Below are 62,955 nucleotides of genomic sequence, written 5' to 3' on the forward strand. Positions count from 1 at the left end.
GCCTCCTCCCGCGCCGGTCGCCGCGTGCCACCACGCCGGCGAGCTCCGCCGCGGCGAGCCTCCTCGCTAACCGTGCCGCCCGAGCCGACCCCGGCTCCGCCCCGCCTTCCCGTCGCCGCCCCGGCTCCTCGCCGGCCGGATCCGGCGAGATTCGGCCCGGGAGCACCTCCCCGCCTCGTCTTCGACAACTCCGGCCACCGTCGCGGCCATTTCCGGCGAACCTCGTCGCGCGAAGCTACAGTAACCGCCCGGATCTGAGATCTATTTCACTCGGTTGACTTTTCATCCCCGAACCCTAATTTTTTTTGCAAACTTTGGCATGCCATAACTCTGCATCCGTAGCTCCGATTCATGCGTGTAGCATATAAAAATGTTCATCTCGACGAGTACATCATTTCATCTCATAGCATCATTTCATCTCATCTCATAGCATCCCCAAAATGCTGTTGGAAGAGGGCTATGTGAGAAATTCGTCAGATCTGTTTCAGCAAATGGCATTTTGTCATTTTTGCCATGATTAATGTGTGCATGCTATGATCCTGAGCTCTACATGTGTTTTGTTATATGCCATGCCATCTTTACAGAGGTGCTTGCCATGTATTTTTGTGATATTTGTGGTGACTAGCCCAAGCTTGCAAAGTAGCGTAATCGGTAATGCTGATTTCAGGGACTTGGAATTTCACTAAGTCCTTGTTCTGTTTTTGTCGTTATGCCATATGTTCATGTTGTTTCCTAGTGATCTGTGCCTCTTTTGAAGATGATCAGTAAGGAGGTTTTGTTACCATTGTGGTGCTCTATCCATCCATGTCTTTGTTTGCAATTATGGAGCACCCTAGCTTGAGTCAATCGAGCTCTACTTTTGCTATAAAGCGAATCCTGGCAGATTGTTGACATGTTTAGCGATTTTGCCGAGGATGTTGCTATTGGTCTGTGCATGCTATGTTATTGTTCTTGCCATGTGTAGCTCCTATGCCATGTCTTCTTCATGGGTGTATCCTTAGTTTGTCATGCAATGCTCTGTAGTGAGTGCATCGAGCTCGTAAACATGCCTACTCGTTAACTGATTTGCATGCTCCAGTTTTTCACTAAGTCTGAATCTGTTATGTTTTTACTATGTTCACATGCTTGCAATTGTATTTTTTGGTCCCTTTTGGCTCAAGGTCACTAAGGAACTTTTGTTAAGTGTTTTGAGTAGCTTCATGCCATGCCTTGCTTTGCCATGTTAAGTTCCTGTAGAATGTAGTTTTCTTGCTCTAAAGTTTGCTTCCTGATGATAAATTCCAGACTTGTGTTAATTTCACTAAGTCTGAAACCTGTTATCATTTGCACTTTTGCCATGCTTGTTTGAACCTGTTAATGGATGAATTAGCCATAGCTCAGTGTTCATCTTTTGTCAAGATTCATGAGTGGATCCCTGCCATATATTTTGTTGTCATGTTTGAGTGCTGTAGCATATTTATCTTGATGCATTTAGGAGGCTACTTCCTGATTATCGCAGACCGGTGCCATATTTGTTTTGCTTGCCATTTCCAAACCGTGTATCCGATTCCGGTGATCTTTATATCGATTTCAACCGAAATCACCTCACCTTTCCAGTGGCACTCTTGGATTTCCAAGTTGAGGCCAGGTTCTTTCATTCCTTTGCAAGTCATGCATATGCATCACATACCGCATCCCGCATATCATACCATGTTTGCATCATGTTGTTTGAGCATTGCATGTGGTTGATTGCGTTCATTTTACTTGTTGTTCTTGTTTGGATAGAGCCGGGAGACGAGTTCGTGAACGAGGAGCCCGTTGAGTTCGCTTACGAGGATCAAGTCAACTCTGAGAACTTTGCAGGCAAGATGACCATACCCTCGAAATCACTTCTATCTTTGCTTGCTAGATGCTCGCTCTTTTGGTATGCCTATGCTACGATACCTACCACTTGATTACCATGCCTCCCATATTGCCATGTCAAACCTCTAACCCACTATGTCCTAGCAAACCGTTGTTTGGCTATGTTACCGCTTTGCTCAGCCCCTCTTATAGCGTTGCTAGTTGCAGGTGAAGCTTGGAGATCGTTCCTTGTTGGAACATTGTTTATTGTTGGGATATCACTATATTACCTTGTTTATCTTAATGCACCTATATACTTGGTAAAGGGTGGAAGGTTGGGCCTTATGCCTGGTGTTTTGTTCCACTCTTGCCGCCCTAGTTTCCGTCATATCGGTGTTATGTTCCCGGATTTTGCGTTCCTTACACGGTTGGGTTATAATGGGAACCCCTTGACAGTTCGCCTTGAATAAAACTCCTCCAGCAAGGCCCGACCTTGGTTTTACCATTCGCCACCTAGCCTTTTTCCTTGGGTTTCGCGGACTCAAGGGTCATCTTTATTTTAAACCCCCGGGCCAGTGCTTCTCTAAGTGTTGGTCCAACCTAGAGCACCATGCGGGCCATCCCTTGGCAACTTGGGTTACGTTGGCTCCCGTACGCTTAGCTTATTCGGTGTGCCTTGAGAACGAGATATGTGCAGCTCCTATCGGGATTTGTCAGCACATCGGGTGGTCTTGCTGGACTTGTTTTACCATTGTCGAGGATGTCTTGTAACCGGGATGCCGAGTCTGATCGGAATGTCTCGGGAGAAGGAATATCCTTCGTTGACCGCGAGAGCTTGTGATGGGCTAAGTTGGGACTCCCCTGCAGGGATTTGAACTTCCGAAAGCCGTGCCCGCGGTTATGGGCAGATGGGAATTTGTTAATATCCGGTTGTAGATAACCTGAATCTTAACTTAATTAAAATGAATCAACCGCGTGTGTAACCGTGATGGTCTCTTCTCGGCAGAGTCCGAGAAGTGAACACGGTGTTGGAGTAATGCTTGACGTAGGTTGTTCTAGGATCACTTCTTGATCATAGTTGTTCGACCGTGCTTTTGCCTTCTCTTCTCGCTCTCTTTTGCGAATAGGTTAACCACCATATATGCTAGTCGCTTGCTGCAGCTCCACATCATACCTTGCCTTACCTATAAGCTTAAATAGTCTTGATCGCGAGGGTGCGAGATTGCTGAGTCCCCGTGACTCACAGATTCCTTCCTAAACCAGATGCAGGGACCGACGATACCGTTCTAGACGATGCGCTTGAGCTCAAGTGGGAGTTCGATGAAGACTCTCGTCGTTACTATGTGTCTTTCCCAGATGATCAATAGTGGTGCCCAGTTGGGGCGATCGGGGACCGTGTCGCTTGTGGGGGTTGATCTTTATTTTGGTACCATAGTCGGACCATGGGTGTATTGGATGATTGTAATGCTATTCATGTATTTGTGTGATGTGGCGAGTGTAAGCCAACTATGTATCTTTTCCCCTTTTATTTATTTACATGGGTTGTTGTGAAGATTACCTCACTTGTGACATTGCTTTCAATGTGGTTATGCCTCTAAGTCGTGCTTCGACACGTGGGAGATATAGCCGCATCGAGGGCGTTACATCCGCATGCTTAAAGTCTCGATGACGGTTATATTATGAGTTTATGAGTTTTGATGTACCGAAGGTTTTTCGGAGTCCCTGATGTGATCACGGACATGACGAGGAGTCTCGAAATGGTTGAGACATGAAGATTGATATATTGGAAGCCTATATTTGGATATCAGAAGTGTTCCGGGTGAAATCGGGATTTTACCGGAGTACCGAGGGGTTACCAGAAGCCCCCGGGGGCTTAATGGGCCATAGTGGGCCTTTGTGGAGAAGAGGAGAGGCGGCTAGGGTAGAGCCGCGCGCGCCTCCACCCCTAGTCCGAATAGGACAAGGAGAGGGGGCGCCCCCCTTTCCTTCCTCTCTCCCTCCTCTTTCCCCCTCCAATCCTAATCCAACAAGGAAAAGGGAGGGAGTCCTACTCCCGGTGGGAGTAGGACTCCTCCTGGCGCGCCCCTCCTGGCCGGCCGCACCTCCCCCCTTGCTCCTTTATATACGGGGGCAAGGGGCACCCTAGAGACAACAATTGATCGTTTGATCTTTTAGCCGTGTGCAGTGCCCCCCTCCACCATAGTCCACCTCGATAATACTGTAGCGGTGCTTTGGCGAAGCCCTGTGTCGGTAGAACATCATCATCATCACCATGCCGTCGTGGTGACGAAACTCTCCCTCAACACTCGGCTAGATCGAAGTTCAAGGGACGTCATCGGGCTGAACGTGTGCTGAACTCGGAGGTGCCGTGCGTTCGGTACTTGATCGGTCGGATCATGAAGACGTACGACTACATCAACCACGTTGTGCTAACGCTTCCTCTTTTGGTCTATGAGGGTACGTGGACAACACTCTCCCCTCTCGTTGCTATGCATCACCATGATCTTGCGTGTGCGTAGGAATTTTTTTGAAATTACTACGTTCCCCTACGAGGTGGCATCCGAGCCAGGTTTTATGCGTTGATGTTATATGCACGAGTAGAACACAAGTGAATTGTGGGCGATATAAGTCATACTGCTTACCAGCATATCATACTTTGGTTCAGCGGTATTGTTGGATGAAGCGGCCCGGACCGACATTACGTGTACGCCACGCGAGACTGGTTCTACTGACGTGCTTTGCACACAGGTGGCTGGCGGGTGTCAGTTTCTCCAACTTTAGTTGAACCAAGTGTGGCTACGCCTGGTCCTTGCAAAGGTTAAAACAACACCAACTTGACAAACTATCGTTGTGGTTTTGATGCGTAGGTAAGAACGGTTCTTGCTAAGCCCAGTAGCAGCCACGTAAAACTTGCAACAACAAAGTAGAGGACATCTAACTTGTTGTTGCAGGGCATGTTGTGATGTGATATGGTCAAAGCATGATGCTAAATTTTATTGTATGAGATGATCATCTTTTGTAACCGAGTTATCGGCAACTGGCAGGAGCCATATGGTTGTCGCTTTATTGTATGCAATGCAATCGCCCTGTAATGCTTTACTTTATCACTAAGCGGTAGCGATAGTTGTAGAAGCATAAGATTGGCGAGACGACAACGATGCTATGATGGAGATCAAGGTGTCGCGTCAGTGACGATGGTGATCATGACGGTGCTTCGAAGATGGAGATCACAAGCACGAGATTATGATGGCCATATCATATCACTTATATTGATTGCATGTAATGTTTATCTTTTATGCATCTTATCTTGCTTTTATTGACGGTACCATTATAAGATGATCTCTCACTAAATTTCGAGATAAAAGTGTTATCCCTGAGTATGCACCGTTGCCAAAGTTCGTCGTGCCCAGACACCATGTGATGATCGGGTGTGATAAGCTCTACATCCATCTACAACGGGTGCAAGACAGTTTTGCACACAGAATACTCAGGTTAAACTTGACGAGCCTAGCATATGCAGATATGGCCTCGGAACACTGAGACCGAAAGGTCGAGCGTGAATCATATAGTAGATATGATCAACATAGTGATGTTCACCATTGAAAGCTACTCCATTTCACGTGATGATCGGTTATGGTTTAGTTGATTTAGATCACGTGATCACTTAGAGGTATAGAGGGACGTCTATCTAAGTGGGAGTTCTTAAGTAATATGATTAATTGAACTTAAATTTATCATGAACTTAGTACCTGATAGTATCTTGCTTGTCTATGTTGATTGTAGATAGATGGCCCGTGATGTTGTTCCGTTGAATTTTAATGCGTTCCTTGAGAAAGCAAAGTTGAAAGATGATGGTAGCAATTAGACGGACTGGGTCTGTAACTTGAGGATTATCCTCATTGCTGCATAGCAGAGTTACGTCTTGGAAGCACCGCTAGGTGTACCACCTGCGCCAGCAACTGTAGACATTGTGAATGCCTGGCAGTCACGTGTTGATGACTACTCGATAGTTCAGTGTGCCATGTTTTACGGCTTAGAACCGGGACTTCAACGACGTTTTGAACATCGCGGAGCATATGAGATGTTCCAGGAATTGAAGTTAATATTTCAAAAGAATGCCCGGATTGAGAGATATGAAGTCTCCAATAAGTTCTACAGCTGCAAGATGGAGGAGAATAGTTCTGTCAGTGAGCATATACTCAAGATGTCTGGATACTGCAATCACTTGATCCAACTGGGAGTTAATCTTCCGGATGATAGCGTCATTGACATAATTCTTCAATCACTGCCACCAAGCTACAAGAGCTTCGTGATGAACTATAACATGCAAGGGATGGATAAGACGATTCCCGAGCTCTTCGCAATGCTAAAGGTTGCGGAGGTAGAAATCAAGAAGGAGCATCAAGTGTTGATGGTCAATAAGACCACCAGTTTCAAGAAAAAGGGCAAAGGGAAGAAGAAGGGGGACTTCAAGAAGAACAACAAGCAAGTTGCTGCTCAAGAGAAGAAACCCAAGTCTGGACCTAAGCCTGAGACTGAGTACTTCTACTGCAAGCAGACTGGTTACTAGAAGCGGAACTGCCCCAAGTATTTGGCGGATAAAAAGGATGGCCAGGTGAACAAAGGTATATGTGATATACATGTTATTGATGTGTATCTTACCAGAGCTCGCAGTAGCACCTGGGTATTTGATACTCGTTCTGTTGCTAATATTTGCAACTCAAAACAGGGACTACGGATTAAGCGAACACTGGCCAAGGACAAGGTGACGATGCGCGTGGGAAACGGTTCCAAAGTCGATGTGATCGCCGTCGGCACGCTACCTCTACATCTACCTTCGGGATTAATATTAGACCTAAATAATTGTTATTTGGTGCCAGCGTTGAGCATGAACATTGTATCTGGATCTTGTTTGATGCGAGGCGGTTATTCATTTAAATCAGAGAATAATGGTTGTTCTATTTATATGAGTAATATCTTTTATGGTCATGCACCCTTAAGGAGTGGTCTATTTTTGATGAATCTCGATACTAGTGATACACATATTCATAATGTTGAAGCCAAAAGATGCAGAGTTGATAATAATAGTGCAACTTATTTGTGGCACTACCGTTTAGGTCATATCGGTGTAAAGTGCATGAAGAAACTCCATACTGATGGACTTTTGGAACCAGTTGATTATGAATCACTTGGTACTTGCGAACCATGCGTCATGGGCAAGATGACTAAAACGCCGTTCTCCGGTACTATGGAGAGAGCAACAGATTTGTTAGAAATCATACATACAGATGTATGTGGTCCGATGAATGTTGAGGCTCGCGGCGGGTATCGTTATTTTCTCACCTTCACAGATGGTTTGAGTAGATATGGGTATATCTACTTAATGAAGCATAAGTCTAAAACATTTGAAAAGTTCAAATAATTTCATAGTGAAGTTGAAAATCATCGTAACAAGAAAATAAAGTTTCTATGATCTGATCGTGGAGGAGAATATTTGAGTTACGAGTTTGGTCTACATTTGAAACAATGCGGAATAGTTTCGCAACTCACGCCACCCGGAACACCACAGCGTAATGGTGTGTCCGAACGCCGTAATCGTGCTTTACTGATATGGTGCGATCTATGATGTCTCTTATTGATTTACCGCTATCATTTTGGGGTTATGCTTTAGAGACGACTAGATTCACATTAAATAGGGCACCATCGAAATCCGTTGAGACGACGCCTTATGAACTGTGGTTTGGCAAGAAACCAAAGTTGTCGTTTCTTAAAGTCTGGGGCTGCGATGCTTATGTGAAAAAGCTTCAACTTGATAAGCTCGAACCCAAATCGGAGAAATGTGTCTTCATAGGATACCCAAAGGAAACTATTGGGTACACCTTCTATAACAGATCCGAAGGCAAGACATTCGTTGCTAAGAATGGATCCTTTCTAGATAAGGAGTTTCTCTCGAAAGAAGTGAGTGGGAGTGAGGGAGTCCTGGATTAGGGGGTGTCCGGATGGCCGGACTATACCTTCAGTCGGACTCCTAGACTATGAAGATACAAGATTGAAGACTTCGTCCCGTGTCCGGAAGGGACTTTCCTTGGCATGGAAGGCAAGCTTGGCGATACGGATATGCAGATCTCCTACCATTGTAACCGACTTTGTGTAACCCTAACCCTCTCCGGTGTCTATATAAACCGGAGGGTTTTAGTCCGTAGGACAATATACAGAACAACAATCATACCATAGGCTAGCTTCTAGGATTTAGCCTCTCCGATCTCGTGGTAGATCTACTCTTGTACTACCCATATCATCAATATTAATCAAGCAGGATGTAGGGTTTTACCTCCATCGAGAGGGCCCGAACCTGGGTAAAACTTCGTGTCCCTTGCCTCCTATTACCATCCGGCCTAGACGCACAGTTCGGGACCCCCTACCCGAGATCCGCCGGTTTTGACACCGACATTGGTGCTTTCATTGAGAGTTCCTTTGTGTCGTCGCCGTCAGGCTTGATGGCTCCTACGATCATCAATGGCGATGCAGTCCAGGGTGAGACCTTCTTCCCCGGACAAATCTTCGTCTTCGGCGGCTTCGCACTGCGGGCCAACTCACTTGGCCATCTGGAGCAGATCGAAAGCTATGCCCCTGGCCGTCAGGTCAGATTTGGAAGCTTAAACTACACGGCTGACATCCGCGGGGACTTGATCTTTGACGGATTCGAGCCACTGCCGAGCGTGCTACACTGTCACGACGAGCATGATCTAGCTCTGCCGTCGAACAGTGCCCTGGAGGCCGCACCCGCATCGGCTTCGACCCTTAATTCAGAGCCAATTGCGCCGATCGAGGATGGGTGGTTGGACGCTGCCTCGGGGGCTGCGATCCCAATGGCAATCGAGCTGAACACCAGCCCCGTACTCTGCGAGACTCGTGACTCCAAGGAGCCGGACTCCTCTCCGGACTCTGAACCCTCCGCGCCCCTGCCGATCGAATCCGATTGGGCGCCGATCATGGAGTTTACTGCCGCGGACATCTTTCAGCACTCGCCTTTCGGCGATATTATGAAGACACTGAAGTCTCTCTCTTTATCAGGAGAGCCTTGGCCGGACTACGGTCAGCAAGGTTGGGATTCGGACGATGAAGAAATTCAAAACCCACCCACCACCCACTTTGTAGCCACTGTCGACAACTTAACCGACATGCTCGACTTCGACTCCGAAGACATCAACGGTATGGACGCTGATGAAGGAGACGGTGAAGAACCAGCGCCTATCAGGCCCTGGAAAGCCACCTCATCATATGACATATACATAGTGGACACCCCAAAAGAAGGAGATGGCGATGGAACAGCGGAGGATGACCCCTCCAAGAAACAGCCTAAGCGCCGGCGTCAGCGGCGCCGCTCAAAATCCCGCCAAAACAAATACGGTGATTCCAGCACGGGAGATAATAATACTCCGGAAAGTGCCGAAGAAAACCCCCTCCAGCAAGATTTAGCACAGGAGGATGGAGAAACCAGCCCTCATGAGAGAACGGCAGACGGAGAGGTCAAGGACGATAATTATATGCCTCCCTCCGAAGACGAGGCAAGCCTCGACGACGATGAATTCGTCGTGCCAGAGGATCCCGTCGAGCAAGAGCGTTTTCAATGCAGGCTTATGGCCATGACAAGAAGCCTCAAGAAAAAACAGCAACAGCTTGGAGCTGATCAAGATTTGCTAGTCGACAGATGGACTGAAGTCCTTGCGGCCGAAGAGCATAAACTCGAACGCCCCTCCAAGAGCTACCCACAGTGCAGGTTGCTACCCCGATTAGAGGACGAAGCACTTGATGCGGCCGACCGGCCACCTCGTGGCCGAGACAGAGAGGCCTCTCGGCCCTCCACTCAAGCCGCACCCCGTACCAAGGCACAGGAATATGCGCCGGACTTACGAGATATGTTGGAGGACAAGGCAAGGCAAACAAGATCGATCTACGGATCGCGTGGGTGCCCCACGGCTCGAGACGGTAACCGTCACGCCGGCCACAAATTCGGCAGGGCCGAACACAGTAGACAAAGCTCATTGGAGCTACGTCGTGATATAGCCCAGTACAGAGGCGCCGCACACCCACTATGCTTCACAGACGAAATAATGGATCATCAAATCCCCGAGGGTTTCAAACCCGTAAATATCGAATCATATGATGGCACAACAGATCCTGCGGTATGGATCGAGGATTATCTCCTTCATATCCACATGGCCCGCGGCGATGATTTCCACGCCATCAAATACCTCCAACTCAAGCTTAAAGAACCAGCTCGGCATTGGCTTAACAGCTTGCCAACAGGATCAATCAGTTGTTGGGAGGACCTGGAAGCCGCATTCCTCGACAATTTCCAGGGCACTTATGTGCGACCCCTAGACGTCGATGACCTAAGTCACGTAATTCAGCAGCCAGAGGAATCTGCCAGGCAATTCTGGACACGGTTCCTAACAAAGAAAAATCAAATAGTCGATTGTCCGGACGCTGAGGCCCTAGCAGCCTTCAAGCACAATATCCGTGATGAGTGGCTTGCCCGGCACCTTGGACAGGAAAAGTCGAAGTCTATGGCAGCACTCACGACACTCATGACCCGCTTTTGCGCGGGAGAAGACAGCTGGCTTGCTCGTAGCAACAATATTACCAAGAACCCTGGTAATTCGGATACCAGGGACAGTAGTGGCAGGTCGTGTCACAACAAGCAGAAGCGCCGCATTAACGGCGACAATGCTGAGGATACGACAGTTAATGCCGGATTCAGAGGCTCTAAATCCGGTCGGCGGAAAAAGCCATTCAAAAGGAATCCTAGGGGCTCGTCCAGTTTGGACCGAATACTCGACCGCTTGTGCCAGATACATGGCACCCCCGAAAAGCCGGCCAATCACACCAATAGGGATTGTTGGGTGTTCAAGCAGGCAGACAAGTTAAACGCCGAAAATGAAGACAAGGGGCTGCATAGCAATGACGACGAGGAGCCCCGGCCGCCGAACAACAGTGGACAGAAGGGTTTTCCCCCACAAGTGCAGACGGTGAACATGATATACGCAACCCACGTCCCCAAAAGGGAGCGAAAGCGCGCGTTAAGGGACGTATACGCGGTAGAACCAGTCGCCCCAAAGTTCAACCCATGGTCCTCCTGCCCGATCACCTTTGATTGAAGGGACCATCCCACTAGCATACGTCATGGCGGATTCGCCGCATTGGTTCTAGACCCAATTATCGGATTTCATCTCACTAGAGTCCTTATGGACGGTGGCAGCAGCCTGAACCTGCTTTACCAGGATACAGTGCGGAAAATGGGCATAGATCCCTTGAGGATTAAGCCCACCAAAACGACCTTTAAAGGCGTAATACCAGGTGTAGAGGCCAACTGTACAGGCTCAGTCACACTTGAAGTGGTCTTTGGATCTCCAGATAATTTCCGAAGCGAGGAGTTAATCTTCGACATAGTCCCATTCCGCAGTGGCTATCACGCACTGCTCGGGCGAACCGCATTCGCCAAGTTCAATGCGGTACCGCATTCGCCAAGTTCAATGCGATACCGCACTACGCATACCTTAAGCTCAAAATGACAGGCCCTCGAGGAGTAATTACGGTCAATGGAAACACCGAACTCTCCCTCCGAACGGAGGAGCACGCGGCGGCCCTTGCAGCAGAAGTACAAAGCAGCCTCTCCAGGCAGTTCTCCAGTCCGGCCATTAAACGATCGGACACCGTCAAGCGCACCCGGAGTAACCTACAACAAGACCGCCTGGCACGACCCGAGCAGGCATAGCAATGCGTCCCCAACCCCAGCCCTCGCAAAAATGCGATACCAGTACTTCGCGTACATAACTACGCTCTAGAAATACCATGGGTATAGGGGGAGGGGCACCATCACGGCACGCCCGAAACACGGCTTAAACCGCACCAGGGGCTGCCGATTTTTTAATTTTCTCTTACTTTCAGGACTCCACTCTTCGGAAGGCCCGTTCGGCAGTTCAATTGCCGAACAAACGATGCAAGAATCAGGGAAGCAGACAAGCCACGCCGCATTACGGAACTCCCAAGTGGTCTCTATCACGAGAAATATACATGTTTCGCATACTATTCCGCAGCTTGCCCTTGGAACGGACACATTAAATAGTCCAAACTTTTGCTTATCGCATTATTTGTATCGTTCTGCTTTGATCGCAGCCCTCTTTAATAAACAATGCATAGCTTTTGTCTATTTTTGCATTACTCTTTTTTAATATATGTTCCTTAACGACATGTTGCATCCGTACACTTCGGTACGATCAAAATACGCCAGGGGCTTTAGTACCCCTCAATATGGTGTGAGAAGTCCGAACACTTTAACAAGTGCGGCACCCCGAACTTATAGCATTATATGCATCGGCTCTGAATCATGTCTTGGGTCAATAGTTGGGTTTGCCCGGCTCCTATGTTTTGGTGCCTTACGTTCCGCTATATCGGCTAAGGTAGCACTAGGAGAACCACTGCGATTGTGCCCCAGTTGAGCTGGGTCGAGCACCTCAGTGGAGAAAGCTAAAACTGACTGTCATGATGAAGCGAGAGCTGGTCGCTGTTCGAGAGGTTTTTCGAGTCCCTAAAGACTTATGCCGCTTAGAGCGAGGAGCCGGCTCTGTCCGGCCAAGGTGTGGATAGCGCCCTGAACTCGGTCTTCCGAATACCAGGGGCTTCACCAAAATTTAAAATTATAGAATTCTATGGCTAGGTGAGAGTGTTCACGCATTATAGTCCGATTGCCTTGTTCGTTGGGCTGAGCGCCTCCCTTGAAGGACCCAAACATGGGAAAAAGAGCGCTCAGGTTTATCCCCGAACACCCCAGCACTAACGGCATGGGGGTAGAAGCCGACGACTTGCCATCTCTCAGAATTGATAAACAGCCGCACAGAAGGTAATATTTTAAATTCCAAACAGCATTGCTTAGCGCATATGAACAAGTTTTCAGCGCACAGGACAAAACAAGCAAGTTTCACTCAAAAATTACATCCCTAGAACATTCATCCGCCACAAGGCAGGAACCCTTCAGAACATCCTTATAATAATTCTTGGGCTTGCGATGCTCTTTCCCCGGCGGTGGCCCGTCCTTCACAAGCTTCTCAGCATCCAGCTTGCCCTAGTGCACCTTAGCACGGGCAAGGGCCCTACGGGCACCTTCAATGAAGACGGAGCGCTTGATGACTTCGAGCCTTGGACATGCCTCCACCAGCCGCCGCACCAGCCCGAAATAGCTCCCAGGCAGAGCCCCTCCAGGACACAGCTAAACTATGAGGCCCTTCATGGCATGTTCGGCCGCCTTGTGGAGCTCGACCAGTTGCTTCAGCTGGTCGCTCAGGGGCACGGGGTGTCCGGCCTCAGCATACTGAGACCAGAACACCTTCTCTGTCGAGTTGCCCTCCTCGGCTCGATAGAATGCAGCGGCATCGGACACACTCCGGGGAAGATCTGCGAACGCTCCTGGAGAGCTCCGGATTCGGGTAAGTAACAAGTAACTCACGTTTATGTGTTTGCTTTGCATAAAGAATGCCTTACCCGTTGCTATCTTCTTCACCTCATCCAACTCCTGGAGGGTCTTCTGGGATTCGGCCTTGGCAGACTTGGCATTTTCAATAGCCATCGCGAGCTCGGACGCTCGTGTCTTTGAGTCAAGCTCCAAACTCTCATGTTTTTCCATGAGAGCCTGGAGCTCTTGCCGTACCTTGCCAACCTCGGCGTCACACTTCTCCCGCTCGGTGCGCTCCGTGGCCGCCCTCTTCTCGGCCTCGACCAGCGCTTGATTAAGGGTCGCCACCTCAGACGTGGCCCCTACAATAGCCACGATAATCCTGTCATTTTTTGCAATTGCACCTTTTTATATATATTTAAACAAGGTATTTCTTACCTTCATTGTCCTCGAGCTGCTTCTTGGCACGCCCGAGCTCTTGCTTGAACCGCTCGAGGTTCTGCTTTAGCGTGTCCACTTCCGCAGTCAGTGCGACGGATGCAAACAGAGAAGCTTGCATACGCATATTGACTCCTTTTTGTTAGACTCCTGCGAATTTTATTTGATCCTCTATTCGGCTTTTCTTCCCGAACGCCAAATAGAGCATCGGGGGCTACTGTCTATGCGGTAATATTATTTACACATTCTTTACTTACCTCAAAGCATGTTAGAAGGCTAGTACAAGCTTCAGCCAGTCTGCCCTTGGCGTACTGAACCTTCTGGACCACCACACTCATAATGGTGCGGTGCTCCTCATCGATGGAGGCGCCTTGGAGCGCCTCCAACAGATTGTCCGGCGCCTCCGGTTGGACGGGAGTCACCAGCATGGTGGGCTTGCTCCTCTTGGAAGGAGGTCCCCCGCCGGACTCTGGAACCTTTGAAGGTTCCAGAGCGGTGTCTGGCCTAGAGCCGGACTTGGAGCCCTGGGGGGGTTTCATCCCCTTTACTCCTGGAGTCCGGGAGGTCGCCTTGCGGCACCGCCAGGACCACCTCCTCCCGTCTTGGAACCTGTCGGGACAACACTTCGGTGTCGTCCGTAGGGCGGGGGGAGGAAGCCGTCGAAAGCGAGTTCACATCCGACGAGTCCAGTGAGCCGCTCGACGACGCGTCGAGCCGGTCTTTGGGTGGGCTGCATAAACATATTCGACATAAGGGAAAGCTGTGCAATAAACGAATACTATGAATTACTCTGGTATCCGGATACTTACGATTTTGCCAGGGGCTTGGCCCTGGGCGGCCACTCCTCTCCGCCGCCGTCGGCGTTGGTGGACTAGTCCGGAGGAAGGGTTTTCCCCTTCTTGGACCCTCCGGCCTCCCCGGAGAGGGCGGCCTTCCTTTTCTTCTCTCCTCCCGCTGGAGGGGGAGAGGTCTCTTCTTCTTCCTCCTCGTCTTCACGAGAGGAATGCGCCCCGGAACCGTCGGATGATGGATCCGACACCTCCTGGCACCGGGCACTCTTTCGAGTCCCCGTGGCCTTTTTTGCGGCCTTCTTCTCCGGTACCACGTAGGGTGCCGGAACCAGCAGCTTCGCCAAGCGAGCGTCCGCTGGGCCTTCGGGCAAAGGAGCCGGACAGTTGATCTGTCCGGACGTCACCTGCCAATCCTGTCAAAGGTAAGGGAGCTTAGATCCCGCATGGAGTCAAACTATGAAAAACTGATACCCTGTAAAAGGAAAAAACAGCTTACCGCATGAGCGTGACGCTGCATACTGAATCCGCGATCCTCGGTAGCGGATGCGGGGGCCTCGGCGCCCTTGAGAAGCACCTTCCAGGCATCTTCGTACATCGTGTCGAAGAGCCTGCTCAGAGTTTGGTGCCGCGTTGGGTCGAACTCCCACAGGTTGAAAGCCCGTTGTTGACACGGGAGGATCAGGCGGATGAGCATAACCTGGACTACGTTGACAAGTTTGAGCTTCTTGTCCACCAGGTTTTGGACGCATGTTTAGAGTCCGGTCAGCTCTCCTTTTTTACCCCACGACATGCCCGTCTCCTTCCAGGAGGTGAGCCGCGTAGGGGGTCCGGATCGAAACTCAGGGGCTGCGACCCATTCGGGGTCGCGCGGCTCGGTGATGTAAAACCACCCCGATTGCCACCCCTTCAGGGTCTCCACAAAGGAGCCCTCGAGCCATAAGACGTTGGCCATCTTGCCCACCATGGCGCCTCCGCACTCCGCCTGGTTGCCGCGCACCACCTTCGGCTTGACATTGAAAGTCTTGAGCCATAGGCCGAAATGGGGGCGGATGCGGAGGAAAGCCTCGCACACGACGATAAACGCCAAGATGTTGAGGACAAAGTTCGGGGCCAGATCATGGAAATCCAGGCCATAGTAGAACATGAGCCCCCGGACAAATGGGTGAAGAGGGAAGCCTAGTCCGCGGAGGAAATGGGGAAGGAACACCACCCTCTCATGGGGCCCAGGGGTGGGGATGAGCTGCCCCTTTTCGGGAAGCCGGTATGCAATGTCGTTAGACAAGTATCCGGCCTTCCTCAGTTTTTTGATGTGTCCCTCCGTGACGGAGGAGACCATCCACCTGCCTCCCGCTCCAGACATGGCTGGAGAAGGTTGAGGTGGGGAGTGCGGACTTGGGCGCTGGAGCTCGAGTGCGCGAGAATGGATAAGCAAGGGAGGAAGAAGGCGTAGGTGAAAAGGTGGATCCTTATCCCCTTATATGGGTGGACGCAACTACGTGTCCCCACCAGCCTGGTAAAACTCGCTTATCTCCAAGCGCCGTAATCAATGGCGCGGTTGGGTTACCCACACCCGTATTGGTGAGAATCCCGGAATAAGGGGACACGATCTCTGCTTTAACAAGACGTGCCAAGGAAACCGCCTCGCGTGACACGCTGAGGTGGGATAATGAAACGACTCGGATAAAGGCTTGGTCGTGGTGTGTCACACTACGGAATACGTCAGCAGATTAGATTTGTGTAAATGTTATTCTCTCTATGGCAATATGTGGAAACTTATTTTGCAAAGCCAGACACTATCTTTGTGTTCAAAATCTTCTATGAAGTACTTGGAGGAGGAACCCGCCTTGCAATGCCGAAGACAATCTGTGCGCCGGACTCGTCGTCATTGAAGCCTGGTTCAGGGGCTACTGAGGGAGTCCTGGATTAGGGGGTGTCCAGATGGCCGGACTATACCTTCAGCCGGACTCCTGGACTATGAAGATACAAGATTGAAGACTTCGTCCCATGTCCGGAAGGGACTTTCCTTGGCGTGGAAGGCAAGCTTGGCGATATGGATATGCAGATCTCCTACCATTGTAACCGACTTTGTGTAACCCTAACCCTCTCCTGTGTCTATATAAACCGGAGGGTTTTAGTCCGTAGGACAATATACAGAACAACAATCATACCATAGGCTAGCTTCTAGGGTTTAGCCTCTCCGATCTCGTGGTAGATCTACTCTTGTACTACCCATATCATCAATATTAATCAAGCAGGACGTAGGGTTTTACCTCCATCGAGAGGGCCCGAACCTGGGTAAAACTTCGTGTCCCTTGCCTCCTGTTACCATCCAGCCTAGACGCACAGTTCGGGACCCCCTACCCGAGATCTGCCGGTTTTGACACCAACAGGGAGGAAAGTAGAACTTGATGAGGTAACTATACCTGCTCCCTTATTGGAAAGTAGTTCATCACAGAAACCAGTTCATGTGACGCCTACACCAATTAGTGAGGAAGTTAATGATGATGATCATGGAACTTCAGATCAAGTTGTTACTGAACCTCGTAGGTCAACCAGAGTAAGATCCACACCAGAGTGGTACGGTAATCCTGTTCTGGAGGTTATGTTACTAGACCATGACGAACCTACGAACTATGAAGAAGCGATGGTGAGCCCAGATTCTACAAAATGGCTTGAGGCCATGAAATCTGAGATGGGATCCATGTATGAGAACAAAGTTAGGACTTTGGTTGACTTGCCCAATGATCGGCAAGCCATTGAGAATAAATGGATCTTCAAGAAGAAGACTGACGCTGACAGTAATGTTACTGTCTATAAAGCTCGACTTATTGCAAAAGGTTTTCGACAAGTTCAAGGGATTGACTACGATGAGACTTTCTCACCCGTAGCGATGCTTAAGTCTGTCCGAATCATGTTAGCAATTGTCGCATTTTATGATTATGAAATTTGGCAAATGGATGTTAAAACTGCATTCCTGAATGGATTTCTGGAAGAAGAGTTGTATATGATGCAACCAAAAGGTTTTGTCGATCCAAAGGGAGCTAACAAAGTGTGCAAGCTCCAGCGATCCATTTATGGACTGGTGCAAGCCTCTCGGAGTTGGAATAAATGCTTTGATAGTGTGATCAAAGCATTTGGTTTTGTACAGACTTTTGGAGAAGCCTGTATTTACAAGAAAGTGAGTGGGAGATCTGTAGCATTTCTGATATTATATGTGGATGACATATTGTTGATTGGAAATGATATAGAATTTCTGGATAGCATAAAGGGATACTTGAATAAAAGTTTTTCAATGAAAGACCTCGGTGAAGCTTCTTATATATTGGGCATCAAGATCTATAGGGATAGATCAAGCCGCTTAATTGGACTTTCACAAAACACATACCTTGACAAAGTTTTGAAGAAGTTCAAAATGGATCAAGCAAAGAAAGGGTTCTTGCCTATGTTACAAGGTGTGAAGTTGAGTAAGACTCAATGCCCGACCACTGCAGAAGATAGAGAGAAGATGAAAGATGTTCCCTATGCTTCAGCCATAGGCTCTATCATGTATGCAATGTTGTGTACCATACCTGATGTGTGCCTTGCTATAAGTCTAGCAGGGAGGTACCAAAGTAATCCAGGAGTGGATCACTGGACAGCGGTCAAGAACATCCTGAAATACCTGAAAAGGACTAAGGATATGTTTCTCGTTTATGGAGGTGACAAAGAGCTAGTCGTAAATGGTTACGTCGATGCAAGCTTTGACACTGATTCGGACGATTCTAAATCGCAAACCGGATATGTGTTTACATTGAACGGTGGAGCTGTCAGTTGGTGCAGTTCTAAACAAAGCGTCGTGGCGGGATCTACGTGTGAAGCAGAGTACATAGCTGCTTCAGAAGCAGCAAATGAAGGAGTCTGGATGAAGGAGTTCATATCCGATCTAGGTGTCATACCTAGTGCATCGGGTCCAATGAAAATCTTTTGTGACAATACTGGTGCAATTGCCTTGGCGAAGGAATCCAGATTTCACAAGAGAACCAAGCACATCAAGAGACGCTTCAATTCCATCCAGGATCTAGTCCAGGTGGGAGACATAGAAATTTGCAAGATACATACGGATCTGAATGTTGCAGACCCGTTGACTAAGCCTCTTCCACGAGCAAAACATGATCATCACCAAGACTCCATGGGTGTTAGAATCATTACTGTGTAATCTAGATTATTGACTCTAGTGCAAGTGGGAGACTGAAGGAAATATGCCCTAGAGGCAATAATAAAGTTATTATTTATTTCCTTATATCATGATAAATGTTTATTATTCATGCTAGAATTGTATTGACCGGAAACATGATACATGTGTGAATTCATAAACAAACAGATTGTCACTAGTATGCCTCTACTTGACTAGCTCGTTAATCAAAAATGGTTATCTTTCCTAACCATAGACATGAGTTGTCATTTAATTAATGGGATCACATCATTAGGAGAATGATGTGATTGACATGACACATTCCGTTAGCTTAGCAATTGATCGTTTAGTTTGTTGCTATTGCTTTCTTCATGACTTATACATGTTCCTATGACTATGAGATTATGCAACTCCCATTTACCGGAGGAACACTTTGTGTGCTACCAAACGTCACAACATAACTGGGTGATTATAAAGGTGCTCTACAAGTGTCTTCGAAGGTACTTGTTGGGTTGGCGTATTTTGAGATTAGGATTTGTCACTCCGATTGTCGGAGAGGTATCTCTGGGCCCTCTCAGTAATGCACATCACTTAAGCCTTGCAAGCATTGCAACTAATGAGTTAGTTGCGGGATGATGTATTACGGAACGAGTAAAGAGACTTGCCGGTAATGAGATTGAACTAGGTATTGAGATACCGACGATCGAATCTCGGGCAAGTAGCATACCGATGACAAAGGAAACAACGTATGTTGTTATGTGGTCTGACCGATAAAGATCTTCATAGAATATGTGGGAGCCAATATGAGCATCCAGGTTTCGCTATTGGTTATTGACCGGAGACATGTCTCGGTCATGTCTACATAGTTCTCGAACCCGTAGGGTCCGCACACTTAAAGTTTCGATGACGGTTATATTATGAGTTTACCAGTTTTGATGTACCGAAGATTGTTCGAAGTCCCGGATGTGATCACGGACATGACGAGGAGTCTCGAAATGGTCGAGACATGAAGATTGATATATTGGAAGCCTATATTTGGATATCGAAAGTGTTCCGGGTGAAATCGGGATTTTACCGGAGTACCGAGGGGTTACCGGAACCCCCCGGGGGCTTAATGGGCCATAGTGGGCCTTTGTGGAGAAGAGGAGAGGCGGCCAGGGCAGGGCCGCGTGCCCCTCCCCCTAGTCCGAACAGGACAAGGAGAGGGGGGCGGCGCCCCCCCCCTTTCCTTCCTCTCTCCCTCCTCTTTCCCCCTCCACTCCTAATCCAACAAGGAAAAGGGAGGGAGTCCTACTCCCGGTGGGAGTAGGACTCCTCCTGGCGCGCCCCTCCTGGCCGGCCGCACCTCCCCCTTGCTCCTTTATATAGGGGGCAAGGGGCACCCTAGAGACACAACAATTGATCGTTTGATCTTTTAGCCGTGTGCGGTGCCCCCCTCCACCATAGTCCACCTTGATAATACTGTAGCGGTGCTTAGGCGAAGCCCTGCGTCGGTAGAACATCATCATCGTCACCACACCGTCGTGCTGACGAAACTCTCCCTCAACACTCGGCTGGATCGGAGTTTGAGGGACGTCATCGGGCTGAATGTGTGCTGAACTCGGAGGTGCCGTGCGTTCGGTACTTGATCGGTCGGATCGTGAAGACATACGACTACATCAACCGCGTTGTGCTAACGCTTCCGCTTTTGGTCTACGAGGGTACGTGGACAACACTCTCCCCTGTCGTTGCTATGCATCACCATGATCTTGCGTGTGCGTAGGAATTTTTTTTGAAATTACTATGTTCCCCTACAAGAATTGTATTGATCGGAAACTCAGATACATGTGTGGATACATAGACAACAACGTGTCCCTAGTGAGCCTCTACTGGACTAGCTCGTTGATCAAAGATGGCTATGGTTTCCAAGCCATAGAAATGAGTTGTCATTTGATAATGGGATCACATCATTAGGAGAATGATGTAATGGACAGGACCCAAACTATAAACATAGCATATGATCGTATCAAGTTTATTGTTATTGTTTTCTGCATGTCAAGTATATATGTTCCTATGACCATGAGATCATGCAACTCACTGACACCGGAGGAATACCTTGTGTGTACCAAATGTTGCAACGTAACTGGGTGACTATAAAGGTGTTCTACAGGTATCTCTGAGGGTGTCCGTTGAGTTGGCATGGATCAATACTGGGATTTGTCACACTGTATGACGGAGAGGTATCTCAGGGCCCTCTTGATAATACAACATCACAAGAAGCTTGCAAGCAATGTGACTAATGAGTTAGCCACGGGATCTTGTATTACAGAACGAGTAAAGAGACTTGCTGGTAATGAGATTGAACTAGGTATGGAGATACCGACGATCTAATCTCAGGCAAGTAACATACCGATAGAGAAAGGGAATTGCATACGAGATTAGCAGAATCCTTGACATTGAGGTTCGACCAATAAGATCTTCGTGAAATATGTAGGAACCAATATGGGCATCCATGTCCCGCTATTGGTTATTGACCATAGAGGTGTCTCGGTCATGTCTACATAGTTCTCGAACCCGCAGGGTATATACACTTAACGTTTGGTAACAATATAAGTATAGTTGAGTCATTATGGTGGTTCCCGAAGGTTGTTCAGAGTCCCGTATGAGATCCCGAACACGACGAGGAACTCCGGAATGGTCTGGAGGTGAATATTGATATATTGGACGAAGGGTATTGGAGTCCGGAATTGTTTCGGGGGTACCGGGTAATGACCAGCATGACCGAAAAGTGTTTCGGGGCGCCCCGGCAAGTGTTGGGAGGCCTCATGGGCCAAGGGGAGGGGGCAAACCAGCCCACTAAGGGGTCGAGCACCTCCCTCACCCCATCTCACGTAACCAGGAGGGTTGAGGGCGCCCCTAGGGCTTCCCGCCACTTTGGCTTGGGGGCCAAGTCTCCTAGGGAGAAACCCATCTATGGTTTCCCTCTTGTAGCCGCCGCCCCCTAGATTGGATCTAGGGGCACCCCTCCTCTCCTCCCTTCCCCTATACATAGAGAGGTAGAGAGAGGGCAGCCACACCCATACGGATCTATTCGTGCCATGGCGTTGCTCCTCCTCTCCCTCATAGTCCATCTTCTTCTCCGTAGTGCTTAGCGAAGCTCTGCTGAGATTTCTCCACCACCACCACCATCATGCCGTCGTGCTGCCAGAGGACTCGAGCTACTACTTCACCGTCACTCGCTGGATCAAGGAGGTGAAGGCGTCATCAAGCCATATGTGTGTTGAATGCGGAGGTGCCGTCCGTTCGGCACTAGATCGGAGTTCGCGGGACGGATCATGATTGGACCGCAAAGACGTTCAACTACATCAACCGTGTTTCTTAATGCCTCCGCTTAGTGATATACATGGGTATGTAGATGCAATCTCTCCTCTCGTAGATGGTCATCTCCTAGATGGATCTCGGTGAGCGTAGGAAATTTTTTGTTTCCTATGCAACGTTCCCCAACAGCTAATAAATTGGTTATTATCATATTTCCCTGTTCATGATAATCATTTATTATCCATGCTAGAATTGTATTGATCGGAAACTCAGATACATGTGTGGATACATAGACAACAACTAGATGGTGATCCCCTAGTGAGACAAAGTTGCACCCTTGTAATCGAGATCTCAAGCAATAATCAATCAGCAGGACACATGCCTTTTACGTCCTCCGTGAGGGATCGAAGCTGGGTAAACTCGCATCTCTCGATTCCGATCAACCTAGTTCAAACTACTACCTAGCTGCGATGGCCTCACGACTAAGTCTTTTTTCGAGGACATCTGTCGTGACAAAACCACTATAGTTGGCGCCCACCGTGGGGCCATCGCACGGTGGGTTTGAGTTCTTGGAGGGCACTTTCCCAGTGATCGAGGGATACACAATTGTCCGAATTACGAAGAGTCGTTGGGGAAAGCTCTACATCTACAACTCAGGCTGGGATCCCGAGGCTGACTCAATCGAGTACGGGTACCGGATCCCCTTCGGTAAGATCCACGTCTTCATCGGAAAAAATGGTGAATCCGGGCCCGAGCCGGACATCTACTCCAAAATCGTCAAGCCGGCTCGGCGCGCCAAACCAGGCCAGGCACAAGCCGGCCGGACCCATGTTTTCGTCGGCTTCACTCATGGGCTCGACCTGCCAAATGATTCCGCTTCTGGAAACGACACATTGGTCAACTCGGATGGCGAATCTTCGACCAGGGAAACTGAGTCGATTCAACCACTTTTTGATGATCGGCTTGGGGGCTACTCCGATGACGAGATCGGCCTGGAGGTCTACGAGCCGCCTCGTAGAGCGGTCTTCATGGCAGGGCCGGCGGGTCAAAACCAGCCTCGCTATGATGAGCACGGACGTCTGATCACGGGGGAGGCAACAAACTCGAACTTACCATCGCCCGCTGTGAACCGGGTTGCCAACGCTGGAGGCGCTGCGATCATTGACCCCACAGCAGTGGTGGACCCGTTGGTCATGGCGGGTGGCTCAGGACGGACAGACGTCCAAGCATTGGCCAAGTTGATGGTTACCCTGACAACGCTCCTTGCGGAATCGGTGACCACAGACAATGTGGCTACACGTAACGCAGAGATCACCAAGTGTTGCGAGCATATGGCTAAAATCCAGGAATATATCAACACAGAGAATACGCATCTTGCAGAGCTCGAATCCTGGAAGAGCAGAGGCGTTTGGAAACCGAGACTTTGAACCTCCATCACCATTAGAGGGAGTTGGCCGCATTCCATCAGGGAAGGTTCCAGTCCAGGCTCCTAGTCGCGATGGATCCGGCGAGGTTATTCCTAACGCCGGCTCTAACGGTCCCAGGGGATGGGGAGGTGACACTATGAGCACCGCCGGCTCAGCCAGTCCAGCAGTTACCCCTAATCCAGGTGCGGCCCGTGGACCAGCCGACTCGTTTCCAGACACCGGTTGGTCATTATTCAAATCCCGTGGATAACGTGATGGCGGCGACAGGCAGATTGACGGCAATCCCGATCAATGACGACTCCCCTGCCGGTGTCGTGACTCGAGAAGCCATTGAGATGCTAAAAACGGCGGTCACGCAGCAGGCGAACTATTCACACAATCCAAATAGGCTTCACTCAACCCCTCATCCAAGCAATAGCAGAAGCCGACACGGTCAAAAGCTGAAATTTTATTGTCTTGTAGAAGCTTGTTAGAAACCCTTGCTTAAAGGGCACCGCCCTCTCGTGGATCCGATAACTCAGGGTCACCTCTCGGGAAAACGACGAGAATTATTTTTGCTCCTTTACCGGATCACTAAAGGGACTAATCATGCTCTAGATTTGGCTATGTTGGCCTCTAGGTCATTGGGCCTGGATATGGCTCTCTCCAGTGAGGTGATAGTCTGTGGTGGCTTTCTTCATCGTCGGTGTTAGTCTGTGTTGCCACTCTGGCCTGTGGAGGCATCCTCACTGTGGATTGCGGTTATCGAAATATCTTTGTGAGGGTTTTTCTCTCCAGATCAGGTGGTTACCTTAGCCATCGAGATGCAATCTATGGACTATGACTTGACACAAAGGGTTTGGTTGTGCAGTGAAGGCAAAACGTTTTTAGCCCATCGCATGTAGCTGCTGGCATCGTGGAAAAGTGGTGGCGACAACACATGATTGACTTCGATTTGGTGGTACTACTCAAGTACTCGGTCTCGAGCTTTGGGGACCTAGTTCAGACCCAAGTTGGTTATATGTGACGATGTCGATGTTTTTGTATCATTACCTTATTGAAGGCATTGATTGGATTTAGTGACAGCGACGCTTGAACGTCGCTCCCTTTTTGAAGATGTTGCCGTTGAAGAACCTAGTTGTCCTTGTGGAGTCAAAAATTGGTCAGTGCAGATATGGTCATTTTTGTAGTTTTTCGATAGTATATTTGATCACTTCATGGATTTTTTCTTCTTCCTCACTTAGGCATAAATATGGTGTTATATGATTTAGCTATTTATCGAAGGGGTTTTATTTGTGTGTACGCGTCGGTGTTGGTTGTGCCCATCTTAACTATGGAGACATCATGCTTCATTTTGAGTCAACTAGTAAATGTGCACGTGTAATCTTAAAATGTGTTTATGTTTATTCTAATTCATTGGTTGTAACCAAACCAAACCAATTTTTTAAAGTTGTATATTTCGAAACATAAGCTGTGAGGTGATAATATTCTGTTTCTATACACGTTCATATGCAACAGGACACTGCCGGTTCAGAGTGCGACTGCATGCTCCGCCAACTTACTATGGATAGGCCGATTACTAAGTAAGCTTTCACAAGTAAATCGTTTATGGATCAACTGCATTACGGGCGTTTGACCGATTAGGGGATTGCCTCGTGCCATAGTGACATGTACAAAATTAGAATGTGGTTTATTAAAATTTGAACAAATAAATCACAAAAAATGCTGAGCGTTAAAGATATAACGCACCTGTAGGGATCCAGAAGGATGCCCTTAACCTTGAACATCCGGTACAGGAGCGGCCGCCATCTCTCTCTCTCATCGGTGGCCACCCAGTGCTTGTCCTTTGGCCTGATCTTCTTCGCGACCTTGCTACCGTCGTTCCCGACGGCCGACACAGTCGGGCAGGCGGTCTCCCTCCCTGACGGCCGAGCTGCATGCGGTTTAGGGGGCATCCCTGGCAGCTGTGCAGGTGGTTTAGTAGGCGTCCCAACTGCCGAGGGCCATGGCCAGGCGAGGCGATGGTTGGGGACGACATGGAGGTGTGAGGGGCGGCGTCCTTGAAGGCGTGACAGGTCGACACGATGGTGGCGCGGCGTCGCTGAAGGCCCTAATATGTGGCGGGTCGAAGTGCAAGGGGCGGCATGGCGAAGGTGCGGCGGCTCGATGCAAGGCTTGCGGCTGTTCTCTTGTGTCAGTTTTCTTTGTGCGAAAGGGTATGGAAGGAAGGGGATCAGGGAGGAGACGGTTGATTAGCTCTAAACGTGTTTAGTCGCTTACCATTAGGACAATAAGGACGGTTGGATTAACGCGGACGGATGGCCTAGATCTATTGGATCTGCCTCTTTAGGTCTTTTTATATTGATATATATACTCCGTAGATGATATCGATATCGATATAGATAGATATAGTAGATAAAATCCACTCTTTATTGAAAATTCAGTGCGTTTTTTTAACCTACCCTGCAAATTTAAAAGTTTGATCATTTTTATGAGATGCTCTGACGTGTGTGTTCGCACCTTGGCTCGGCAGCCTCCATATCCGACGGCCTACGGGACTTGTGTGTTGAAAAGAAGTTTCGAAGAAGCCATTATACGAATCTCAAAGCAGTTCACCGTCCGGAGCCCAGACGTCGAGGCGAGGCGAACGACCCTGGGGCAGGCCAAATATTTCTAGTCGTCCCCTTCCCTCAGCCTCAAGCAGATCTGGCCACTCCCATCCGCCCAGTCTCCTAAACCCCTCCCCTCCCCCTCCCCTCTCCGGCCGGCGCCGCCCGCCACCGCAGCTATGGCCTGGAGGCTGCCGCCCCTGGCCGTCCTCCTGCTACTCGTCGCCGCGGCCGTCGCCCCCCTCTCCTCCGCCGTCCGCCCGGTCTCCGAAGCGCACAGATCCGTCGCCGCCGAGCTCTTCGCCGCCTCCCCCGACGAGTAAGTTCCGTAGCCGCTCGCCAGCATCACCGTCTCCCCTGATCTCCAGCTTTCGCCCCTCGTGGGCGCAATTAAGGACCTAGTCCGGCTCAGATCGATCCGGCACGGGGCTGCCCCCTCGAAATCTCGGGTCATGGCCACGTTCTAATCGCTGGTTTTGTCTGTGAGCGCTGTGCAGCTTGGAGACGACGTACGAGGCGGTCAGGACGTTCAAGATACTCGGAGTGCAGAGGGATAAGGGCCTTGATGGCAAGGCCTGCAAGCTCGCCGCGGATAGGCTGTCTTCGTCCTCGTCGCCCGCCAAGGATCTGTTCCACGCGGTCCAGATCGCTGGCGTTCTCGCATGCAGCGTCGATGCCGGTGTTTACGATGTGGGTTTTAGCTCTGGAGATCTTGCTGCTTCTGCTGGTATTCACCTGCTTGATGGTGTTCTGAGATTCGTTCTTCATGGCAGGACGTCGCGTCGAGGCTTAAGGCGGTGATCAAGGACACCAATTCGCTGCTGGAGTTCTACTATTCTGTGGGAGGGCTGCTCAGCCTCAAGGTTACTCCCTCTAATGCACTTTCAGCTTGATGTTTTTATTTTAATTTTTTCCAGCACTGCTGTTAGTTGGTTGTCTGAATTTTATCTGGTAGATGATAAAGTTGTGTTGATTTTTTGCAGGAACAAGGCCACAGTGTTGTTTTGTCTGATGCCGATAGCACATTTCACGCAATTAAGGTTAAAGCAGTGCAATATGCTATGCACTTTTTCCTTGTGTAGTTCTTGCAATCACAATTTTGCTCAGCTGTTTAAACTAGAGTTGTCTGATATATATCTTTGTTTCTATAGGCACTTAGCCAAAGTGATGGGAGATGGCGCTATGACACCAACAGTGCTGAATCCAGCACATTTGCTGCTGGTAATATTTTTTGTCTTGCGACCTTTTCTGTTTTTTGCTGCAAATCAAATGTATCAGGCACTGATGTTTAGAAACACTGTTCTGCAACAGGTATAGCACTAGAAGCATTGGCAGGAGTTGTTTCACTGTCTGATGCGGAGGTTGATCCGTCTATGGTGTGTATATGCTCTCTGCTTGTACTTGAATTACTTCATTAACTTGTTGTACATTTATATGTGATTATCTTCCTTGAATGTAAGAGATGAAGAAGTCGGATAACTGTATAGTACATGTTGTCTCACAAATTCTTTTAATGGGGAGAGGGTTGAACTGAATGCCAGTGAAAACCTTATACACAAGCAATGCTTGTTACGTTGTTATCTTCCTATACATAAGTAATAAAGATGTATGGGTGAATATACACTTAAATACTAGTATATGTTATGAAGTATTGAAAACAGGAAGAGCTTGATTTCAACACAAAAGAGAAACGGCTATATAACAAGTTGTTTATCCCTCAGCTTATATCATTCTAATTACATCTCACAACATCCATTCATCTGAATTACAAATGCACATGACATGATCTATCATCCTAAAAGAGTTGCAGCCATGTCTCTGTATGTGCCATGCCCTTTGGTTTATAACAATCTCAAATCAACTAGGTGTTACCATATCATTCTCGTGTATGTGTACGATGTTCTGCTTTCCTTCTTGGCTCATACAATTTGTTGCCGAATGCTTCTTCCAAGTTTCAGTCAAATGTGTTTGTTCTGAATTTGTTATGCGCGCCATTTTTTATTAGTATATCATTTGAAGTTTGCCACTATTGGCGGTCCTGATTTTTATTACTATGTCATCAGATTGGAGTCGTTAAAAATGACATCGTGAAACTATTTGGCACAATCAAGAGCTATGGTATGTTCTCTAACCGTCTTCTTTGTGCTCACTGAAGATGAACATTTGATTAAATTGCTTTAAGACAAGGCGCTGGTAGACCAGGCATTTTTTCTATTTTATCAACTTAAACTCGACCAGAGTTCTCCAGGAGTCAAGGTGCCTGGTTAACACCTCGTAGGAGCTTAGTTACCAAATTGCTAAATCTATGGCATACTGAGTCGCATGTTTGGATAGTTAGCAGTACTATTTAGTTAGTGTGTTTTGATACTATTCCATTACGATACGAAGAAACCACTTGCAAGTGAAAATGTTCCTCTTACTGTTGATAGCTTCTTATGATATGTGTTTTCTCAGATGATGGAACCTTCTATTTTGATGAGAAGTATGTTGATGGTTCTGAATACAAGGGCCCTATAACAACTTCTGCTTCAGTAGTACGTGGTGTCACCTCCTTCGCTAATGTTGTTTCTGGGAAATTGAACGTAAGTTATTTCATTTCATTTTGGTGTTTTTTCATTAAATTTATGTTAAGCACCTCCCATAACCAACAACACTCAACCCACAGATCCCTGGTGAGAAAATACTGGGCTTGGCAAAGTTCTTTCTTGGTATTGGGCTCCCAGGTAGTGGAAAGGATTGCATTAATCAGATTGAGTCCTTGTCGCTCCTGGAAAACAATAGGTAAGTTTTCCTCTCTTTTTTAGCATTCTCGATAAACTTGCGCCCCACATTATTATTAGTCTCTGTTGCCCTGTGATGCTTATTTCGTTTCTACAACATGCAGGATCTTTGTTCCTTTGATCCTTTCACTTCCTTCCAAAGTACTGTCACTGACCTCCAAAGACCAGCTTAAGGTGATTATCACATTCTAGTCTCTTTGATTTTGTCTGAATATAATGATAATATTTTTTGTTTGTCCATTATATTATTCTGCATTGTAGTGTAAAATAGTAGTAGGCATATCGATATTGCACTAATGATTGTTACTGTGAGCAATTCTATCTCTTGCAAGCACTTTCTGTATTCATTAAATGTTGTAGACTTGAATTTATCTTGTTTCGATACAAGCATATGCATCCTATGTGGTACTTCTGTAGTTGCAATTTAATAACAATAGTGTCTGCTAAAAAGATGTATATGGCGTGTGTGTGAAAATTGTACCACATTTAGCTGCAATCTTGCGCTGTATTGCTTTTGAGTTTTGACGCATGTTGTGTTTAGCGCAGTGTAATTAACTCCAACTCGTGTTCCCTTGATATATATTATTATTTTCAGGTTGAAGTAACTACAGTGTTTGGTTCTGCGGCACCTCCGCTCAGAGTGGATCTTGTGCAAGTCTTGGGCTCTGATTCCAAGGTCATCACCACTGACAGCAAGGTACAGAGTTAGATTGGTGTTTACCTCTTGGAACTTATTTTTTCATTATAATAGTTCACCATTGTTTTGTCCGTGTTTTAGCTACAATTCCCTAATATCCATTTCCTTCTGGTATCAGGAACTTCAGTTTGACCTCGACAACAATGTTCATTACTTGGACATTACTCCATTGAAAATAGATGTTGGGAAGTACTCGCTAGTTTTTGAGGTACCTGTAAACTTTATTAATTTGTTTGATATATACACATAATGTAATAGACTAATATTACTTTACATTACTGATGTTTTTGCCCTTCGATCTTCAAGATTACTCTTCAGGATTCAGAACATGAAACTGTTTACACTACTGGAGGGAGAAACACCGAGTCTGTCGTTGTTACAGGACTGATCAAAGTTGACAAGGCAGAAATTGGAATTTCTGAGAATGATGCTGGGAGTGCGGAGTCTGTCGAAAAGTAAACTCTTCGAACCACTTGATTCCATGCCATTAGAAAAGCATGTTTTACAGCAACATTTTAAAGATAAACTAACTCTGACACCAACACCCAAGTAATTGCAGCCTCTATATCCTTGATCACTTTAAATTAGTTCATTCTCATCTGGAATAACGAATAACACTTCCTAACCTGTTATTATGTGGTTCTTCTCTTCACATCTGACATTTGTTTGAGAACATATCCTGCATTGTTTCAGTCATGTAGCTGAGTTGTGATGTTGAACAATATATTAGTTGAGTTATGTGAAACTTGGAATGGAAGTTTAGGTTCTAATTTCATAGCAAAACGGCTTATTTTGCATGTCTCATTTCAAATCCGATTCATTACAGGTTAGATCTGCTGAAAGATACAAAAGTTTCTCTCTCTGCGAACCATCTGCAGAAGTTACGTCTATCTTTTCAACTATCTACACCACTTGGACGCACATTTAAACCTCACCAGGTCACAATAACACTCCATTTTCTTTCTCAAATGGCACAGTACTAGTTCTTTTCCTGACTTGATTTAGCGAATTTGTTGCCAGGTTTTCTTGAAGTTAAAGCATGAAAGCAAGGTTGAACACTTATTTGTGGTGCCAGGTTCTGCGAGGCAATTCAAAATTGTTCTAGTTGAGTAACCTACTCCAGAGTTCGTTTTGCTCTTGTCATTCTCTCGGCAAATGTTTCCATTAGGTTTTAGGTTGTCCATTATATTATCCAGAAAAACACATACACCGACAGAGGCTTTTGACATAGAAGGTACTAGCTAGGTTATGTAACTTGTTTTCAGGAGTTCTTTGATTCACATGATTCTGAAAAACGCAGGATTCTAGTGGCAGGTCCCTAGAATATCCTTCGATGCTGGACACCGTAGGAATTGACACCAAAGTGTGTTAGACTACATTATAGGGGTTACACGTGATGGAAAATTTCATTTGAAATTGAGTACAAAGTGGCCTTTCTATTCCTACAAATCAAACAACCTTTTGTAGGAAGCTTTAAGAAACTCTAGGAAGGAAACTTGTTGGCATTTTTGTGACCAAGTGAGGTTTGAACAAGATTATCCAGGTGCCAATACATTTGAAATTAACCTGTTAAATATTGTCCAGCAAGTATGATGGTGATGGTGGACGCATCTTCCTGTTGTGCTTGAATTTTATGATGTTACTGTGGTCAGATGTGGAGATGAAGTACCAAAAGATCACTTAACATATCTTAATTTGCATGTTTTTGCTGCCTTTCAGCTCTTTGAGGGTTCCAGAAGAATCATAACATGATTTCTTATATGCTTGTTCAATATATTGTAGGATTTTCTTGGATTGGTAGAGAAATTTTACTACCTTTCGGGAACATATGACCTCGAGCTTTCAGTTGGTGATGCTTCAATGGTATGTTGCCACATTTATAACTCTACAGTTCTGTTTGGTTTAGCCTTGCTGATTATTCTTTGTCTGCTTCAGGAAAATTCGTTCCTACGAGCCCTTGGCCAATTGGAGTTGGACTTGCCGGAGGCCCCAGAAAAGGCCCCACGTCCTCCGGCACAAGCTGTTGACCCGTTAGCAAAGTTTAGGCCACAGAAGGAGATAGAACACATATTCCGTGTGCCAGAGAAGAGGCCACCGCAGGAAGTCTCCCTTGCATTTACTGGCCTCACGCTCCTCCCTTTCATTGGGTTCTTGATTGGGGTGAGTCAACAATTCCTACTCTTTCTTTATTTCTTCATTTGCTATCACACTTCTGTACTGGTTTCTCTAAATCAAAAAAGTTGCTGAGAGTATCCTACTCTAAATCAAAAATGTTGTTGAGAATATGCTTATTCAACATACTGATGATAATAATGTGCTTCTGGCATTTACTTGTAGCTTATGCGTCTGGGAGTCAACTTGAAGAACTTCCCTTCCCTGCCAGGACCAGCTGCATTCGCATCACTCTTCCATGCCGGAATCGGAGCAGTACTGTTGCTCTATGTTCTCTTCTGGGTTAAGGTTAGCATCTTCCTTGTGGTGAAACATATAATTGCACTAATAAAAGTTCTGCTCACTATCATTCTTCTGTCGGAACAGCTGGATCTTTTCACAACTCTGAAGTACCTCAGCTTCCTCGGCGTGTTCCTTGTGTTCGTCGGCCATAGGACCCTTTCTCATCTTTCCAACACGGCAGCAAAACAGAAGACTGCTTGATGGGAAGATGCGAAGAATGCGTGATCATCAATTTTCGGGCAGTGGCAGTTGCTTGGGTTCTGCAAATGCTTTTGCTTGAGATCCTGACCGAGTTCTTGCGCAACTTGAGTTTTGAGGGACAACTGGGTGTCATTTTGTAGTGGGTGCCAAGAATCCTGGTACTAGAGAAGTGGTAGGACCTCACCTTCATGTTTTATGCACCGATGTTTACTGAAGTGGTAGGACCTCACCTTCATGTATGATGCATTGATGTTTACTAAATAGGCTGGATTTGTTAAACATAGAATTAATAAGATCATATTCTTACTCAAAAAGTTAACTTGTGTTATGCCTTCTGATTTACAAACTCACAAAACCAAATCCATTCCATTTGAACTCCCCAACGAATTGTAACCATTACATTCCATCTAATTAACCCAAGCAAAATGGGAGCAGAACCAATCCATAATTAAAAGTGCATCGGCTGCATTTTAGCCCAAACCTAAGAATGGTTTAAATGTATTTTCAGGATAACCTATACATGCGAGCTAACAATTGTATCATCAATTTTCGGGCGGTCACAGATGCTTGGGTTTTGCAAATGCTTTTTGCTCGAGACCCTGACGAGTTTTTCTTGCGCAACTTGAGTTTTGAGGGACATAAAGGTATCATTTTGTAGTCGGTGCCAATTTTCCTGGTACTAGAGAAGTGGTAGGACCTCACCTTCACGTATGATGCATTGATGTTTACTAAATGGGCTGGATTTTTTAAACATAGAATAGATTTTTTTAAACCATTCTTATCGGAAAAGGTTAACTTGTGTTATGCCTTTTGATTTACAAACTCACAAAACCAAATTCCCCAACCAAACACGGAATTGCAACCATCACATCCCACCTAATTATCCCAAGCAAACATAGGAACAAAACCAATCCTGACATTCCATTCCACTTCGATCCCAAACCAAACACGCCCTAAGATAGTTCAAGTGCATTGGCTGCATTTTGGCACGAACCTAAGAGCACTTTAAATGCATTTTCAGGGACAAACCCAACAGCGCTTTAAATGCATTTTCAGGACCAACACGGCTGCCCCACACATGTGAGCTAACAACTGTAACAAAGCAGAGAAATCCCATCTTCAATATCACATAGATCTTGGTACTTTGAATATACAAGTTTCTATCAAAATCCAAGTAATTGTTCACACCAGTTAATTACAAGATTCTGATGGTCTGAGGTCCAGAGTGCCTATATATATATATATATATATATATATATATATATATATATATATATATATTTATATATAGTTACAGGTTGCATCTGACATTGTGTAACTAAATGAATCATGTATGAACTACTCAATTTCCTTAAACCTCCATATACACCCGTCCGGATACTGTCTATCTTATATTTTTTGCGGCAGAAACCGTTTTAACTTAGCTTGGTTAGTAGGCATCTGTGGATCATTTGCACCCGGTACTTTGAGGAAACCTCAATTATTTGACCAACCAGGCCGTGGTCACTCGTAAAGAATACACCGATGACAGACGCCTCCCTCACCTGCTGCACCACTTGGAAAAAATACGGCGTGGACTAAACCACCTTCTGTGATTTCAGGCTACGGGAGAGCATCATTTTGTCGCTGCGCTAATCTTGAATACAATCCATCCTGCTTGACAAGGTCGCTGTGCTTTCCGTCCTGCACAACCATACAGAACAACTTAGACCATGTTTGTACACAACACTGCAAGTCTTGAAAGAAGTGTTCTCATGCTAATTTTAGTGTAGACTTCATGTTAACACTTTGCAACAGCAGTTGAGAACATACCTCCACAATACTGCCATTTTCCATCACAATGATTCTGTCAGCCGCTTGAATCGTAGACAGCCTAGAACAAATAATGGCGTTAGCTCGACTCTCCGTGTTCAAAATAACAGGCACCGGAGTAAGCACACATTACCTGTGAGCTATGATAATCACAGTTCTTCGAGCCTTAGGATCAGTGCTAACTTCTGTGATGACACTCTATAACATGGCAGAGAGAAAGATTAACAATCTACTCATAAGTACATTTTAATTGCACAGAATTTGTTCATGAAGAGTTTACCTTCACATAATGTTCACTCTCGGCATCAAGTGCACTAGTGGCTTCGTCGAGTACTAAGATGGCCGGGTCCCTCAGAAGGGCCCTTGCAATAGCGACGCGTTGCTTTTGGCCTCCACTAAGAAGAGCATCGTCGACAATGGTGTTATAACCATCAGGAAGAGCCATTAAGAAATCGTGAGCATAAGCCTGTTTTGCAGCCCACTCAACTTCTTCCTGGCTAACTTCTCTTGGGCAGCCATACTTAATATTAGAACTAACATCCATCCGGAATAGCTTAGGCTCCTGCATATAACAAGTATATATGCTGTTAAATACAACAAAGATTCATCTGGCACGACAACTTTGCTGGGTTTATTGGATCCGAACCTGTCCCACAAAACCAATTCTTTCCCTGAACCATCTGGTGTCAAGTTCGCTGAGTGGGACACCATCTATTAATATCTGCATTAGTCACAAATATAACTTCAGAGTTCAGACCAATAACTAGTCTGTTTCAAGTTCAACGTGTCATAGCAGCAATACTGGCTCCTGGAAGGGACAGAAACAATAGCAAGGTCGAAATAGCTTACTTGCCCATTTGTAGGTTCATATAGTTGAAGTAGTAGGTTAACTATAGTACTCTTGCCACTTCCACTAAGACCAACCTTTAAAATTAGAAACCATATATGAACATTCAGATACAGATCAATACTTGCGAAAATTCATATATATGAAAGCATCAGCCTGTATATCTTACAATTGCAACTACTTCATTTGGATTGAGTGTTAGATTCAGTCTTCTCAAAATTGGTGCCTGCACATTAAGGGCCACATCAGAACCCAAAACCCGTACTTAGTTCATAATAATCACAAAGCACTCAAGCTTTAGGATGGACCCTACTATGTGTGTGCTCATAAATCATAACAGAAAAGCATTTAGAAGGAAGGCGTTAACATACTGAAGGTCTTGAAGGATATGAAAATTCTACATCTGCATATTGAATTCGTCCTTCCAGCTTCTGTAACCTGAGGCCTGCAAGAATGAAATGCTTTAGACTACCGAACAGTTGCACATCCTCCCAATTAAAATATCCAAGCACAGAGACTCGAAACTAATGTGTCAAGTCAAAAACAGTCTTGCCTTTAGAGGTAAGCTGCCTGCTAGGCAAGAGATCCATCAACCGGAAGACTTTTTCACTTGCTCCAACAGACTGCATCAGGGAGGACCAATTGTCTCCAATCCACCAGGTAGACAAAATCAGCCACTCGGCGTACAGTGTGAATTTTGTCAGTTGCTCGGCAGTGAACTTCCCATTCATGATTGCTATTCCTCCAATCAAAACAGCAACAACCTACACAAAGCTTATTTGGAAGAATACTTCATCAGTAGCGCAATGAGAAGCATACACAAAAGCCTTATATTTTTAATATAGATATTAACAAAACTGAACAGCAACATCAAATACCTGAGTAGAATGGTACAGATAATTCAAGCTCAAGCTCCAGCCTCCATAAGCCATCGTCTGTCGAAAGCTCACATCATACAGCTTATCCAGCCACTTCGCATACCTATGAAAGTACAACAGGCTTTATGACGTGCATAGTGTTATCTTTATGCTATATAAGAGAGAAAAATAGGTAGAGTGATTGCCTTTTGAACTCTTGCTTTTCCGTCCCATACACTCGCACTGTTCTAACCAAACTTATCGCTTCTTGAGCAACCTGATTTATAACATAAACATTGGGTGAATCGCTGAAATGTTGAGCAACCTTCTCAAATAGACTTCAATTAAAGGACATAAACTTACATTATTGGCACTTGCAGTGAACTCTTGTGCAAATTTAGAGGCCTTTTTCTGATACCTATAAAACAAAGGTGTCATGATGATTTCTTTCACATGGCCAAAGATGCAAAGCAACAAAATGTGGAAACATGGGAGAGGTATTTTGTCGCATTTACTCAAGATTGCTGCGCACTAGCAACATAATAGGGAAAGGAGCAAGTAGAGAAAAGGGAGAAATAAACTACACAAGAAGTGAAAACAAGTTGTTACCGTCCATGAACTAGCATAATTGTCGACAATGTCCCACAAGTAAGCATAGTGCACAGTCCAAGAGGCCATGATAAGATTAGAAGATAAATCAGTGCTCCTATACCCTGAGACAAAGTAACAACATGAAAAATGAGCTTTTCAAGCTACTGGTGAGTATTGTATGCTCAGATACTAAACAACCTTTTCACCTGAAGCAAATTGCGTGAAATCAAATTAAGATCATTGCCAATAACTCTAGACACTTGCTGGCAGTCAGAACCAAGCCTACTTGTCAAATCTCCGACAGTTTCTTCATCGAAAAACGCAATATCCTGGCACAATATACAATGGAGTTAAGAAAATTTGCAGCAATTCAAAGTAAAGGTATTATTTGCACTAGTACTTCAGGCAACAATATTTTCCCCTTCTGTTTTTACCTGAGAAAGGATGGAATCAAACAGCATTTCTCTCATTCGTTTAACCTAAGAAAAATAGTTGAGATAATGATTGTAAGAGCCTGATCAAAACCAAAGGGCAACCTGGAAGGAATAGACTTGTTAAATTACATAAAATCTAACATGGTTTTACCAATATCATGTTGGCAATACCAAAACAGCAGCTTCGCACACCACTGCAAAAGGGGGACACGAGCTAAATAAGCAACCCAAATATAACTCGCAAAAGCATGCTTAAGGCAAACAATTTTAGTTCTGTGCAGATTGTCTCACAAAACTCCTTGTTTTGATGTTTGCAAACTTGTTTGTGCACGTGCAATTGTCCATGATGTACATTGCAGAAATTAAGTTTTTTGTTTCACAGCGATCGTACTGATTCTGTCACAGCATTCACAATGTACAATGTTGAAATTTAAGTTTGCGTTTTACAGTGATCCTACTTATACTATCCTTCACCCAACTGGAAACATCTCAGTCCAAAACATTTCCCTAATCCTAGATTGTCCATTACCAGCACATTTAATTTATTTATTTTTGAATCCTCATGTAATGTAAAGTGCCGGTAAACGCCTAAGTGGTCTGCTTCACTCGAAATGCGATGAAAACAGATAGTTGCGCAGCCATAGTTTGTAGTGTGACCCTATACACGATATGAGCACAGTTTGAAGGAAGAGATAGCTGACCTAAACACTCCGGAAATCATACACAGAACAACCAGAAGCTTGGCGTTCCGGTAGAAGACGGCCCCTCCATTCTGCGCGGAGAAGATGGAGGCCGCGAGCAGATGGGGGATAGCGATCTCCGCGAGCTGCAACCACGACCACACAGCAGTCAGTACCACACCAACCAACGAAAGCTTATCCGAACCACGCGGCCGAGGCAATCCGCATTACCGCGGCGCAGACGAGCGACGCGAAGCCGGCGAAGATGACCCATCGGTCGTTGGATACGAGGGCCCACATCCGGCTGAGCGCGGAGGCGGCCGTGGCCCCGCTGGCCTCGGCGCGGCCGGCCCCGCCCGCGTCCTCGTCCTCGAGGCGCCACCAGCTGCCCCCCGGCAGCACGTTCCGCAGCCGCCCGATGAACTCGCCGGCGTCGAGGCGGCGCCTGCCGAGCCCGCCGAACTCGCCGTTGACGGTCGCCGCCGCGCGGATCCTCGCGGCACGCAGCCGGAGCCGCAGCCTGGGCGGCGGGGCCCGCAGGCACGGCCGCCAGGGCGCCAGGCCCAGCGACAGCCCCGCGGGCGCCGCGAGGAGCAGCGCGGCCGGGGCCGGCGGCATTTCTCCCTCCTCCCTCCCCCTTCGCGCGCGCGCACGCGATCCGATTCGGAGCGCGATTCAGGCGGGGCAGGGGGCTATTTTGCGCTGCGTTTCCTCTCCTTGCTTTGTCGTGGCCCTTCGTAAACCTTTTTTTTGTTCGCCTCGTGTGCGTGCGTTCGCGGCGAGATGATCCATGCGTGGGCCGGCGGTGGTGTGGCCGTGGAATTTCCGACCCGTTTTCCAGGCTCCCTGGATCGGAATTTTCTGGTCGAGAATAATCGAGTTTGGATTGGGCTCTCGCGCGTCACGCGGCCATGCGAACGGGAGAGAGAGAGCGGCGAAGCAAAGCAAAGCAGCTGTTGACTTGTTTCTCCTCCGGCTGCTGGTGTGGCGGCCGTGAACCACGTGGAGTTTCGGCTGCTCTCTTCCCGACCCGCCCCGCACAGGTTCTGAGAAGCTCGTGCGCTTTTGCAGAATCGCACGTAGTACTACGTGCCTGCACGGCTGCACCTGCACTATAGAACGATCGACCTAAAGGGGCGACCTGCACTATAGAACCGGAATTGGAACTATCCCACCCGTGACCCGTGCGAAACGTATGGGCCTCTTCATTCTTGGATGGATGAGCGCAGTGAGGTGCGAGAGGTACGTACGTCTGGTCTGGGTTAGGTTTGGCGATAAGCACGAGCGACTGGACACGCCGCAGTTTTTTCGACAGAGCATAGCAATCTGCATTTTACACTACCAATTTAGCTCCTTGCAGAGTTTCTGTTACTAGGCCAAATCAAGACTACATCCCAGCCCGCTGCTGGGTTCTGTTACTGCAAAGCGTAGCTCTGGCTTGCCTTTTGCGCGCCGCTAGTGGTCTTTTTCTTCTGCTCCGTGTTCTTTTTATGGCGTTCACTGCTTGCATGGTTTTCTTTGTTTTTCTTTTCATTTTGGGGTTCTTCTTTGTCCTCTTTCTCTCTTACTTTGGTTTTCACTGGTTTTCTTCAGTTTCTTTTTCTACTTTTATTTTGAACCATTCTCTAGTTTTTTTCATATGGATTGTATATTCTTCGTGTGCACCAGGAACATTTCTTATGCACGTTTAACAGTTATTAAATACATGATATTTTTTTCAAATATATGTTTTGATGTCTAGCGCTTTTCATACACATTGTGCATTTTGGTATACATCATAAACATTCTAGACTTGTTTTTTTTTAACATTTTATCAAATATATGTAACATTTTTCAAATACACATTGAAATAAAAAAGGTACAAAACTTATCTTTTCATAATACAAAACATTTTTTGAAAACTATGTCAACATTCTTTTACAATGTATCAATATTTTTATAAATGCCATAAACATATTCTTGAAATGGATGAACATTTAAAAATGTATTTTTTAAAACTCATATAACAATTTTTTTAAATGTACAATGTATATTTTTTGCAAATGTCCCATATTTTTTTTGGAACTCATGAACATTTTTTTAATGTCATGAACTTTCTATTTTGAATAGTATCAATATTTTTAAATTTCTTTAACAAAAAGATTACATTGCGTCAAGATTTTTAAAAGCCACATGATTCATTTTAAAAAATGTAATTAAATTAATTTTTAATATATTTTTTATAATATTTCAAAAATATAAGCAGAAAGAAAGAAGAAAATGTGCTCCTGCGTGATTTGGGACGGCCCATTAGGACGACCTTGAGGTGAGCGCGAGTGCGAGGCACACGAGACACATGCGCTCCTGAAGATATAGATGCTTCCTTAAAAAGAAGAGTTGTACTTCTAATTTTTGTTAATAAATACTAGAAAAAAGCCCATATGTTGCAACGGCAAGAAAATAATTCCACACTTTCTAAGCCAATAAATATGACTCAAGACGCCAATAGTTCCGTCCTAAAAAACATGACCTTTATTTGAACACATGGCATCTCATCCGTGTTGCCACTTATCCTTCTTTCCACCCTCGTCGACAGTGCTCAGTGCTCATACAATCACAATGTGTTTAAATGTTGTCAATCTAAAGATGTCTCTCTCTCTCTCTCTCTCCCTCTCTCTCTCCCTAATATGAGAAATCTGCTTTTTTCTGTGAGATTTTGGCGAGGTTTGCATGTATGGTTATAGATGGTTTCTTTGGTCTCCAATACTAGTTTTACCGAGGTGTTCATTTACAATCTGGATAGGCGCGGTATGAAAGGAAGGCAGATCATGCGCTAGTGATTAAGGTTACACCCCAAATAACATTTTTTAAATGGTTAACAAGTAAACTAATATCATATTGAGCGCTCCCCTGCTTCTGCGCCTAGCGCCGCCCGCCACTCCGGCGCCGGCGGCCACCTCCTGCGCCGCTCTCCACTCCAGAGGTGGCGGCCACCCTCCTTGGCGCCATGGCCTCTAGGGTCTCCATCTCTGGCTCGAGTTCGTCGGAGTCCAATGCCCCCTCGCCCTCTCCGTCCCATGGGGTGCCATCTGTAAGTGCATCTAGTGCCACCCCTAGTTGATTTTGGAGTATTGACGACAAACCTAGTTGAGGGACTAATGTGTTTGTGAGAATTGCAGGATAATACAGGTAGAAGTCCCTCATTGATTCGGTTTTACCACCAGATATGACCCCTAAAAATGTATGAAGACATTGAAGACAAAGGTGGTACATGAAGATATTCACTTTGAAGACTATGACAAAACAAGACACGTTATGAAGCATATGGAGCTCGAAGACTTAGATCTTTCGTAGTTCCTTTTCTTTTGTGTTGAGTCATAGGAACCACCGTACTGTTAAGTGGGGTCCAGGATACCCAGTTAGAATGACTGAAGTGATGCCCAAACTAAAAACCTATGTCTTCGAGTGAAGACAATGAGAGCGAATCTTGTCCAGAGCCGGACAAGTCAGCTTTGCTTGTAGCCCAAGTAAAGTTGCCATGAGAGTTTAAAATCTGACTGTTGATACACGTGTCAGTTCCTTAGTGACCCAGGGTCATTTCGGACAAATCAGGTCGGGTTGCCAAGTGGCTATAAATAGCCCACCCCCACAACCATAAACGGTTGGCTGCTCAGATTTCAGTGCACGGCTTTTGTCGTTTGAGAGCAACCCACCTCGAAGCCTTTGAGAGAAAATTCCTAGTGAGGAGAAAAGCCCTAACCACCCAGAGCCAGAGCAAATTGGGCATCACTTAGGTCTTCTTGTCTGTGTGATCTGAAGACTTATTATACTTGAGGACTGTGAATCCTCCAGACGGTTAGGCGTCGCGTTCAGAGCATCCAAGAGACATTGTGGATTGCTAGTGAACGAAGTTTGTGAAGGTTTGGGAGTCTACCTTGAAGACTTACCAGAGTGATTGGGCGAGGACTAAGTGACCTTAGCTCAAGGAGAATACGGTGAGGACTTGGTGTCCTGAACTGTGTGTTCAGGACTGTGTGTCCGGGACTGTGTGTCCTAAGGTTTAAATACCTAGCCGCTCCAACCAGACGTACAGTTGTCACAGCAACTGGAACTGGTCCAACACATCATTGTCTTCAACGAGTCACTGGTTTCATCTTCACTTCCTTTTCTTACTGTTACTCATTGTGAAGCCATTGCATACCTGCTCTATCTTTTGTCTTCACAACGTGAATGTATGATCTGGTTGGCTTCATAACTTCTTCCTATCTGATCCTTATTACACTGCAGTTGTTTGTCATTGTGCTTTCACTCTATTGAATACATGACCATGGCTGGCCTAGTGTAATCTAACTTCCGTTGCATAGCAATAGGCATAATCTTCGCAGTTTGTCTTCATAACTCTCACGTTTTGAATACTTTCATAAAAATCGCCTATTCACTCCCCTCTAGTCGATATAACGCACTTTCAATTGGTATCAGAGCAAGGTGCTCCCTTGTTCTGTGTGATTCGGTTTAACCACCTGGAGTTTTAGCTATGTCGACTGCAGGGATAATCAAAGTCTCCGTTGCGTGCCCCGTCTTCGATGGAACTGAATATCCCTACTGGAAGAATAAGATGCGCATGCATCTTGAAGCCATTGACGTCGACCTATGGTATGTCGTTGAGAACGGCGTTCCCAAGGCTGGAGAAGGTGTCACTGCTGCTGATGTCAAGAAGTTCACTCAACTGGACTCTACTGCCAAAAATATCATATGTGGCCATCTGACAAAAGGACAGTATGGCCGTGTGAGTGCTTTGAAGACATCCAAGCTGGTCTGGGGCTGGCTCTCCAAGGTCAATGAAGGCGTCTCAACCCAGAGAGATCAAAGAATCAGTGTTCTTCGCAACCTCTTCAACTGCTTCAAGCGAAATGACAATGAGAATGTTCAGCACACATTTGATCGGCTCACTGACATCACAAATGAGCTTCAATCCCTCGGCGCCACTGAGATCACCAAACATGAAATCGTCAAGACGATGCTGAGATCACTTGATAGTTCGTTTGACATCCTAGCCCTGATGATTCAAGAACGTCCTGATTTCAAGACACTCGATCCGTCTGACATACTTGAGAGGCTCAACACACATGAGTTTCAGCTTTCTGAGAAAAGAGATATCTACGGTCCAAACTATGGGCGAACTCGTGCCTTGAAGGCAAAAGCTGTTTCCTCATCTGAAGAAGAATCTGACAGCTGTTCTAATGATCCTGAAGACATTGGAAGAGAACTTGCAATGCTAGTGAAGAAGTTCCAAAAATTCACCAAGAAGAAAGGCTTCAGAAAATCTTCACGATCAAGCTCAAGGAATGATGAAGCTTCTGCTCATGACTACAAGAAGAAAACATGTCACAAGTGCAAGAAAACTGGACACTTCATCTCTGAGTGTCCACAATGGGACAATGAGAACAGAAGGAAGAAGAAGATCAAGGAATATGATTCTGACGACAAGAAGAAGAAGAAATACTCAAAGTCTTCTTCCAAGTCTTCCTCAAAATCTTCATCACACAAGAAGAGCTCATCTGGCAAGGCACGTGCATTTGTTGGCAAGGAAATGGATTCAGAGGAGGAGTCCGCTTCTGAGGAGGCAGAGGTGGAGTCTGAGGAGGAGTCTGATTCTGGCATTGCGAGTCTGGCTACAACATACGTCGCCAAGTCCATCTTCAACACTGAAGACAATGACTGCATCACCGACATCGACGCAAATGACAAGAACGACTCCACTCCTACCTACTGCTTCATGGCACGCGGTGCCAAGGTAAACACATGCACTACTCGCTATCAAACATCTAGTGACGATAACTCTGACTGTGATTCAAAATCCAGCTACAAAACACTTGCTAAAATTGCAACTGAACAACAGAAAGCTATGGAACATATTCAAAAACTGTTAGACAGAAGCGATGATCTGTTGGGTGCTGAAATGACTCGATCTGAATCCTTAATTGAAGACATAAAAAATCTTCACGTTAAGTATCAGGAACTTGAAGATCATCTTGATACTCTCTCAACAACTCATGAAAAGCTTTCCTATGATTATCTTTAAAGGAGGCAAGAACTTGAGAAATTGAGAGCGGCTCATGAAGATCTTCAAAAGGAAAACGAGTCACTTCGCGCCGAACAGATCAGTTCCGCTCAGGAAGGATTTGAACCACCATGTCTTAAATGCATTGAGCGTGATAATGCTACTTTTGTTGCTGAATGTTCCACTGCTACTGCTGTTGCAATATCTTCAACTGTTGATGTGGTAACTAACCCCTCTGCTAAGGATACCACTGCTATTGCTGATGAGAATGCTAGGTTGAAGACATTGCTTGAAACAGGGATGTACAAAAGTCTTAAAGGACATCAGACATTATGTGATGTCCTCAAGAAGCAGATTCTGAACCGAAACCCCAGGAAAGAGGGTGTTGGGTTCGTGAGGAAAATAAACGCAGATGGCTCTTACTAAAAACCTGAGCAGTACCCCAAAAACACATGGGTTGCTGCAAAGGAACTTTCAGCAGATCCATCCAATTTATCTGGCTTCACTTGTGCTAACCCCATTATCATTGATGAATCTTTTGATGCAAACTATAAACTGTTTAAGAATCAGAATGATGAAGTGTTTGCCAGGTACATTGGTACTAACTGCAGGAATGGACCGCCTATGAAGAAGATCTGGGTTCCGAAAAAGTGTCTGGAAAATCTTCCTGTGAATGTCTTCATGACACCTCACTTGAAGAGAAGACAAACCTCAGACCAAAGGCTTCATACGGTCCAAAGGCTTCATACAAACAGAGGAGTCACCTGAGTCACACTAACGCAAATGTTTTGCAGGGAAACCATACTCAGGCATACGAATATGAGAGCGGTTCTTCGAACCGTCATGTTCATATGACCAAAAATTATTCTGCTTATTCCTATGAGTATTATTGTCCACCTGCTAGACTGTTTGCTAAGGCTTCAAAGCCAAAATTCTCAGATGCTGCACTTAGACTTATAGCTTCTAAGCCACCCTTAAAGATGTGGGTGGTTAAGAAAGCTTAACTCTCTTTTGCAGGGAAAGGTCTCCAGCACAAAAACAAAATCTTCTGATGCTATTGCTGGGGACCTTAAAAATCTTGTGGGGCGCAAGATAAAATGCCCAAATGGCATCGTTATGTACTTCGTTCCTGAATCGCATGCTGCTCTCCCTATTAGTCCTAATCTGGATCTAAGTTTTCGTAACCCACTGGTTCGTCAAATGTTTTTGCTTCACAATTCTCTTCGTGAAGCCTATCCCCCTAACTGCATTGTAGGGTACGACACCAGCGACTTCAAAGTCTTCAGAATGGATTATTGACAGTGGGTGTACAAATCACATGACTGGCAAAAGAAGCCTTCTTATGGACTCAATCTTACGTCCATCCGACAAGAGTCACATCACATTTGCTGACACTGGTAAAAGTAAGGTATTGGGTCTAGGCAGAGTTGCAATCTCAAAGGATCAACACATGGATAAAGTCATGCTTGTTGAATCCCTTGGCTTCAACTTAATGTCTGTCTCAATGCTTTGTGATTTGAACATGATCGTAATGTTTGGAAAATATCGTTGCCTGGTACTAATGGAATCTGACAAGTCTCTAGTGTTTGAAGGGTATCGGAAAGATGATTTCTACATGGTAGATTTCTCATCAGGGCCACAACTGGCAGTATGTCTTCTTGCAAAAGCTTCAGAATGCTGGCTTTGGCATCGGAGACTTGGGCATGCTGGCATGAGGAACCTCCACACCCTTGCGAAGAAGAAGCATGTCATAGGCATCGAGGGCGTCAAGTTCAAGAAAGATCACTTATGCGGTGCCTGTGAAGCAGGGAAAATGACAAGGGCAAAACATCCTTCGAAGACAATCATGACTACTACACAACCCTTCGAACTGCTCCACATGGATCTTTTCGGTCCCACTCACTACTCAACTTTTACTACTTCTGCTTGCCTCTATGGTTTTGTCATTGTTGATGATTATTCTAGATATACGTGGGTGCACATAATCCTTTACAAGACTGAAGTGCAGGATGTCTTCAGACGCTTCGCCAATCGAGCTATGAACAATTTTGGCGCCAAGATAAAGCACATCAGAAGTGACAATGGCACTGAATTCAAGAACACTGGCCTTGATACATATCTTGATACCTTGGGCATCACACATGAATTCTCAGCTCCGTACACGCCACAGCAGAATGGCGTCGTCGAACGCAAGAACAGAACACTCGTTGAGATGGCCAGAACAATGCTAGATGAATACAAGACTCCAAGAAAATTCTGGACTGAAGCCATTGACACTGCATGCCATACAATCAATCGCGTTTATCTTCACAAGCTTCTGAACAAGACATCTTATGAACTCCTAACTGGCAAGAAGCCAAATGTTAGTTACTTCAGAGTATTTGGAGCAAGGTGCTGGATCAAGGACCCACACCACACCTCAAAGTTTGCACCAAAAGCACATGAGGGCTTTATGCTTGGATATGGAAAGGATTCGCACTCCTACAGAGTCTTCAATCTCTTTCATTACAAAATGGTTGAAACAGTGGATGTGCAGTTCGATGAGACAAATGGTTCACAAAGAGAGCAACTGCCAAATGTGCTAGATGAAGTTCCAGCTAATGAATCAATCAAGCTTATGGGAACTGGAGAGATTATACCTTCTGAAGCTCATCCTGAAGAAGAACTTATCATCTCAGCACCTGATCAACATGAAGACAATGCTCAGCCTGAAGACATTCCTCCCAACTACAACACAGATCAGCAAGAGCAAAGTCTTCGCCCTGTACACCCTCGTGTTGCCAACGAAGTGCAAATTGACAGCATCAATGCACCTGGTCCACTCACTCGTTCAAGGGCAACTCAACTGGCGAATTCCTATGGGCACTTCGCATTCGTATCAATATCAGAACCCAAGAAAGTTGAAGAAGCCTTCATGGAACCTGGATGGATTCAAGCTATGCAAGAAGAGCTTCAACAGTTTGAACTGAATAATGTATTGGAACTGGTTAAGCGTCCTGATCCACGGAAGCACAACATAATAGGCACCAAATGGATATACCGCAACAAGCAAGATGAGCATGGTCAATTTGTCAGAAACAAAGCTCGTCTCGTTGCTCAAGGATATACTCAAGTGGAGGGCATTGACTTCGATGAAACATTTGCTCCTGTGGCTAGGCTTGAAGCCATACGCATACTGCTGGCCTATGCAAATCATCATAACATACTTCTATATCAAATGGATGTGAAAAGTGCCTTTCTCAATGGCAAGATTGAAGAAGAAGTGTATGTTGCACAACCGCCTGGCTTTGAAAATCCAAAACATCCTGACATGGTATACAAGCTCAACAAGGCACTGTATGGCCTCAAACAAGCCCCTAGGGCCTGGTATGACACACTCAAATACTTCCTGAAGAGCAAAGGCTTCATACCTGGCTCCCTGGATCCCACTCTTTTCACGAAGACATATGATGGTGAACTGTTTGTGTGCCAAATATATGTGGATGACATTATCTTCGGCTGCACCAATCAGAAGTATAGTGAAGAGTTTGGATATATGATGCAAGAGCAACATCAGATGTCCATGATGGGGGAGCTGAAGTTCTTCCTTGGTCTTCAAATACGACAACAACGCAATGGCATCTTCATATCTCAAGAGAAGTATCTCAAAGATTGCCTGAAGAAGTTCGGTATGCAAGACTGCAAAGGCTTCACAACACCAATGCCAGCCAAACATCATCTGGGTCCTAACGACAATGGTAAAGAGTTCGATCAAAAGGTATACCGCTCCATGATTGGTTCTTTGCTTTATTTATGTGCATCTAGGCCAGATATTATGCTTAGTGTTTGCATGTGTGCTCGATTTCAAGCGGCACCAAAGGAGTCGCATCACTTAGCTGTGAAGCGAATTCTTCAATATTTGGCTCACACCCCAACTCTAGGGTTATGGTATCCAAAGGGCTCAGAGTTTGATTTGGTTGGATTTTCGGATGCTAATTATGATGGTGACAAGGTTGATCACAAGTCTACATTAGGCACATGTCACTTTTTGGGACGATCACTTGTATGTTGATCTTCAAAGAAGCAGAACTGTGTATCTCTTTCCACTGCTGAATCTGAATACATTGCTGCTGGATCTTGCTGCGCTCAGCTTCTGTGGATGAAGCAAACACTCAAGGACTATGGCATTCATCTGAAGCAAGTGCCACTCTACTGCGACAATGAAAGCGCCATCAAGATTGCCAACAACCCAGTTCAGCACTCGAAGACAAAGCACATTGAAATTCGTCATCACTTTCTCAGAGATCATGTTGTGAAGGAAGACATTGATATCATACACGTTAACACTGAAGAGCAATTGGCAGATATCTTCACAAAGCCCTTGGATGAGAGGAGGTTTTGCAAGTTACGGTGTGAGCTAAATATCTTGGAGTCCTCAAACGTCATGTGATCAGGCACACATCCTAACACTTATGCATTGATGACTTAGATGTGCAACACACAAAGTAAAGTGTATCTTCAATCAATGAAGACATACATTCTAAGTGTGAATACATTAATGTGGAATTTAACTTCGGAGCGCCACGATACTTGTGTGTCGTGTCTGGGTCTAATACTTCCTATACGGTGGGTAATGCCACCACCAAACATTCTATTTCGAAGTGTTTCACTCATGGCGTTACCTTGCAATGTCTTCACATTTGGTTTGGCTTCGAACTCAACATGTCTTCATAATTATCTTCACTACGTTGATTATATATATATATATATATATATATATATATATATATATACTGGTGCTCTGTCCTCTACAACATTCACTTATAGCTATGTCTTCTTGTTTGAATTTTTTGAACTAAGTGAATGTGATCGGACCCTAATCTCTCTATGCTTTCCATCTCAAATTCTATCTCTCCAAGTCATATGCATTCTATTGAAACTGTCGAATGTCTTCACTGTGTGCTTCAGCAGAAGATAAAGAGACAACCATAAAGTCCGTTTTCAATGCTCATTTATCCACATAAAATCCGGAGAAGTAGGAACGACCGCCCGACAATTCAGGCGTGTGTGGGACGTGGAACAAACCCAAAAATTCTGCAAACTGGCCACGCGTTCCTCAGATGCGAATCGCCAGGGGCACCTGTGTAATAGCACAGTGCCGCCCTTGAGCCTATAAATTCACACTTACCGCGGTCATTATCTCCTTCTTCCACCCTCGCACGAACCCTAGCGCCACCGCTAGCACTCGACGACGCCGGCGACGAAGCGCTTCGCTGCCGCAACTTCTCCGACGCCGTCTTCACGCCGATCGGGGACATCGTCTCTGCCGTTGCCGTAGGTGTCTTCCGTCGCCAAGTTAGGGCACGGAGGACTGAACTGCTCGGCATCATCTCCCACTCCATCTAGCAGTTCCAAGTGTGGTAAATAAAACCTCTTTTTACAGCCCCTTTTGATCTCATGGTTCTGTCACTTTCTACCATAAGAAGTTTCTCTTCACACAAGTTAGATCTCTCTATCTGCATCTCATAACATGCCTAGTATATTCACTTGTGCTTCATAAAGAGTTAGATTCCTCACTTGTACTGATCTATGGGTTCGTACAAATCTGGAACCAACTTCTTATCTATGAGTGAATGTCTTCGCACAATGAGGTCAATGTCTTCTAAACTGATTAATCTTCAAAACCTTCTGAGAATGCATATGACCTCTTCCCCTTCCCTCGCACCTTAATGCTGTCACAGGTACATGTCCGTGGGAGAATCCTTCGGTTCTCATAGTCTGCATTCATTTGCAGAATTCCTAAAGCATCACATAAACTCTCCTGAAGCCAGTTCCTGTTGGACCAGCAAAAGAAAGCCTTTGAAGCCTTTGAAAGTCTTGAAGCCTTTCAAGTTAAAGTTTATGGCTTCAGAAGCAGCAGCAAGGAAGGGGCAGACAACGACGTGAAGGAACTTCCAAAGATCTGCCTGAAGACCTAGCAGAAATGTATAAAACAGATCCTGAAGAGAATTATGGGTAGCGCAAGACCCGAATCCAATGGATTCGACGCTATTGGGCTGAATAGTGGTTCAAATACCGCTTCCTCACCTAGGAGTATGCTGAGAAATGTGCCATCAAGAAGCCATGGGGGGACATCCTTTACAAGAATCTCATACCCAAGACCAGAGGTGAAGCCATTGCTCAAGGCTTCTACCCATGCATGGTCCGAGGACCACAACCTGATGATGCGCATCCGTCGTCACTCCTTTGGTGTCGTGACGACAATCTCTTCAAGCGCAACTTTCAGTTTGCTCAACAGTCAACGAAGCTGAACAAGAAGAAATTTGGGTTAGACTTCAACCCTGGCCCCTCAGCACCAAGGGCAGATGGCACACGTTACGCAGAACCCAATATCATCGGTCCGTTTGCAAATCTTGAGGGCCTGATCACCCACATCCTAGTCCAAGGGACTGCCGTGAATGACCCTCTAGCTGACTCTGAGTTTGATGAAGCTCCTGCTATGCCGAAGCCAAAGCAGTCAAAGAAGCCAAAAGCTTCAAAGCCAGCCCCTGCCTCAAAAATCTCTAGGGCGAAGCCATTGAAAACTGCACCTCCTGAAGTCAGTGTGCAGTCTGAAGACGTATCCCGCGTCTCCAAGCCCCAGAAAGAAAAGGAGCCCCAGTAACAAACCGACAAAGAGCTCACTGCTGCTGCCATTCTGCGCAGCGAAGCCATTGATCTATCAAGCGATGAAGATCTTGGAGATGATGCTCTAGAGCAGCTTATCAAAAGCAAAGAAGAAGATGAAATCTTCAACAATTTGCCTCTCTTTGATGTCGCCATCATCCACAACTTTATCTACGAATGGTTTGCCTCCCCAGACATAAGCTTCGAAGATCTGCAGCTGCCTGTCGGCCTCAGCGTCGCCTTCCAAGGCGCAATTGCTTCAGAACTTGCCATTGCTCAGCGCATAGTTGAGCTGAAGCAGAAAATTGATCATGAAAAGGCTCAGTTCAAGAAGCACATGGCCAGGCTCAGCGTGCAGGAAGTGAAGAGCTTCAAAACCATGTTGCATGAGCTCAAGGAAATTTTCCTGAAGAAGCGTGCTGAAGCTCAGGGCTCACGTGAGCGGATGAAGTCTCTGGCAGAACGATGTGTGCAGGCCTACAATGAAGCCAAGAAGCGCAAGGCACTTGGGCGTCCAGGCATCGACCCCAAGATGGCCGCGAAGAACAAGAAGCAGCCTACTGTGAATGAACCAGAGGCACCAAGATAAGAAGCTATTCCGATTGTCTTCCCAACCGCCACGACTGGCTCGAAGCCAAGGAGCCGGTCAACCGCTTCAGAGCTTAAGAAGACACGGAATGCAGAGGCTGAAGCTAGGAAGAGGAAACACTCTGAAGCCTCTCCTTCTGACCCCACCAAGAAGAAGCGCAAGATCAAGAAAGCTTGAGCTGCTCCCATAGAGCCCTTGATGGTTGAACCCCTCTCTGTCATTCACCCCAACGCAGAACGTCAGCTGACGGTTCATGAGCCTGCTCCCACAGAGGCTCCTGAAGCTGAAAACATTCCAGCAGCCGACCCCATCGCTGCTGAAGACATTGGTCACCAGGACAATGTACAAGATGGTGCAGCCCTTCCTTAGCTTGAAACAAGCGAACTCATCAGCATTGGTCGTCCTCTGACGCCAATGGCACAAGATGAGTCATGGGCAGATCGCCCTCAGGAGGAAGAAGACTTTGAGGCCCAGCCCACTCCAACCCCACAAGCGTCGTCTGCGTTCCGTAGGCTTCGCAAAGGTCCAAGGCCTCAAGTCCATACTGAAGAAATTCCGGCTGCATCAGCCGAAGACAATGAAGAAGCACCACCAGAACCCACTCCCCCGCTACATCAAGATGCAGTTCTCTAGGAGAACGTGCCTGAGGTTGTCCCTCCAACTACACAAGCGGAGGAAGAAAATGTTGAGGCTGCCACCACAAATACTGAAGCCAATGTGGAGCCCGCCCCACCAAATGCTTCAGCAGACAGCGAAGCTACTGAGCCAGACTCTTCTGTTCCTGAGTTTGCTGCAGGTCCTCAATTTGATTACCATGTTGAGCACAGGCCTCATGTTCAGAAGCCAGTCCCAAGGCTGCCAAGGTTCCCAGGTCCTGCATCAGCACCTGGCTCCTTTGATATTAATAGCTTCAAGGCAGACAATACATTTTTCAACAGCTCCAAGAACCCTATTCAAGGGAAAGGATTGTATCAGATAGGTTCTGGAGCTATCCTCAGCTCAGCTACTACTCAAGCATCCTATACAACCAAGGTTGCATCTTCCCGCACAAGCGCCTTGAGGTTGAAGCCATTGCTGGTTTGCCATGTCTTGAGGAAGCCTTGGATTGCTTCAAGCAAGTGGGTCTGCCGCCGTTTGTCACAGATGAAGAGCACTGGAATGAAGAGCTTCTGCTTTAGTTTTATGCCACCCTCCACATTAAAGGATACAACAGAGATCCGAAGACTTGGGTCCTGGAGTGGATGACCGGCAATGTCCATCATGAAGCCAATGCATTTGATATCATTGAGCTCACCGGCCTGCCCACTCCTGGCGAATTCTACGAGGAAGGCTGTCAACTACATGATGAAGCTATTGAGAGCATATTCTAGAGGCCTGGACCAAATATGAGTCAGATGCTCTCAATGATGAAGCCATTGCCCCACGATGCTCCTTATCCAACAGAGTTCTTCGTTGAAGACTTTGAGTTCCTGCCCAGGACCATATATCACATCATCCGGCGGACTCTCTGGCCTATTAAAGGGCACTCTCCAAATGCCAAGATCGAAGGTGCAATGAAGACTATGATATTTTGTATCCTTCATGGCAAATGGTTCAACGCACATGATTTCTTCATACGCCAACTTGCAGCGTCAGGCTCAGATTTATTTGGTTTGAAGTTCTATGCTCCTTGAGGCTGATCAAACTACACTTTGCGATCTCGTATCAGCCCTCAGCTCGAAACCATCGGATCTTCTTGCCAGATGTGGACACCTCCTCTGAAGCTATATATCCTGAGCCTGCCAAGCAACCATTGAGTCTTCAGAATGCAGAACACCAGAGCTTCACTCAGAACGATGAAGGTGTTGAAGCCATCTCCAGGGTGTATCCTTTGGCTGGCACTACACATGCGCCACACCCTGCTTCAACTGAAGCCACTGATAGTGCACCTGCTTCAAGACCCAAGAAGCACACTCGTGTTCTCACTGACCGAGAGCTTCTTGTGGCCCTTCATCAAAAACAAGATAGGCATCACGACTGGCTAAAGCGTCAGATGAAAAGCCTCTTGGTGGATGTTAATCGTCTTCGAAATCTTGCCACCAAGAATGCTTTTGTCACTCATGAGACGTGCCGTCGTACATGGAAAGGGCTCTCAATGATATGCACTGAAGCTGAACTTGAAGAGGATGGCCTCACAGAGCGCTTCAAGTTTGACACCACACCTCCTAGAAGGGCTGTGATGCGCAACACACCATCACTTGAAGACTCTGAGTTTTCTTCATCTGCTGCCACAGTCACTGCCAGAATCATTGATGAAGACGACGATGCTACATCACCGCCACCTGCTTCAGCACCTCCAAGCTCTGCACCGCCAAACAACTCCACCGACCCTGCTGCGCCCGGGAACGCGTAGAAAACTCTATGTCTTCAAACCTTTTTGGTCATTACTGACAAAAGGGGGAGAAGCATATGATGTTTATAGTCTTCAAGCGGGTCAATATGGGCGGATGCCTTATGTTTTGTTATATTTTGCTTCGTGTTTACAACTCTTGTTTTTGCTTCATTTGGTTCTTTGAGTTGTAAACACTAAAACTCGATGGCCGTCTGCTACTTGTTTGCCACTCTGTTTGCGAAGATAAATTCCGCATGTGCGACGATAAATTCCGCACTTATCTCATTCTGCAGACGTCCATTTTCCATTATGCATGTCATTATCTTCATATACTTTCACATGCATAGTGGATTGTCATCATAAGCTGAAGTGGATCTCCACAAGTACAACCTGCCATGTGCATTTGCATTCCAAAAGCAAATTAACTTATATGCACATCTTCAGGGGGATCCCTTGCAACTTATGAAGACAATTCCTTTACAATTTCACAGACTATATTCCCCGTTGAAAACTTCAACTAGTTTGTCATCAATCACCAAAAAGGGGGAGATTGTAAGTGCATCTAGTGCCACCCCTAGTTGGTTTTGGAGTATTGACGACAAACCTAGTTGAGGGACTAATGTGTTTGTGAGAATTGCAGGATAATACAGGTAGAAGTCCCTCATTGATTCGGTTTTACCACCAGAGATGACCCCTAAAAATGTATGAAGACATTGAAGACAAAGGTGGTACATGAAGATATTCACTTTGAAGACTATGACAAAACAAGACACGTTATGAAGCATATGGAGCTCGAAGACTTAGATCTTTCGTAGTTCCTTTTCTTTTGTGTTGAGTCATAGGAACCACCGTACTGTTAAGTGGGGTCCAGGAGAACCAGTTAGAATGACTGAAGTGATGCCCAAACTAAAAACCTATGTCTTCGAGTGAAGACAATGAGAGCGAATCTTGTCTAGAGCCGGACAAGTCAGCTTTGCTTGTAGCCCAAGTAAAGTTGCCATGAGAGTTTAAAATCTGACCGTTGATACACGTGTCAGTTCCTTAGTGACCCAGGGTCATTTCGGACAAATCAGGTCGGGTTGCCAAGTGGCTATAAATAGCCCACCCCCACAACCATAAACGGTTGGCTGCTCAAATTTCAGTGCACGGCTTTTGTCGTTTGAGAGCAACCCACCTCGAAGCCTTTGAGAGAAAATTCCTAGTGAGGAGAAAAGCCCTAACCACCCAGAGCCAGAGCAAATTGGGCATCACTTAGGTCTTCTTGTCTGTGTGATCTGAAGACTTATTACACTTGAGGACTGTGAATCCTCCAGACGGTTAGGCGTCGCGTTCAGAGCATCCAAGAGACATTGTGGATTGCCAGTGAACGAAGTTTGTGAAGGTTTGGGAGTCTACCTTAAAGACTTACCAGAGTGATTGGGCGAGGACTAAGTGACCTTAGCTCAAGGAGAATACGGTGAGGACTTGGTGTCCTGAACTGTGTGTTCAGGACTGTGTGTCCGGGACTGTGTGTCCTAAGGTTTAAATACCTAGCCGCTCCAACCAGACGTACAGTTGTCACAGCAACTGGAACTGGTCCAACACATCATTGTCTTCAACGAGTCACTGGTTTCATCTTCACTTCCTTTTCTTACTGTTACTCATTGTGAAGCCATTGCATACCTGCTCTATTTTTTGTCTTCACAACGTGAATGTATGATCTGGTTGGCTTCATAACTTCTTCCTACCTGATCCTTATTACACTGCAGTTGTTTGTCATTGTGCTTTCACTCTATTGAATACATGACCATGGCTGGCCTAGTGTAATCTAACTTCCGCTGCATAGCAATAGGCATAATCTTCGCTGTTTGTCTTCATAACTCTCACGTTTTGAAGACTTTCATAAAAATCACCTATTCACCCCCTCTAGTCGATATAACGCACTTTCACCGTCCCCTCCCCCTCCCCCCCACTGCCGCGGCCGTTGCTGCGGTCCACCATCGTCGTCCCAGAGATCCTGGGCACTCCCTTTGGCCCCGTGGTTCAGGGCGGGGCGGCCTTCCTGCGCCCCGGCTCGCCGGCCTGCCAACGGGGGTTGGCAGGTCAAGGAGAGCAGGCGCCGGCGTGCCCCGCGGCCGCGCGCTCCGCGCCAGCAGCGTCGTCGCCAGGATGGGAGGATGCGTGTGTTGGCCGCTCCTCGCCCCCCTCCCTCCTTCAAGCTGCCGGTGGAGCTGTACGGCTGCTGCTACAACTGCGGCAGCGAAGGGCACATCTCCAGGGAGTGCACCAACCCCACGCTCTGCGTCCGGTGCCGGGGACCTGGGCACACCTCTCGTGGTTGCACTCGCCCGCGCAGCCCATCTCTGGTGGAACAGGAGCCACGCCTGCCGCCTGCTCTTCAGCCGTCAGCGGTGGATGTCCCACCCCTCGCCCCGTCTCCGGTCTTGCCTAGGCGCTCGCAGTCGGATCTACCGCCCCCGCCACCTGGCCCTCCGCCGCCCGGTGTGGTGCGCCTGTGGAGTCAGGTGGTGCGGGAGGCGCCCGCGGTGCGGTCGCCGTCCGTGGGGGGATCTGCGGGGCCAGTCTTCTCTTCCCCGTTTGGTCTGTTGGAAGGCCAGTTGTCGCGGCAGGAGTGCCGCAGTGAGGATCCGGTGGAGGCCTACTTTCTTGAGGCGGTGGAGGACACAAGATTGCTAGAGGCGGAGCTGGCTCGTGCGGTTCTGGTCACCGTCATCGGCACCAGACCAGCGGTGGATGTTGGCTCGGCGGCGAGTGCGCTGCACTCGACGTTTGGTGTCAGCCCGGCGGAGATGTCCATTCGTCGTTTCTTCCTAGAGGATTTCCTTGTGCTCTGCCATGATGGGGCACTGCGGGAGCGCATGGTGCGGGCTGGGTGTGCGCAAGCTCCCTGGTTCGAGCTCTCTCTGTGGCCCTGGCTCCGACAGGCTCAGGCTACGACGGCGGCCTTGACTTCCCTCGTCCCTGTCTCGTTGTAGGGCTTGCCCGCCCATGCCTGGACCCAGAGAACGACAAGTGTGATCCTGCGGGGACTTGGTTATGTCGTGGGCGTGGACGAGAGCACGGCGAACAGGACGGACATGGCGGATTTCCGGGTCTGGCTCCGCACAGACCGGCCCAGGCAGATTCCAAGGCGGCGCATCCTCTACATCTATGAGCCCAGGCACACTATTTGGTCCAAGGGTGGGGGAGGACGGCGGTCGACTGGTGCTCGGTGCTCCACGGCCCTATGGTACCCCATTGACATCGTCGTGCTCATGGATGGAATAGAAGATGGTGGGATGCCCGAGGATCGGCCGGCGCCACCACCATCGTCGCCGCCTCCATCGCCACCGTCTGGGAGGAATGGCCATGGTCAGGAAGGGAAGGACCGTCACTCTGGTGGAGGTTCGGCGAGTACGACAGAATCGACGGTGGCGCCGCCACCGGCGGGCACGCGCACCCACATTCAAGCCAGGCGCGGCCAGTGGGGTCTCATGGTCAGCAACAGCTGGCTTGCTGATGTCAGGGAGTCCTTTGTGGATAGGGAAGACCAGCCAATCGGAGGAGACGCATGGAGGAATGACTGCTGTCCTCGCTTGCGGACGGCGTCAGGTGCGGCCCCAGCTGTGGCTGTGATGACCGTTGGTTCCCCGCCCTCGGTTCAGCTTACCAGATGGCGACAAGGCGGGCAGCCGGGATCGGTAGCTTTGCAGGTGCTGGGGCCCCGCGGATCAGTGTGTGTTCCGGTTGGTGGACAGAGGTGCGATGATTCGGTTTGGATTGGCTCGGTGCAAATCCCGCTGCAGGACCTGGATGAGGATGAGACTAACGGCGATGTGTTAGGTGAGGAAGGACAGGAGCTGTCGCTGTCGAGTTCTGGAAGCGGCAAAGATGTAGATGGACAACAACTGTCGCTGTCGATGTCGGGCAGCATGGATGTTGGGGACATGCAGGTGGAGCCATGGGATACTTTCCTGGTCAGCCTATCAGAGGGAGAAAGCAGTCCAGCATGGGACCCAATTGCAAGCACGCCTCTCCAAGCAGATAAGGTGGAGCATGTGGAAGGGATGGTGGGCCCGGTGCGTGATCCCGTGCCATGCAGGCCTTTGCATGGGGAGCTGGAGACCCCACAGGGAGATTCGGTGGCCCATGTAGAGGTGGTGGAGGGCCTGGCGCGCGATCCCGTGCCATGCAGGCCTATGCATGGGGAGCTAGAGGCCCCACAGGGGGATGGAGTGGGCCAATCGGGGGATCCTGCGCCATGCACTCCTGCGCCCGTGCATGCGGGTCCAACTACCCCTTTCCACGTCGATGTGGGTGGTTTTTGCGCGTGTATGTGCGTAGGGCTCTCACCGGTTCTATCTAGGCCGGTTGCGCGTGTGGCTACCAACCCAGGCCGCCAGGCAAGGAAGAAACAGAGGATGGATACGACTCCAAGGCGCAGTGCAAGGATTGCTAAGCATGCAGCGTCAAAACAACAGCAGGTGCTGATTCGAAAATTATGCCTGGCAAATGAGGGCGAGATCATTTCAGATGATGCATTGCGGATGTACGTCGAGTTGTTTTCAAGACCACTCTCGGAAGCTCACATCGTGGTGGTCTTGGCCCTGTTTGGCTGGGAGTCACCACCGGTGCCTTTGGCGGACGGCCTTGAAGTGGTCTAGCTGTTGCCGCGGCTGCGTGGGTCTTTGTAATGAATGCACAACCGTTGAAAGTGCTAGTGTGGAATGTCCGTGGGCTAAACGCCCAGGCTAGGAGGAACACCCTTTACCAAGTGGTCACAACAGCAAACCCGACTATTGTCTGCCTTCAGGAAACCAAGCTACATGATGTATCGATAAGAATTGTTCGGCAATGCCTCGGTAATAAATATGAAAGTTTCTTTTACTTGCCGGCTCAGGGCGCTCGGGGTGGAATCTTGGTGGCTTGGGATGCATCCGTCACCCAACTGTCCAATCCACACTATACTTCTCATACTTTGATCGCTCTCGTCAAGTGTCCGGAGGACGAGCAGGCATGGTGGCTCACATGCGTGTATGGTCCACAGGAAGAGGCTGAAAAGCTAGAGTTCTTGCAAGATTTGGTGGACATCCGTGACTTGCACGCGGGCCCTTGGGCGGTGGCTGGAGACTTCAACCTGCTGGCTAGGCAGGAGGATAAGAGCAATGCTCTGATTAACCGAAGAATGCTGGGAAGGTTTAGAGCCAAGCTAAACTTGCTTGAGCTTAAGGAGCTTTACCTCAATGGGAGGCGCTATACATGGTCAAACGAGAGGCAAAATCTGACGTTGGAGAAAATAGACCACGTGTTTGTCTCCAACGAGTGGGACGAAGCATTCCCATCATGCTTCCTCTCTGCCCTTGGGACAACGGTTTCAGATCATTGTCCACTCATGTTGGATATGAACATGGACATAAGTATGCGGAAGAGATTTAAGTTCGAGGCTTTTTGGATCAAAGCGGAGGGGTTCATGGACACGGTACAGATGGCGTGGGACTCGACACCGGTGGCTACAAATGACTACCTAACACTCCATAACAAGCTGAGGGCAACGGCGATCGGCCTTCAAAGGTGGAGCGCTTGATGGATTGGGAATGTGAAACTACAAATATTGATTGCAATGGAGGTCATCAAACAGTTGGATACGGCCATGGAACTTAGGGCGCTGTCAGATGCAGAGAGGGATTTGAGGAGTTGTTTGAAGAAAAAGCTACTTGGGTTATGCTCTCTTGAGAGAACCATTGCAAGACAGCGGTCGAGACTACTGCAGTTGCGCGAGGGCGATGGGAGTACAAGGCTTTTCCATCGGCAAGCAAGCCATCGACACAGGAAGAACGTCCTCCAACAAGTCCCTAGTGACTCTTTTACCCAAGAAGGATGGTGCTCTCGAGGTGATAGATTTCAGGCCGATCAACCTTGTTCATGGGGCTATAAAAATCTTTGAGAAAGTGCTTGCGTGCAGATTGGTGATGCAGTTGCCAAAGCTTGTGGGTAATCATCAGAGTGCGTTCATCAAGGGCAGATCGCTACATGACAACTTCATGTTGGTGCAATGTACTGCTCGCAGGCTCAATGCCCTACGGAACCCAGCAGTGCTGCTCAAGTTGGATATATCGAAGGCTTTTGATTCTGTCAAATGGCCTTTTCTGATTGAGGTGATGCAGCATCTTGGATTTGGGCCTAGGTGGAGGTCTTGGAACTGTGGGATTCTTGCTACATCCACCACCAAAGTTATGGTGAATGGAGACCCCAGGGACACCATTTTCAACTGCAAGGGGCTTAGGCAGGGTGACCTGATATCACCAATGCTTTTCATCCTCACCATGGAGCCTCTATAAAGGATGTTTGAGCAAGCCACGAGGAGAGGCATTTTGGAGCCTTTGGCGCGTTCGGGAGTAAGGCAACGTTTATCCATCTTTGCGGACGACGTGGTGGTGTTCATTAAGCCAAAACCATTGGAGCTGGAGATTAGTAAGCGAATCTTTGAGATGTTTGGGGAAGCGTCGGGGCTGCAGATAAACATGGCGAAGTCAGATGTTCTTCCTATAAGATGCAATGATCAGGAAATCACATTGGCAAGCATAGAGCTGGGATGCCCGAGAGGATCATTCCCGATCAAGTACTTGGGTTTACCTTTGTCCCTAAGGAAGCAATCACCGGCGCAGCTGCAATACCTTGTGGATCAGATGGCAAATTGTTTATCGAGGTGGAAGGCGGCACTTATGCCAAAAAGTGGGCACCTAACTCTGGTCCAGTCAGTCCTATGCGCCATGCCCATACATGCCATGATGGCCTTGGATCTCCCGATGAAGACTATTGCTGCGATGAAAAAAGTGTGCAGAGGTTTTCTTTGGTGCCGGAGGGCCATTGCCAATGGCAGAAATTGCGATGTCGCCTGGGACTCGGTGTGCACATCGAAATGGGCAGGAGGCCTGGGGCTGCCAAATCTTAGATGGCTTAACGTGGCCATGCAGGCCCGGTGGCCGTGGCTGCAACGAGCGGATGTGTGTAGACCATGGAGCGGATTTAACATCCGAGTTCCAAGGGAAGCGAAAAGACTCTTCCAGACAGCAACAAGGAGTGAAGCAAATGCTGGGCTTAACACACTCTTTTGGGAAGATCATTGGATCGATGGCCTGAGGGTTCAAGACATTGCGCCAAATATCTATGGCCGAATCTCGCGGTGAGTCAGATCGATGAGACTGGTGGCGCATGCCATTGCAGATGGGTCTTGGGCATTGGATGTTGGTCCCGAGATAGGTGATGAAGCTCTACAGGAATTCCTCTCGTTATGGGTCAGAGTGAGTGTTTGGGAGCCTAACGTGGATACGCCGGATACGATATCTTGGGCATGGGAGACTAATGGACAGTACTCGATGAGGTCGGCATACGCGGCAATGTTTTGGGGCAGGACTGTGGAGCCCATGGCGGAGCTGACTTGAAAGTCTAGGGCGCCTTCCACTTGCAAGTTCTTTACATGGCTTGCGTTGAGGGACCGATGTTGGACCTCGGATAGACTTGCACGGAGAGGATTACCGCATCAGGACGCATGCCCTCTGTGCAACCAGGAGGAAGAAACGATAAACCATGTGCTACGAATGTGCATGTTTGCCAGATCGGTATGGGTCGTTATATGTCAAGCTCTGGGCAAGTTGTACTGGACACCGACGGCGCAGGATACCTGTGGCTCATGGCTTAGGGAGAAGCAGGAGCCTCACGGCCTACGGCGGAAGGATCTGCATACGATCTTCATTCTAACGCTTTGGGAACTATGGAAGCATCGCAATGCGATTGTGTTCGACGGAGCGTCTCCGTCGATGAGTGAACTTTTGGGTAGGGTCAGGTCAGGGGGCATGATTTGGCTGAGTGCCGGCAAATTTAAAGGCAATGTTGATGATTTTTTCCGTGGATTGTTTAGGTGGGCTAGTAGTGAGGAGTGAGTTGTAACGAACTCTTGTAAACTATGGTGGAGGCACTCTTTTGCCTTTCTTCTTTAATATATAATATGCACACTCGTGCATATTCGAGAAAAAAAGATTTTACATATTTTTCTAATCAAATTTCATACTCCCTACATTCCACAATGTAGTGCTTCCTCTATCCCCGTGCTTCAACTTTGACCGTAAATTTAACTACCAAGACCGATTGCGACGGGAGCAAAATGTATATCAGTGAATTCGTATTCGATAGAAGTTTTCAATTATATATTTTTTCTCCCGCCGCAGTTGGTCTCGTTGGTTAAATTTATGGTCAAAGTTGGACCTCGGAAAGCGCGGGCGCACTATATTTTGAAATGGAGGGAGTATATAATATGTTAAATTTTGGAGTTAGGGTTTAAAAGATATGAATATTTTTTCAAAGCATTTGATATGTACCGCGGGTTGATTAACCCAAATATCAGGGGTTTCTTACAAAAGCAAAAATCTGACTTAAAATTAGACCGTGTTGATTACCAGAAACATCAAGAGTTATGCAAAAACAAAAATCTAACTTAAAATTGGACCGCAAGTTGATTACAAAAACATAAGGGGTGTCTAGAAAATAGCATGACGGTGCAAAAATCACATAAGAAGTTGTAGACCCATCATCTATTAGATAAGTCTGCAAAATATTTGACAAACGAAAAGAGATTCATACATGTCTTTAAATCCGGAGGTCCTTCACATCAAGAAGTTGCAGAACAATCATCTATTAGATGAGTGTGCAAAATATTCGACAAATAAAAGAGATTCATGGTCCTTAAATACTAAGATGCTTCGCAACAATATGCCCATTTATTTATCATCTCCTTTATCAAAGGGGAGATTTAATTTCTTCATTTAACATCTCACAAAGCCCCTTTATTACCGGTTACTTTATGTCAGGTTTATTTTTCTCATTTCACAGCCTTGAAGCTTCTTTACACGCAGCTCGGCATCAAAAAATTCTTATTTGCTCAATTTGTGATTTTTCTTCTCAAAATCTGGTTTATTAAGGAGAAAACGAAAAATAACATATATGGAAACTAGGCGCAGAGCGCGCCGCGCTGCTAGCTACTAGGCCATTGGGCCATGTAAGGGCCAGTTCTTTTGGCAGCTTAAAAAATAAGCCGCTTCCTCCTCATCTTTTCTCATAATCTGCCTCCCTCGTTCATGGGGCTTGTGAACTAGTTACAGGATAACTAATATAGAAGTCTCAATAAATTTTAGGAGCAGCTTATTTTTTAAGTTGGGGAGAGACAACATATTTTTAAGCCGCCTAAAAGAACTAGCCCTAAAGCCACGTGTTCGCCTGCATGAGCGAGGACAATGCAAGATCTCGCTTATAGCAAGGATATCATCTGTCTCGCCTGAAGGGTCCGTGTATATGGACCGGCCAGTTTGGTTATCTTTTTTATTTTAGTTTTCCTTTACTTCTTAATAATTTTCTTTGTTTTTTGTTTTTCATCATTTTTCTTTGTTTCTTTCAAAGTTTTTACTACTTTATTCTCTTTTATTTATTTATAAATTTTGTTTATTTTTCCTTTTTTGTTTTTCTTCCTTTGTTTTCCTATATTTCTCCGTGCTTTTGGGGATTTTATTGGTTTTCTATGTTTTTTGTAAATTTTTGGGTTGCATCAGAAACATTTTTATATACATGTTTATTATTTCACAAATACGTGATTAACATTGTTTATAACTAATATTTTTGATATCTACTTTTTTCATACACATTGTACACTAGAAAAAATTTCTATATACATATTTAAAATTTTGTAAATACAAGATTAACATTTGTTTTAACATATAGTTTTTGACATCTAGTTTTTCTATATTTTTTTTATTGTTGATATACATCAGAAAATTTTCATATACACATGTTACATGCTTTTTTAAACATATTTTTTTGTGTCTACATTTTTCATACATATTGTAAATTTTTTATATATATTAGGAACATTTTCATATACATATTTAACAGCGTCTAATTATATGGTGACATTATCAAAAACTCATATTTCTGATGTCTAGTTTT

General features: G+C 46.7%; 2 protein-coding genes across 3 annotated transcripts; one reads left to right on the forward strand and one right to left on the reverse strand.

Annotated features, from left to right (window-relative positions):
• Nucleotides 1-26,020: 26,020 nt before the first annotated feature.
• On the forward strand, nt 26,021-32,431 carry LOC123063011 (dolichyl-diphosphooligosaccharide--protein glycosyltransferase subunit 2). Of its 2 annotated transcripts, XM_044486716.1 has the most exons (19): nt 26,021-26,304; nt 26,483-26,675; nt 26,759-26,848; nt 26,969-27,025; nt 27,137-27,206; nt 27,297-27,361; nt 28,049-28,103; nt 28,440-28,567; nt 28,651-28,766; nt 28,870-28,939; nt 29,361-29,462; nt 29,581-29,670; nt 29,769-29,917; nt 30,289-30,400; nt 30,483-30,566; nt 31,245-31,325; nt 31,398-31,622; nt 31,800-31,922; nt 32,001-32,431. In XM_044486716.1, the coding sequence occupies exons 1-19, from the start codon at nt 26,165-26,167 to the stop codon at nt 32,115-32,117; spliced, it is 2,067 nt and encodes a 688-aa protein (XP_044342651.1). In that variant the 5' UTR covers nt 26,021-26,164; the 3' UTR covers nt 32,118-32,431. The 2 variants fall into 2 exon arrangements, with proteins under 2 accessions (XP_044342651.1, XP_044342650.1); XM_044486715.1 differs by having other exon boundaries at nt 31,800-32,431.
• A 1,009-nt stretch (nt 32,432-33,440) lies between these two features.
• Nucleotides 33,441-38,217, reverse strand: LOC123063012 (ABC transporter B family member 26, chloroplastic). The gene is made up of 18 exons (XM_044486718.1): nt 37,570-38,217; nt 37,360-37,484; nt 36,810-36,852; nt 36,659-36,703; nt 36,431-36,553; nt 36,243-36,346; nt 35,997-36,051; nt 35,840-35,910; nt 35,655-35,757; nt 35,330-35,540; nt 35,148-35,221; nt 34,946-35,002; nt 34,779-34,853; nt 34,576-34,650; nt 34,210-34,491; nt 34,063-34,127; nt 33,930-33,990; nt 33,441-33,800 (listed from the first exon to the last, which is right to left on the reverse strand). The coding sequence occupies exons 1-18, from the start codon at nt 37,954-37,956 to the stop codon at nt 33,720-33,722; spliced, it is 2,037 nt and encodes a 678-aa protein (XP_044342653.1). The 5' UTR covers nt 37,957-38,217; the 3' UTR covers nt 33,441-33,719.
• Nucleotides 38,218-62,955: the final 24,738 nt, after the last annotated feature.

Source organism: Triticum aestivum, chromosome 3A (assembly GCF_018294505.1).
Source record: "Triticum aestivum cultivar Chinese Spring chromosome 3A, IWGSC CS RefSeq v2.1, whole genome shotgun sequence".
Lineage (NCBI taxonomy): Eukaryota > Viridiplantae > Streptophyta > Magnoliopsida > Poales > Poaceae > Triticum > Triticum aestivum.

What these genes read in the sequence shown, in the direction of transcription:
- LOC123063011 (XM_044486715.1), top strand. Translation starts at nt 26,165, where the DNA reads ATGGCCTGGAGGCTGCCGCCCCTGGCCGTCCTCCTGCTACTCGTCGCC. An exon ending in TCGATGCCGGTGTTTACGAT is followed by an intron (nt 26,676 to 26,758) that starts GTGGGTTTTAGC and finishes TCTTCATGGCAG; the next exon opens with GACGTCGCGTCGAGGCTTAA. An exon ending in TCATCACCACTGACAGCAAG is followed by an intron (nt 29,463 to 29,580) that starts GTACAGAGTTAG and finishes TTCTGGTATCAG; the next exon opens with GAACTTCAGTTTGACCTCGA.
- LOC123063012 (XM_044486718.1), bottom strand. Translation starts at nt 37,956, where the DNA reads ATGCCGCCGGCCCCGGCCGCGCTGCTCCTCGCGGCGCCCGCGGGGCTG. An exon ending in ATCTGTACCATTCTACTCAG is followed by an intron (nt 35,541 to 35,654) that starts GTATTTGATGTT and finishes AGCTTTGTGTAG; the next exon opens with GTTGTTGCTGTTTTGATTGG. An exon ending in CATATCCTTCAAGACCTTCA is followed by an intron (nt 35,003 to 35,147) that starts GTATGTTAACGC and finishes CTTAATGTGCAG; the next exon opens with GCACCAATTTTGAGAAGACT.